The sequence below is a fragment of the Asparagus officinalis genome, chromosome 7, assembly GCF_001876935.1.
Source record: "Asparagus officinalis chromosome 7, Aspof.V1, whole genome shotgun sequence".
NCBI classification, from domain to species: domain Eukaryota; kingdom Viridiplantae; phylum Streptophyta; class Magnoliopsida; order Asparagales; family Asparagaceae; genus Asparagus; species Asparagus officinalis.
The window spans coordinates 134,179,027-134,251,115 of NC_033800.1; the positions used below are offsets into that span (position 1 = coordinate 134,179,027).

The window sequence follows — 72,089 nt, forward strand, 5'->3', positions numbered from 1 at the left end:
GATGATGTATTGATTTTAGGGATATTTTTTTTCCAAAGTTGATGATTTGAGGGATGCTTCGCAAATACCAAAATTTGGGGGGTATTTTGCAAATACCTAAGTTTTAAGGGTATATGCAAATAATCTTGTTAAAACAAATCTTTTTCTGAAATGGTTTTTAAAAATTAGTCCCTCAAATCTTTGGTAACCCCATCTTAGCTCCTCATGTCTTTAAATTGCTTAAGAATTGAGGGGCTAATATGAAATTATTGAAGATTTGCGAGACTAATGAGTAACTACAAAAGATTTTGATGGAATAACTGAAGATTTGAGGGACTAAGTTCTTAACAAAATGATTTATAGGACTAATTAGAGCTGCCTTTGTAGATACTTAGACCCAAGATCATGGGTACAATACGTTATACCACAAGTTACTAGGATGTAAAAAGGGTATTTTAGGAATTCCCATACTTGTTAGTTGTCACGTTACGAAAAAAACAAATGGTGTTAATAAGTTGTTAGATTTTGGGCTACGATGATATAAGTTAGCAATCTCAGGGTTATTCGTGTAAATACCCAAACCTCAGAGTCACTCATATAATTAAACTAGTTTGCATGCATGTGCATTGCACGTGATTAAATATTATTATTGTTTCTTTTTGGTCTATTTCCTTATTTAACTGAGGTTGTGAAATATTGCTTTATAGTCTGCTTTGACTATTTCATGTAATTGGAGATTTACTTGTGTCTTTAAATCTTTTTAATGAGTATCAGATGCCTCTTTATTTAAGTGTCATTCTCCATCCCATTTGATTAGTCTTGCAATTCAAAAAAAAAAAAAAATTAGCTTAACTACCTCAGTTATACCTTCTAGCATGACTTGTTTATTTCTTAATACCTGATTGATAGTGACATTCTAATGGGATGTAGTCATTCTAATTCAAACCTATCAAAATAATTGCAAGTGGTGAAGACCCTAGATCTTTTGAAATTATATATATTGAACATCTCATAATCAAAACCTAATAAAAACTTAAACAATACCTATTTGACTAATTGTACTCACCAAATTGTTTTTAATTAAATACCTATTGAGCATCTCAAAAGCTTGTAATTGGTAAAGATCCTAAATATTTTGAAATGATGCCTAATGAGCATCTCATAATCAAAACATTGGGAAGAACTTAAAAAAAATGTGTCTACAAAGTATAATATTGGAAAGATAAAATGGTTAAAATAGAATGTATTAAATTAGAATTTAGTTGTAAGTTAAGAGTCCTTATTTGAGTAATTTTACAAAAATTATTCTTTCTAATTAATATACATATTGAACATTTCAAATGCCTACATATCCAACTTTTTACTTGCTAAACTACCATTTTCCAGTCATAAAAAAAATCCACTTAGTTGGATGCTTATAGTAAAATGTTGCGTATATGATAAATTATTAAGCACACGATATATCACATATTTAGTGCAGATAACTATGTGAACATAGTATACTATTTTAAAGACTAAATTTTATAGAACTCTCCTTAACATTCAATGATAATTAGATAATCTTTATAACTTTAAAAATATAAGGAAACTCCCTAAAATTTAGAGGTTATTAAAAACCCTTTCACTTTAAAACTTTGTTAGGAAACCCCACTAAAAGCGATGGATTTAGCGGGAATTTTTTTATAAAATGATTTTATAGGCAAATTTACGATTCTTATGATTTGCGGAGACATTTAAAAATACATACAATTTAGGAGGTACATATTAAAAAATCCAAAATTAAAAAAGGCGTAAATTTTATTAAACATCGAATGAGTTTGGTGTTAGGAACTAAATCCCAAATATCTTTAAAACTCTCACTAAACCCCCAATAACATTTGGCAGAAACCTCAAAATTAACATCATTAGTTCATGTATAGTCAAATGACCAAAATACAACCCAATAGGCCAATAACTTTTATGTTTTTTAGTTAATCCCAATAGTTTTTGGCAAAAAACCCCAATACTATATGTTTATAAATTTTAAATATTTTTAAAGATTGTTAAAATTATTGAAGTTTTTCAAGAAGTTGATTGTTATTTTTAGATTTTAAAGGAGTTTGTTTCTAATTTCAGATTTTAGGGTTATTTGTACTTTTTTTTGGGTTTTTTAATTTTGTTGAGGTTTCTTTTTAATTTTCTAATTTAAAGGGCATGTTTACTATTTTTAGATTTGTAGGGAGCTCTTTGCAAATTTAAATTTTTAGAGTGTTATTTATAAAATTTTTATTTTTTATGGAGTTTTTTTTGGTAATTTTTATATTTTTCAAGTGTTTGTTTGAATTTTTTTAATTTTTTTGAATTTTCAGGGAGTTGATTGTAATTTTTAAATTTTAAAGGTTGTTTGTACTTTTTGGTTGTAATTTATTAATTTTTGGGTGTCATTTATAATTTTAGAATGCTAAGAGTATTTTTTTAAGTTTTTTTGCCGTTTCGGAAAACCCTCAAAATTAACAAATGGTTAAAATTCACTGAATCCTTAATCACAATGAATATTTTTTTAATTGTGCGTTAAAGGCAGGCAGATGACCCAAGTGAGTCCTCATCATAATGAATATTATACAATTTAAGTACAAAGGAAAAAAAGAGAGTTGATCAATGATGTAGTTGGTGAGAGGGAAACCCTAGCAACTTAATTTGGATATGCGGATATATTATAGATAGAGATGGAGAATGGTGGTTTTGAAAACAATGGGTATGTGGGGGTAATTGTAGGCAATAAAAATTACTTTAATTCCTAGCAAAGAAGCTCAAAACTGATAAAAAACGTTAATATCTCTTAAACCGTAAGGAATTTGACGAAACAGATAGGAGCAAACTGAACCCTTTAGGGTCGGTTTGGTCGGCTTCGTCTCGTCAAGATAGTCGATTTTCATATATAATTCGTCTAATTCTGACTTACGGTTTGAAAGTTATGTCCCGTTCTTCGCAGCATGTTTTGAAGTCCGCGTACAAGACTGGACTTCGCCTGAACATTAAAGTTCGCCTGTAATGCTAAGTTCGCCTGACAACTTAGCTCGCCTGAACTGATTGAAGCTGGCCTGATAGCTTCGCATACGAGGTTCGCCATGCAGCGAGGCTCAACATAAAAAAAATATGAGGTTTGCCATGCAGCGAAGCTCGACATCAAAAGACGAGGTTCACCACGTAGCGAGGTTCGACATCAAAGTTCATCACTATGGACAAAGCTACTTTGGAAGATGAAGCTCGTCATTGGAAATGAGGTTCTAAGCTCATCATTAGAAATGAGGTTCGAAGCTCGTCATTGGATACGAGGTTTGAAGCTCATTACCAGACGTAAAGCTCATTAGTGAAGATGAGGCTCGTCAAAAGAAAATTCACAAGACTTGCTACGCAGTTGCGCTCAGCTATCGAAGACGAAGTTCATTAGTGAATATGAAGCTCGTAAGATGACGTCAGTGACGACAGAGTTCGCTATACTGTAAAGTTGGCCTTAGAAGACGAACATCGCTGCATATTGAGGCTCATTCAATCAGATAAACTTTGCCATGCAGCGAGTCTCGTCGTCCACAGGAGATCTAGCTGTAACGGCTCCGAAGACCTAGTTAGCCACGTGGGCTAAACTTCAGGAGCACGTTATGCCCTAATATACAACCTGGGCTGAATTGAAGTAGACAGTTGTGCCCTCTACCCACAATTTTAACACGTCAGTTACGTGCTGAAACCTTATAAATAGCCATGAGCGGCTATGAAGAAGGGGCAGACGAGGTTCAGGGGAGGCAGAACTTTAGCATTCAAGATTGAGATCCGAACCTTGGTTCTAACAATCTACACCATCAACAAAGTCTGATTCTCTTCTCGAGTTGAAGCGATCTGATCTGATCATCAACGGGAAGCAAGCTCGACTCAAGCATCGAGTGAGGCATCCTTTCGCCACCAAGAACCCACTTTTAAATAAAAGAGAAGTCAAATTAATATTTTCTTCCTCTGTAATCGAGAGTGAGTGATTGTAAGGGATTCGTACTAAGTGATCGAACCCATTCTTAAAACAAGGAATTCAATCATCAATTTTTCGACCTTACAGTAATTAATATGGTTTTTGTTTGTGTAGTTTTCTTTGTTCATTTTCAAGATATCTATGGTCTCGTGGATATATATAGCTATAGCATTGCTACTCTATTTTGGTTTTGTGGAAGAGTTTGGGTGTAAAAATAAATAAATTATCTAATCGTTTAAGTAGGATCATATAAGTTAAGCACATACATGAAATTTATTTTAACCAACATATATATGTAAGTGTTACAATTGGCATTGAGACCTAAGATACGTGTGAGAATCTCTTTGACTTTTATACAAATAATATCTGTTTAAATAATAATAGTATAATTAAACTTTGTAATCTAAAAAAGATCAAATATACAATATAATTAATTGCTTTAAAATAATCTAATCTACTATAATAAGAAGAAAATAGATGAAAGTTGTGTGAAAATTATTACAATTTTATAATTCATAATTTTTAAACAATTTAATCTAATCTTATATCTAATCTAATAAGAAGAAAATAACAAAGGCATACATCTGTTGAAAGAGATGAAAGTGCTATGATAATTATTACAATTTCTGATCTAAAAAATCAAATATACAATATAAGTAATTGTTTTAAAATAATCAAATCTAATAAGAAGAAAATAGTAGAAGGTGTTGTGAAAATTGTTGTTATTTCTTAATATAAAAAATATTAAATATACAATACAATTAATTGCTTTAAAAGAATCAAATCTAATCTAATAAGAAGAAAATAACAAGGACACATACCTATAGAAGGAGATGAAAATGCTATGAAATATGTTGTAATTTCTTGGGTTATATATATTGGTAAGTGATGTTGCATGTGAGAAGATAACAATTATAAATAGAGTTCTATTTAAATAATAATAGTATAATTAAAATTTAAAACTAATTATACAGTACCGTAAACTATTTAAATTTTAGTCGTTGAGAGATCGCCACGTTGTGTCCTCAGATTGCAAATATTTATTTTAATTTTCCTTTTTAATAATTTTGAGAATGGATTTTTTCTCTTTAATTTGTTTGATGGATTTTACAAATATCCGGTCCACATAACGTACATTTGTAGGTCTGCGCTGTTCATGGGTTCGACATTTGGGGCAGACATTATTTGTCTCTTTAATTTGTTTGGTTTTTGTATATATGCTCTTCATCTAGTAGACATTTGTAAATTTGGCATTTAATAATTTTATTCAGGTTTATATTTTAATTTAAACTATATCATTATCTTCATACTATGTATTTCCAATAGGAATTTATCAATTTATCATCTTACCCTTACTTAATGGATTAGTATTTGAATTCCAAGGGTATTTTCATCTGCCGAAAGATTTTTTTGAACTCGTGCTTTTAAAGGGAACTAGATTTTATGCACGTGCAATGCACGTGGTTAAATACCGTTATTAGGCTTTTTTGGTTTATTTTCTTACTAAAATTTATTCCTCGGTTACACTTTGATAATTTTTGCTCACTTAATTTAAGTATTTTTTGTTTATTTTCTGACTAAAACTTATTCATCGATTACACTTTTGATTATTTATTTATTTGATGTTTTTTTTAATAGGTTATACCTAGTTTAAATTTTTATGTTGATAGTTGAATTGTCAGAGATAAATATAATCTAAATCCAATTTAGTTTTTTATTTTATTTGAATCGGCATGAATCAGAGCTTGACCTGAGGAAATATAGTGTTATGAAAGTGAAAATACTTGAAAAAACAATATTATTAAAAGAAGATGAATAATAAAGTCATCGAGCCAAGATGATTGATTTAAAGTGGCCTAAAATGACAAAAAATAGTTAATAAAAAAATTATAAACTAAAGATTAATGTTAACTCTAGTATAATTTTATATGATAAAAGCATCCACATATGCATATGAATGCACTAAAAATAGTTTATGAAAATTTCTTCTAAAGATTCCTAATTTGACTAAAAAATTAAACTATTCTATAACAATTCACAAAACATTATATTTTGTTGCTTCTATTTTATTTTTTATTGAGTCGAGATCAATCTTTCTTCATCTTTATCTTTTTCCTGGGTAATTCTAGAGTAGTATCTTCATGGTTTACATCGATTGTGATATGAGGCTGGAGCATGTTATCTTTTCTTGGGCTCATTCATCTTTTGTCTTCTCGTCTAAATTTACAAAGAAGTTGAATATATTTCTTATGTTCAACACAAAATTCTGACAATACAGACTTTAATTTTTTCCTATTTCAATAAGAATAAATGTTAATTTTATATATATAAATTTTTTGCATTTTAATTTATTATTTAAATAAGGTTAGGAGCTACTTTTTTTTCTCTACAATGAATTCTTCTGTTGTGCATCCAATAAGAATTTCTATTGTGTCATAATATTACCTTCGCTTTGTCTGTGTCATTTTCTATGAGGATCTGAACTAAATACATTATATTTTTTATTGTCAATTTACTTTAGATTGTAATAATAATATTTAATTTTGATATATTTATTTCATGAAGAAGGAATATCACTTAACCTTGGTACTACATCATCGACGATTCTACAATATTTATCATTTGGACACTTATTATTAACATCCCTATCCACTTGCTTGTTGCAGCCTTTTTAAACATAGAATCACTGCTCAACTCTATTATAAATGGTAGTTATCGTTGTCTTAAAGGTACGCTACTATGTCTGTATATTGGTAAATTATTCTTAGGTTTAATTGTATGAATTTTAGAGTAGGTTTTCTAAGATCATACATCTTTTAAATGTTATAATGGTTGTATATATTAGTAATTTAAATTTATGTTGCATTTATAAAGAGTCTTAATGGAGATGCTTTTATCTTGGCAGCTTACTCTAAAAGAGTGCTGCATATTAAATTTAAAATATAATATTTTTTACGGTGTTATATGGATGTTTGCTTGGTTTACTTATTATTCTCCTATTTCTTCAGTAAGTTGTATCTTTGGATTGATATACATTATTGACGTAATTTACGATGACATGCATATATCCTCTATAAATTTGAGGTAGATATAAGGTGAATTTTATATTTAGTGGTCTATAATAAGAATTTTAGTAATGATATATATTACTTCTATATTTAGAAATCTTAAAATCTAATAGTGCTATTACATTATTATCTTTGAACGTGTCTTAAAAAATTGATCCTTTATTAGTAGTCGTACCCCTAAATAAAGTCATACACAGGGTCGTGATACTATATAAGAAAAAGAAAAAGGGTGATTTTATTTTATTTTTTGCTTACGCAGAGTCATGACATAGTATTTTTTTTATCTTCCATAAAGAACATTTCTTTGATTGGAACAAAGTTGTTCAATATATTCTTCAAGGGGGATTCAATCTGTGCTTCTTTGATAAATATAACTTATGTTAGTGTTCATTGAAGTGATTCTTTCAAATTTTATTTGAAATGAAAACAACTTGATTCTTTTGATGATATCTCTAAATTTTCTAATAGTTCTCCATACATAAATCTTTGTAACTTTTTACCCTATAAATATTATTACCATTAGAGATCAATATTTATAAATTATAATCAATTAATGTTAAGCTATTATATTATAGTCTTTTATTAGTTTTTTGCAATTTAGTCTTCTATCAATTAATGATATTTATGTATTTTTGCTGCTCTAACACATTGGTAAAATTATATGTAGTTACTTTAATTTATATAATAAAATTAAATTTTTAATTTATCATATATTTTTAAAATTTTTATTCTTTGACTGGATATTTTTAATCTGTTATTATTGCTTTTTTTACTAACATCAACTTGACTAATTTTAGATTATAAAAAATGATAGTAAACCTTAAATTATAAGTTACATTTATATATCTTAATGAAAAATATCAAACAATTACTCTTTTCTGTGCCAAGTTTTAAAATTTAAATTTTTTATTTTGTGTAATTTTAAACTTTTTAGAGTATTTTGTCTAATTTTTAAAAAATTTCACTTTTTTGTAATACTTCATGCAATAAACTGATACCATAGAGCTGTTTCATATATTTTATTAATATTATTTAAATTATTAAGCTATAGATAGTTCATGGGGTATTAGGATAGAATATAACTATGATTAGATAGATTATAAATTAAATTAAATATTTAAAATAGCACATGGTAATTTTGACTATGGAAAGCTTTTCCCAAACTCATGCTTTTAAAGGGAGTATGATTTTTATTTTCCTTAAATTTTTTATAATGTTGAGAATGACTTTTGTCTCTTTAATTTGTTTGGTAGATTTTGTAAATATTGCATCCACACTATGTACATTTGTATGTTTGCGCTTGGGGCAGACATTATTTGTCTCATTAACTTGTTTGGTTTTTACATATACGTCCTTCATTTTGTAGACATTTGTGAATTTGGTATTTAATAATTTTATTTAGATTTACATTTCAATTTAAACTATATTCTTAATTTTGAGAATGACTTTTGTCTCTTTAATTTGTTTGGTGGATTTTGTAAATATCTCATCCACACTGTGTACATTTATAGGTCTGCGCTTGGGGCAGACATTATTTGTCTCATTAATTTGTTTGGTTTTTGCATATACGTCCTTCATTTTGTAGACATTTGTGAATTTATTATTTAATAATTTTATTTAGATTTACATTTCAATTTAAACTGTATTCTTATCTTCATACTATGTATATCTAATAAGAATTCATCATTTTATCAACTTACTCTTACTTAATGGATTAATATTTAAATTCTAAGGATATTTTTGTCTACTGAAAGATTTTTTCGAACTCGTACTTTTAAAGAGAGTATGATATGATTATACTACAAGGTACTGGAACGTAATTAATCCTATAGAATATTACATATGCTCCAGATGTGACTTGAGGGCTTCTAAATTGTATAATGCAGTCTTCAATGACAAAGAAGGCATGTGAACAAGGATATCGTCATCCTCAGCTGGAGTTTTTGAACATCATCGGAAAAGTATTAAATATAGCAGAATATGACACTTATTAACGTAGGGTCTACACTTGCCGGTTGCTACGAGTCAAGAACGGTCACCAACAAATGAGGTAGCCCAAGAACTAGGAAACACAATTAGGCACAAATTGTCACTATCATGGCCCATGAATATAGATCCGTTCTGCTTTGCTCAAGAATGAGCGCAGGTGGGGTGGGAATGAACCAAATAATTAATAAATGGTTCGATAATTGTTCGAATAACTATTCCATCATATTCGATTCGATAGTTCATTTATCACTGAACGAATATTTTTTAGTATTTGAGTTTATTAACGAATATAATTTAAGCAACAAAGAATACAAAGTAGCGGTCTGCATGGCATCTTTTAGCAGGCGATTTCTGCTCTGCTAAATTTCGCCCCCGCTTAGATCTAGATGGCAAAAAAGAAGAAGAAAAGTGGGAGAAAAATCTTTAATATTGGTTTGAGAGCATCTAATTGTAGTTTGCAAAGCTCCGGTGATCAATCTGATACAAGTTTCTTTGAAGATGAAGAAGATTCTGCTTCAAGTATTATGGGCTCAACGGGGCCAAAGGGAGAGAAGATGAAGAAATCAATGGTGGAAATCCTCAACTCTATTGATTCTTATCAATCGCAAGCAACTCCTCAGTTGATATCTCGATTGCTGAACTCTGTTAGTGGACCTGAGAGTTCCAGCAGAGTTTCGTGGGCTGATGAAGTTAATTTGGTTGATGCTGAACTCTGTTAGTGGACCTGAGAGTTCCAGCAGAGTTTCGTGGGCTGATGAAGTTAATTTGGTTGATGAATTGACTAAATCTTCAAAATCTGAGTTCCAGCAGAGTTTCGTGGGCTGATGAAGTTAATTTGGTTGATGAATTGACTAAATCTTCAAAATCTGTGAGTATTTTAGTTTCCGATCCTATGCTCCCTAAATCTGGAATAGATCTGGTTACTGTTTCATTGAATCCTGAAGAGAAAATTACGGATACTGTTGAAATTGATTCTAATAGAGATGCTTCGTCTGATTTTGATTCTAATAGAGATGTTTCTAATAAAGGAAAAGCAATTTTTCCTCCTCTTAATGATGAGTCTATGAATAATACTGGAAATGCTAAGAAAACTTGGGCAAGTTTTTTTACAGACAACAGGAAACCAGGTCATGGTTTTGAATTGGACTTTATGCCGCCTGAAACTAAGGATAAGGTAACATTTGGGGATGATGAATGGAATGAGGGTGTTTCTTTTTGGCTATTCTCTCTCATTGGGCAAGTTATGGGACTAAATGTCAGATATAAAGCAATGGAATCTTATGTGCAAAAAGTTTGGGCTTCATTTGCAGTTCCTGAAATCAGTATTCTCAAGGCTGGTGTTTTTCTGTTCAAATTCAAAAATAAAGAAGAAATGTGTGATATACTTGGAAGAGGTCCTTGGTTTTTTGGCTCTAGGCCTCTACTCCTAAAGACTTGGGCTATTGATGAAGATATTGATAGAATGAAGGAGTGTGTTTACCCTATGTGGATTCAACTCCCAGGGTTAAAGCTTAACTTGTGGAATGCTAAGGCAATTAGCAAAATTTTTAGTATTATTGGAAAGCCTATCTCTATTGATAAACTCACAGCTACTAGGCAAAGGCTTGCCTATGCTAGGGTCCTCGTTGAAGTCACAATGCCTGCTCCTCTTCCTGATAGTATCTCAATTCAGGGGCCGAATGAGTCTATTTTCACTCAAAAAGTGATTTATGAGTTCAAGCCAAGATGGTGTGAATTTTGTAGAATGGTTGGACATGAATCAAGTTTATGCAGGAGAAAAGTTAGAGTTCAGAAATGGATCCCTAAGCAAAACATAAAACCTGTAATCCAGCAGGAGGGAAAAACTAATGCTGATATTGGTACTAGCAGTGTACAAAATTCAGTTCATTTGAAATCTGTTTTACAAAAAAAAAAAGAAGCTGTAGAGATGAGGTCTCTTGAACAAAAATCTTTGCAGGTATCACAGGAATCTGTTCTTATGCATGATAATCTGGTGAATGCTGAAACAAATGAAAATCAAAGAACGCAATCAAAGAGGAGCAGTGATGTTGATGAACAGAGGTCTGTGCATGTTGTGCATGCTCATCAGTTAAAAGATGGTGTTTACCAATCAAATCTTACACCTGCTGTTAATCCTTGGATTCAGATACAAAGAAGTAAGGGAAAAGCTCCTGCTAACCTTTTCTCTCATCTGAGCTATTTGAATAATGATCCCTCTACAATTGATAGAGGAGATTGTAGTGAAATATGAACTTTTCAATATGGAATGTGAGAGGACTGAATAAGTCCTCAAAACAACATCTGGTTAAAAATCATATTTTTCAATACCAGATATCTTTTATAGCTCTGCTGGAGACAAAGATAAAGGAGGATATGTTGCAAACATGTACAAAGAAAATTGCAAAATACTGGAAATGGATATCAAATGTGAGAAGATTTGGTAAAACTAGAATATTGATACTTTGGGATCCTAATGTCATGGATATTAATATTGTCAGGTATTCTGATCAGCACATAACATGTGCAGTGAAATCTTTGGATGGAAATTTAAATTGTTTTATTTCCTCTATCTATGGTTTCAACTAACTGGAAAAAAGGAAACAACTATGGGCTGAGCTTACTGATATTCAAATTCTTATTGGAAATACTCCTTGGCTTCTTAGTGGTGATTTCAACTCTGTCACTAGTGATGAAGAAAAGCTAGGAGGAGTCACTCTTACTGATGCAGATACACAGGATTTCACCAATTTTATCAAAGACTGTGATCTTTCTCAGCTGAAAACTATTGGATGCTACTATACTTGGAATAATAAACAAGATCCTGTGTCTAGAGTTTGGAGCAGATTGGATAGAACATTAGCTAATGACTCATGGATTAATCTTTACAATTCAAGTCAAGCAGAATATCTACTTCCAAGCTTTTCTGATCATTCTCCAGCCCTGATTACTATTAAGGAAGATAAAATACAAGGAAAAAAACCATTCAAGTTTTTCAAAATGTGGATTAATCATGATAAGTTTTTACCAACAGTTTCTGGTATCTGGAAAACCAAGATCAGAGGTTTTAAGATGTTTGCTGTATATTCAAAACTCAAGCATCTTAAGGGAGAGCTTAAAGAGCTGAATAAGAAAAACTTCAATAATATCAGTGAACAGGTTGTTAGAGCATGGCATAAATTGGAAGAAGCTCAAAGAAGTCTGCAGGCTGCTCCTCTAAATCCAGAGTTCATCAAACATGAAAAAGAATGCATTTCAGTATTCAACAAGCTTCTGAACTGTGAGTTATCCTTTTACCAACAAAAGGCAAGAATTGCTTGGAATGTCCATGGGGATAAATGCACTAATTTCTTTCACTCTATAATCAAGTCTAATAGACATCATAATAAAGTGATGGCCCTCTATAACAATATGGGACAACGTATTACTGATGGTGAAGATATTATAAATGAATTGCTATCTTTCTTCAAAAATCAAATTGGTACAACTCATTCTACTGCAGTCCCTGATATCAGTATTATCAAATCTGGCCCTTGTCTGAAAGATACTCATATTAAAGCTCTATCATCTCCCGTTTCTAAAGATGAAATTACAAAAGCCATTTTCTCAATGTCTGATGATAAAGCTCCAGGACCAGATGGATATGGTGTTTCTTTCTTCAAAGGAGCTTGGAGTATCATAGGTGAAGATGTTACTCAAGCAATTATGGAATTCTTCAATTCTGGAAAGCTGCTGGGGACTATCAACTCAACATCTATTACTCTGATTCCAAAGGTAAACTGTCCAAAAACCCCAACTGATTTCAGACCTATCTCATGTTGCAATTGCCTCTACAAATTTATCTCAAAAATTCTAGTTAATAAAATTAAACCAGTCATGGGGTATCTTGTCAATGATGCACAGAGTGCTTTTGTGGAAGGTAGGCAAATATCTAGTAATATTTTGTTGGCTCATGAACTAGTTAAGGGCTACAACTGGAAGAGTATATCTCCCAGAGTTCTGCTCAACATAGATATTAGAAAAGCCTTCGATACTATCAGCTGGAGTTTCTTGAAACATATGCTGTTAGGCCTGGGGTTTCCTAAAGTTATGGTTGATTGGATAATGTCCTGCATAACATCTTCTAAATATTCCATTGCTCTGAATGGATCCTTACATGGTTATTTCAATGGACAAAGAGGGCTCAGACAAGGGGACCCTCTATCCCCGTATCTTTTCATTCTTGGCATGGAATATCTCTCAAGAAGATTGGACAGATTGAAGAGTGATAATCAGTTTAAATTTCATCCCAAATGTAAAAAACTCAAGATTACTCACCTCATCTTTACTGATGATTTGCTTCTGTTTGGAAAGGGTGACCTGCAAACCATTATGAAGCTCCACCAATGTATCAGGGATTTTAGTGCAGTATCTGGCCTTGAAGAAAATGCTGATAAATCTTGTATTTTTTATGGTGGTGTCCAAGATTCTGTCAAAGCTTCAATTAACTCTCTTCTTGGCTTTACTGAAGGTACATTCCCCATCAGATACCTGGGTATGCCTCGAATAAGTAAAAGGCTATCTTTTGTGGATTGTAGTCCTTTATTTAGAAAAATTACTAGTCAGTTTCAAAAATGGATGAAATTCAAAAATCTATCATATGCTAGTAAACTTCAAGTTCTTAAGAGTGTAATTCTTGGTATTCAAACTTTTTGGACTTCAAGCTATATCTTACCAACCAGTGTGCTCTAGAGGATTGATGATATGTGCAGGAACTTTTTATGGGGTGATGCCAGAATTCTGCTAGTCTCTTAGGATAAAATATGCACAGGTAAAAAATATGGAGGACTTGGTATTTTCTCAGCTTCAATCTGGAATGCTGCTGCTGCATTAAAGAATATATGGTTTATTCATATAAATAAGGAGTTACTATGGATCAAGTGGATTCATGGTAATTACTTAAGAACCAATCTTTCATTTGTTGGTTGGCTGTTCAAAGCAGACTGCTTACACTGGACAAATTGCTAAGGAGAGGGATTGTTCAAAACAATCAATGTTGCTTATGTGATTGTTCTGGATTGGAGTCAAGGAACCACCTGTTCTTTGAGTGTGTATACTCGAAAGAAGTATGGAATAAGATCATGGACTGGTTGGAATTTAAATGGAAAACCTGTAACTGGGAAATACTATTAGAGTGGTACAACAAAAGCTTGAGGGGTAAAGGATTCAAACAGAAGGTTAAAAGAATGGCTCTGAATGCAACTATATACAAATTGTGGATTGAAAGAAACATGAGGATATTCCAGAAGAAAAGTCGAGGGGTTGATCAGTTGGTGAGAGACATCAAATTTGACATTTTTTCTATAGTTCTTAACAACAACACTTTGATGGAGAATAGAGAGTGGATGCTCTCTCTATGAAAAATGTAACAAGTGTTGCTGTGCATTTCTTCTTTTTGATTTCTCAATTTTGAGATTCTTGATGTACAAAAAAACTTACAGATTTGGTAAATGATAATATAATCTTCATTGACAAAAAAAAACGAATATAATTTAACCAGATGTATATTCGATTCGTTTGTCTATTAAATATTTGTTTAAAATTTGATCACAACTTATTATTTGTATTATTGCACATATAATGTCATATTTTTAACCCACTTACCATTTCTACGTAAGTTTTATAAATTGATTTTAAGACTTAAATAATCTTAAATATGTTTTCTAATTAAAATTTTGATTTAAATATATATACATCATATATTATAAAGAAATAATTTTTATTTATGAACTTTAATACTATTTAAAAATTAAACTCTTTAGTGAAATAAATATACTTTGATATTCGATAAGTATTCGTGAATATTCATGAATATTTATCAAATACCAAGTATTCGAGTTCAAATTCGAAAAACTAGATATATGAATATTAGAGTCCGCATTCGAATTCGATAATTTTAAACAAATACAAACATGAACACCTTAGTATTCGATTCGATTCGATCATTTACCACCCCTAAGCGCATGTACATAGAGCGTGTAAATTACACTAAATCCCCATGACCTTTTAGCATTTTATAGTAAGCCCTTATGAACTTTTAAAATCACACTAATACCCAATAATTTTTTTTAAGAAAACTCCCAATATCCTTTGAGTAAATTGCACTAACCCTCTAATAACTTTCAAAGTGCCTTTTATGTTTTTTTGTCTAATTCTAATAAATGGGGTTGTCTACGAAATGTAAAAAGTTATTAGATGTTTTTTTGAAAAAAAGAAAAGTTATCAGGATTTAGTATGATTTTGAAAGTTCATAGGGTTTGCTACAAATGCTAAAAGTTCATGGGAGTTTAGTTTAATTAACCTTATACTGTGTAGACTACTCAAGTTTGTGTTCCTCCTTGAGAGAAGACATTAGCGGGGCAGAAAAAAAGGAAAAAGATAAGAACTACAGAGTTTCTACTACTTTTGGAACTATAAGAAATAGAAGAGTAGTATGAAAAGAGTAATACACCTATTACTACTAGCAAAATAAAAATAAAAATAAATAAATAAATAAATAGAAGAAGGAGAAGAAAAATGTCAGCTTTAGGAAAGTCAAAAGGGTTTTTGAAATCAAAAATGCTTTTTGACTCGCGAGTTGGGCAACTCGCGCCCAACTCGCAGTCACTGAGTAGGAGGGTGGGCCCCACAGCTTTGTGGGGCCCACCCCCCTACTCAGTGACTGCGAGTTGGGCGCGAGTTGCCCAACTCGCGAGTCAAATAGCACAGCCCTTTTGAAATCGCCAAGTTCGCAGTGTACGTTAGCATTCCATCGCTCTAACCTACGCCATCGCCGCCGGCTCTAAAACCCTCAACAACAAGCTCATGGGATTCGTAAGTCTCTTCTTTTCTTTCTGCTATTAAGGGCTTTAGGATTCGTTGTTTGTTTCTCAGCACCCACAATAATTTTGTAGAATTTCTTCAGTAAGAAGTAAAATCTTGCATCATTCTGTCCAAAAAAATGTAATTTTTTTAATCAAGTTTTGTCCAATTATAACCCTTATTATCAACTTTTTGCCCTCCGCAGATTCAATTAAAAGATAAATATCCCCTCGGTCATCAATTGAGAAATATAAGTGGTTTATTTTACTGATCAAGAATTTATAACTTGAGGTTATCCTACGTAAGTCCATGATTTGAGAATGTAAATGGTTTTTTCCCGGTAAAGCTTTGTAGCGTACATTGGATAAGTTTAGCAAGGAAAGTCAACTTGTTCAGAGGAAAACCATGTAGTGAAGTTGTACGCATTTTTTGTTCACTTAAATATTGATTCAAATTCGATTTGTACCGTCATTTAAAAGAAAAATGTTTTTTAGGTCTACTAAACAAGTAAAATAAGATAGCGCACGTTATTAGCGAAGCCAAAATTCTTTTTTTGGGTAGGGGGTCCACAAAATTATCGATTAAATATGATAATGTATAATATTTCTAGGCTGTTGATTAGTATTTGAACATCATTACATAGTAAGACTTTTAAAATCAATTTTCATATTAGAATATTGTGATTACAATAACATTCTTCTTGACTTCATTTCTTGAAAATTCATTTATTCTTTTAGATAGGGTATTTGATTAGATTGAGGAATCTAGATTCTTAGGATATAATTGTTTAATTTGGATTCTAAATTGCAGTAGAATTTGTCTGATTAGATCATGATTTGGCTTTAATAGAGAAACGCTCTCGTATCCTTATTATATATGAGTTGTGATTTTCATTGCAATAAAAACTTGAAGAAAATTTTGAAAAACAAAGTTTTATAATTTAACATGAGATTTGCTTGTCTGGGGGAGGGGTGATTTGTCATTAGACATTGTGTGTGAATTTGATCTAGCCACTTGTATCTTTATTTATTAGTTCTTCTAGACGTCCATCATCTCCAAATTCAATAAAGATTAAAAAAAAAAAACTTGCCGAACCACGTTAAAATTGGTTAGGGTTTTGTTTGGAGAGAATTAGAGATTTGTTAGTAAGATTAATTGGTGAGTTTGAGTGATTTATAATCTCAGATTTGTTAGTAAGATTAATTAGAGATTTGTTAGTAAGATTAATTGGTGAGTTTTAGTGAAAAACATTATCCCCTTCTTGCCCCATGGACGTAGGCAACTTGCCGAACCACGTTAAAATTGGTTGTTTGTGTTTGTGACATTGATTTGGTTCGTTTGACCTTCTCTCGACGTTCGTTTGATTTGATTTCTCGTAGCACGTTGGTTTGGTTGTTTAGCTTCCGCAGCGCGCAACAAATGGTATCAGAGCCCAACAATTCATTCATGTGCATGAAAGATTGTCCATGCATGCCTGTATGTGTGTATGTACGCGAGTTTGTGTGCATATGTGTAACATAAGCACATACGTTTCTATATGATTTCTATGTCAAATTTGTTAGTTGATGTTAATAATACATGCATAGATTTTGTGAAGACAAGATTTTGAATAGTTAATAAATTTTTTTAGTCAAAATATAGGCGACTCTTTAATAAAAAATTCCCAGACTATTTGAATCAAACCAATTGGAATCATGTATTTTAGTGTTTAAATGCAATTCATTAGGTTCAAGGAAGCATTTAAATTCATTTAGTTTCAAAAAGAAAATTCGAATATGGGTTCGGATCCAAAAGTTACAGTTATAGATGAAGCACAATATCGTATGTCCATATGTGATTTGGTACCCATCTAGGTTTTAATAGTTTTAATCTCAGCTTCCTTGATTTGCATGCGATTAAAAAATAAAAGTGTGAAAGTGACATAGTTTCAACACAATTTATTTTATAGTTTCAACACAATTTATTTTATTAGGGGAAAATGCTTTCAGCCCCTAAAATAGGAGAAAACGTGTCTTCCACCCCTAAGACTTTTTTAAGGAGTGCTTTGCCCCCCCAAAAGTAACATTTTTATTCTCTGAGCCCCCAAAATACAAAGCCAAGAGATTAAAATATGTGAAGACCATAATATCATTCTCTCTCTCTCTCTCTCTCTCTCTCTCTCTCTTTATTTTATTAGGGGAAAATGCTTTCAGCCCCTAAAATAGGAGAAAACGTGTCTTCCACCCCTAAGACTTTTTTAAGGAGTGCTTTGCCCCCCCAAAAGTAACATTTTTATTCTCTGAGCCCCCAAAATACAAAGCCAAGAGATTAAAATATGTGAAGACCATAATATCATTCTCTCTCTCTCTCTCTCTCTCTCTCTCTCTCTCTCTCTCTCTTTATTATGATGTTACTGTGATGATTTCAACTCGGTTTTGGGGGGGAATTTTTCTAGTTCCCTACAAAATTTTTTATCGGCATCGACATCGACGGCGTTGACATCGGTGGTGAAAATTTAGGAAGGAGAGATGCGAGGGCAGCTATTTTCAGATGTCGTTGTATTACTCACGGTACACACGCGCGTAGTACGAGGCGATGTTGGAGCGGGAGCTGGACTGCTTCCTCAGGAGCTACGGGCTGACCGTTGCCGGGGACGTCGACGATAGTGGGAAATTTTTTGGGCTTTCTCCCGGAGTAATTAATGATGTTTTTTAAGTGGGGAAATTTTTTACGGAACTGATGGTGGGAAATTTTTGCATGGAGCTGATGATGGCTACAATATTCTACAAACCTTATTCCGCTAGTATTTGAATTTTAACTTGTTTTGAGGTCATCTTAAGCAAAGCAAACCTAGGAAGTCTTGAAAGAGGCCTACGACGGCGGCGGGGCGGAGTTGGTTGTGGAGGATAGGGTTGGTTGTTAAGGTTATGGGTTGTTAAGATTATGGGCTGTTAAGATTATGGGTTGTGAAGGTTACTGTACGCGTCAAAAATTACCTATAGGTCCCCGAATACAGCTCGAGACAGAGAGAAGGTGATGAACGCCATTATCTAAGTCTAAGAGGATTATCTAACGCCGATGAACACATGAAGCGAAACAGCGAACCAAGTGGCCAGCGTGCTCACCGGCCACCACCAAGTGGCCCGCACACTCATCGGCCACCAAAACAGCGTACAGATCAACGAAACGATGAAATACGCGTAACGACAGAATGAGTCAAACCCGAGAAAACCAAGAAAGCCTCTGGCGGCCGGATCGCGTCGAAACGATCCGGGGCCGAGCCACCAAGTGGCAATTCGGTCAGATTTGATCCTGTTTCGGTTTTGACGGTTTTTCTTGGGATTTGTTTGTTCCTGAGCGTTCCAACTGATCTGATACTGTGGTTATTCAGTTCTCAACTGAAGATAAGGAGGAATCCCTCATTCTTATCCAAATACCCGCTTCCGAAGCTTATAAATACGAGCTCGGGTGCTCATTTCCGAGGCTGGACATCAAGAGGGAGAAACGCTACCGAATTGGAGAGTGGAGCCACGAATTTATAGCAAGGGTTAGCGGATCTTGGTGATATCCTACGCATAAAGAGTGGAGTTCGAGAGATCTGAGACCCGTCTCCTATTCCTCAGGATTTAAGCTTGGTCTTAAATCTCGAGAAGAGCCGTAATCTCGCTTGGTCGAGATCATCGCTGCAGCGATTACTTCCTTCCTGAAGTAAGAGCTTTGATCACCAATTTGTCAACCGGATCTGATCCGCAGCGGTCCACGGATATTAATGTCTCCGGCACAGGCAAAGCTCCCACGCAAGCAACAGGTGATAAACTTCCGTTACGCTATTTGACAAGAGTCGTATCTTTTGTATTTTTATTGTATAAGGAGATCTTATAAAAAGATCAACTTGTCGTATCTTTTGTATTTTTATTGTATAAGGAGATCTTATAAAAAGATCAACTTTTTATTTGAGTTTATTATAAACGATTAAAGTTGTAATAGATTCAATCACAATGAAAACAGCGATTTTTGACCCAAACAAGCTGGCGACCACAGTGGGAGCCAACAGCTTCGCTACCGAAGCTGTCGTGTCGCAACCAATGATCCAGATCCCGGTTTAAGAAGTGGTCGAGTACGAATTCGACCAACTGAAGTTCGAGGAGTATTTGTCGTCCTCCTCCTCCAGATCCTCTGCCCCTCGCAAGTGCAGGAAGATCAAGGCTTGTGTTGCCATTGAAATCTCGCCTTGCAAAGCCCCTCCAGCCTCCAACGAGCCCAGATCTACAGATCTGGACCATTCCTCTGTCAAGGAGTCAATCGCAGAAGGCACGCCAACCTTATCAAAGAGGGCACGCCAAAGGCAGCGCAACGACTTACGTGCCGACTTGCTAAGTCTTTGGAACCTGTTGACGAGATTGGCTATGAGATGGATCTGAAACGTAGAAGGCACCGAGTGCCCCAGCAGCAAATAAATGGTCTCTCCTCCAAACCAATAGCGAATGAGTGGATCCAAGTCAAACGGACCCGCTCAACCCTCAAGGAGCGCATTCAGAAGCGTCGCGCCTTGATTGCGCATGCACGAATTCTTGTACAAGAAGCGCAGAAGTTGAAAAAAAAGAGATGATCAAGAGGCCACAGAAACCACGCAAAGTCTGGAAACCAAAGTCCGAAACGACATCGATAAAAAGTCAAACAATGCCCGGAACTGTCAGAATGCGCGAACCACCATTTGGTGGCTCGGCCAAACCGAGCCACCAAGTGGGGTTCTCACCCGGTTCGGTCCGGTTCGCACACGGTTCGGTTCAGTTCGCACCCGGTTCACCTCCCGCAGTCCCGTTTAAGCCTTCGACAGCCCCTGTTTCTGTCCTGATGAATTCCGCACTTCCGATGAAGCTTCACGACCACGGAGACTTGTCCCGTTTCAAGATGAGGATGACAGATCGCCTGAGTCCTTTGCACGAGGATCAAGGCAAAGTTTCGATCAAAGAACGCTTGGGTCCGGTGACTGAACCCCGAGCAACCACTTGAGCTGGGGGTCGCCCACACCCTCGCAACAAGTCAGAGCCCTCCTATAATAGGAAAACCCCTGCACTTGACCGCCTCGGACGAAGAATTGAAGTCCAAGAGCTCGTCAAGAGTTCGTGCTCCCAAAAGCGTAGCTCCAAATACGTGACTCTTGAGAACGCCATCAAGGCAACAAGTCCTCAGAAGGAAACGTGTTCGTCAGACGACGACCTTATACATGAGAAATCGTGCCAACACGCGATAGATTGCTCCGATCATCATGCCGATGAGTTGTACTATCGGGTTGGGGGTATGAACAGATCTCGAAAGAGAGATTCCCAGAAGATGGACTTTCATTGTCCGTGTACTAAGATTATTAAGGCAGTATTATCAGCGTGTAGTTGCCCCAAGACCGTTCCGCGGGGGGTCTCGGTATTTGAGAGAATATCTAACGGAGCGACTAAGTCCAAGCCAAGATGTTTCCGTAAGAAACAATCGGCCGTTCAAGGTGACGAACTTCCAGAAGTCACAATAAATATGTCTGATAAGGGAAAGTCAACTCGACCTTCTAGCTCCGACCCCCTCGTATAGCATCGTCTGACTAGGCTACGCGCAGAGACCACTAGACGCAGGGACTACCAGAGAATGCAGAGAGGGTTATCCTCAGATGATGAAGCATCAGATACTAACTCAGCAATCGCTTCTGATAATACGGTATCCAGTCCGGGACAATCCCGCGAAGTGTTCATGATCAACACCGAGCAAATCGCCAAAATTCTTGAGGATGCTCTAGCCAAGCAGAAAGAGGCATTCAAGATTGAAATGAAAATGACTATGCTACGGATGAGGGAAGAACATGACCAACAAATTCGGGCTCTGTCTAATCAGTTCGGTGAATCCAGCCGTCGCAACCTTGCTGACTAAGCAGGTAGCGATTCAGATGTGGATGAATGTCTCAATGCTGAGAACCCTCCCGTTGATCAGAACACTGGGGGTGGTCCCACTGAAGATAATAACACCGGGGGTGGTCCCACCAATGATGACAACACTGGGGGTGGCCCTGTTGTTCCTCTCACAAATCGTCCGAAGCATGATACAGATGAGGACGAAAAGATGAAGGATCTAGAGAGAAAAGTCAATGCACTGATGTCTGATCGAGAGGTAAAGAAGACCAGAATTCTGTGTCCTTACCCAAGAAAGTGGGATTCGATCCCGTACCCGGCGAAGTTCAACCTGATCAACTTCACGCCATTCGACGGGAAAGGCTCCCCTACTCAACATCTGATCTACTTCAAGTCCCACTTGGACATGGTCTCCAGTAATGAAGCCTTGATGTTTCGGTCATTCGTCGGCACCCTACGCGGGTCCGTCTTTGATTGGTACCGCCATCTTAAGTCTGCAAGCATCAACAACTGGGATGACCTGGAGAATCTGTTCCTCGTTCATTTCTTTGATGATGACGCCAAGGTGTCAATCAGAACACATTTCGATGAGAAGCAAAAAGACGACGAGACAGTCGACGACTTCGTCAAACGCTTCCGGAATAAGGCGATGAACTGCCGAGATCCGATCACGGAGGACTTCATCCTCCAAACCTGTCACAACAACCTCTCCTTGGACGTGTTAGAAGTTATAGGAGTAGCGCCGTCCAACACCTGGAAAGAGTTGAAGGTGCGCGGAGAGCGGGCCAAACGCTTCCTCAGAAGGAAGCAAGCCGAGAGAAGCCAACCGAAGGCTAACCCTATAAATTCAAGCTTCGCCTCCCGTGGTAAAGGGAAGACACCTGCAGCAGCTGTTGATGCTAATCAAACATCACAACAACAATCCCGGAGACAACAAAAGACTTCGGATTCGAGACTCCAAAAAGAGTACTCTTTCAAGGACGAAGACGTTCCAGCCATTTTCAAATCTTTCCTTAAAAACAACAAGATCAAGCTTCCACCTATCACAAATCAGGAGGAAGCTGATAACATTTCGGATCCAAAGTATTGCGCATACCACAGGAGGATCCTTTATCTCACCAAGGCTTGCTTCGCTCTCAAGAATAGCATCCAAACCTTGGTTAAAGCTGGCGTTATAACGCTAAATTGAGCCGAATGAATACTCCGACAAGTATAACAGTATAAACTATTTCTTCTGACACTCCCAAGAGTATACGAGTATAAACTGCTTCTCAATACTCCAATAAGTATACGAGTCTAAACTGTTTCCTACCTTTGACGGGAAGTTCCTTAGGAATTTTTTATACGTAATATTCTTAAGGATAACTCGGTCATGTAACTGAGTACAATGTCAGACCCAGTTCCGCAAAGGAAGCTGGGGTGGATAATTCATGTAACAGGAAGTTCTTGAAAGAATGCTACATGTAATTTTTCTTAAAGATAACCCGATTATTACGAACAAAGTGATAAACACTAAACCCCCACTGTGATTTCCGAACACTCTTTTGCTGAGACGAGATTCGATCACTTCGTTGGATCAATCTTCCCTCATAAAACTCCTATTGGTGTTTGACGACTCATAGTCTTCCACCATAAAATCCCTCACTGATCAAATTAATTGACAGTGGGTCCACTAAAATTCTTTCCGGTTTAATCCATTCAAACTTCCGCTATGTTCGTGCACTCAACACTTTCATGGTTAGAGTCCGGATATAATGCTTGGAATTTTGATCTGTCAATCCTTAACGAATTGTCAAATCCCTTCATGTTAAGTCCTTATCACTTGACACCAAGAACCCCTACTGAGTGATTTGTATAAATCAACACTCCTACTGTGATTTGTACACCCACTCCCACTGTCCACTTGGTTAAACCTTTCTGCAGTTATGACCACAACCAAAATCTCCTCTCGATTCCTTCAATGAACGAGAGGTCCACAAATCGAGTGATAAAACCTTCCTACAGTTAGAATCGTCTCAAACCTCCCACTCGGTCAAACCTTCCTACAGTTAGGGCCAAAACCAAAATCCCCTTTCGATTTCTCCAATGAACGATAGGTCCACTTTCAAACCAAGTGATCAAACCTTCCTACAGTTAGGATCACCTTAAACTCCCGCTTGGTCAAACCTTCCTACAGTAAACCTTCCTACAGTTAGGATCACCTTAAACTCCCGCTTGGTCAAACCTTCCTACAGTAAGGACCAAAACCATAATTCACTCTCGATAAACTTGGTCAAACCTTCCTACAGTAAGGACCAAAACCATAATTCACTCTCGATAAACGAGAAATCCATCTTTAATTCGGTAATCAAACATTCCGACAGTTAGAGTTATTTGAATCTTTTTGATTCTCGGAGTGGAGATCCCACTCTTAGTTTCACCTTCCCGGATTCTTGAAGTGAAGATCTCACTTTGAGTTTCCTTTTTGCAATTGGAGATAGAATATAAAATTCTTCCCCTTCAGCTTAGGGAGATAGAATATAAAATTCTTCCTCTCCCGCATCGGGTTCATCTTTGAACCAAGAGAAGACACCACTTTTTTCAAACTCCTAAAATCCGTGCCTAACACGTACGGGGAATTTTATCCTGAATCCTGAGTAGGGATAAGTCAATGTCTAACACGCGTTACCGGTTTAGTCTTTCACCGATTGAAAAAGATACCAGAATCCAGTCTGGGGCATTTTATCCCAAGCCTAAGTAGGGATAAGTCAGCGCTTAACCTGCATTGCTGGGTGGTTCATTCCCATAAAAACGACCGAGTCTACGTATTCACTATCGTAGCAACAAAAATCCGTGCCTTTTATGCATGGGGAATTTTATCCCGAATCCTGAGCAGGGATAAGTCAATGCCTAACACGTGTTGCTGGTTGTTCTTAACCGTAAAAAGAACAAAAGCCCACATATTCAATATTATGGTAGGTTGTTATTCATAACATCAAAATCCGTGCTTCACATGCACGGGAAATTTTATCCCGAATCCTGAACAGGGATAAGTCAATGCCTAACACGCATTTACGGTTAATTCTTAACCATAAAAAGAACAAAAGCCCACATATTCGACATTGTGGTAGGTTGTTATTCATAACGCCAAAATCCGTGCTTCACACGCACGGGGAATATTATCCCAAATCCTAAGCAGGGATAAGTCAATGACTAACACGCGTTGCTGGTTAGTTCTTTACCGTGAAAAAGACAAAAACCCACATATTTGACATTGTGACAGGTTGTTATTAATAACACCATAATCCGTGCCTTACACACACGGGGAATTTTATCCCGAATCCTGAGCAGGGATGAGTCAATGCCTAACACGCGTTGCCGGGTAGTCTATTCCCGTAAGTAAGACGAAGTCTACATATTCAATATCGTAGCACTAAGAGAGTTAACTCCTTTAGCATAACGTTACATGCGGAATGGACTTAAATAATCCGCATGCAAGCCCGATTCAAACGGTAATTGGTAAAGGCATGTCAAATCTGTTGAAGGCTGAGGATTTGCCAAAAATCCTAAGTCTACGTCTGATACACGTTGCTGTTTAGGCTTTTTACAGGAGAAAGACGAAGTCTACGTATTCAATATCGTAGCACTAAAAGAGTTAACTCTTTTAGCACAACGTTATATGCAGAACGGATTTAAATAATCTGCGTGCTAGCCCGACTCAAACGATAGTCGGTAAAGGCTTATCAAACCCGTTGATGGCTGAGAATTTACCAAAAATTCTATAAATACGAGTCATTGACGCATCAACTTCATTAGTTGGTCTCATGACTTGAGCATCCAACAAACTTCAGGATAAGATCCACACATGCAGATGAATCAATTTTAATAGTTGGTCATGTAGCCCTAACATTTCGGACCGCCACGCTCCAATACCTTAAGAGCTTAAACTGTGTAGACTCCAGCAAACGTATGAGTATAAACCGTGTTAACGTCGGACAATGCATTACAGTAAAGGCCGATGCTGGTCGACACATTGACAATTTCACCAAAATAAGGCAAATGATGATTCCAGGGAGTTCAATCACATTCAGATATGAATTTTTGACAAAGATGATCAGTTCAAAGTCAACTCAACGATAAGAGCTAAATTTGGAAACTAACGCATCAACTTCAATCCAAGATTTCAACAACGGTCAGACGATAAACGCAGCACCAGAAGAACTTCATCTATTGGACAAAATACTGAATAGACTGAAGACTGAAGAGGTCAATAATTGAAGCAGTTCACAGGTCCCTCTACGAGATTGAGGAAAGGGCCTATCTTATCCAAATCATTCCAGACTCCCCTATAAAAGAACGAGTCTGAAATTCTTTGGAGGGGGTATCTGTAGGCGTCAAAAATTGCCTATAGGTCTCCAAATACAACTCGAGACAGAGAGAAGGTGATGAACGTCATTATCTAAGTCTAAGAGGATTATCCAACGCCGATGAACATATGAAGCGAAACAGCGAACCAAGTGGCCCGCGTGCTCACCGACCACCACCAAGTGGCCCGCACGCTCATCGGCCACCAAAACAACGTACAGATCAACGAAACGATGAAATACGCGTAACAACGGAACGAGTCAAACTCGAGAAAACCAAGAAAGCCTCTAGCGGCCGGATCACGTCAAAACGATCCGGTTGGGCCAGTCGCTCGGCCAGGCCGAGCCACCAAGTGGCAATTCGACCAGATTTGATCCTGTTTCGATTTTGACGGTTTTTCTTAGGATTTGTTTGTTCCTGAGCGTTCCAACTGATCTGATACCGTGGTTATTCAGTTTTCAACTGAAGATAAGAAGGAATCTCTCGTTCTTATCCAAATACCTGCTTCCGAAGCTTATAAATACGAGCTCGGGTGCTCATTTCTGAGGCTGGACATTAAGAGGGTGAAACACTGCCGAATTGGAGAGTGGAGCTACGAATTTATAGCAAGGGTTAGTAGATCTTGGTGATCTCCTGCGCATAAAGAGTGGAGTTTGAGAGATCTGAGACTTGTTCCCTATTCCTCCGGATTTAAGCTTGGTCTTAAATCTCGAGAAGAGCCGTGATCTCGCTTGGTCGAGATCATCGCTATAGTGATTACTTCCTTCGTGAAGTAAGAGCTTTGATCACCAATCTGTCAACCGGATCTGATCCGCGGCGGTCCACGGATATTAATGTCCCCGACACAGGCAAAGCTCCCACGCAAGCAGTGGGTGATAAACTTCTGTTGCGCTGTTTGACAAGAGTCGTATCTTTTGTATTTTTTTTGTATAAGGAGATCTTATAAAAAGATCAACTTTTTATTTGTGTTTATTGTAAACGATTAAAGTTGTAATAGATTCAATCATAATGAAAACATCGATTTTTGACCCAAACAAGCTCGCTGCAGCGATGATAAACTTTCGTTGCACTGTTTGACAAGAGTCGTATCTTTTGTATTTTCATTGTATAAGGAGATCTTATAAAAAGATCAACTTTTTATTTGAGTTTATTGTAAACGATTAAAGTTGTAATAGATTCAATCACAATGAAAACATCGTTTTTTGACCCAAACAGTTACGTGTCGGTTGTTAAGGTTTACGAGTCGGTTGTTATGATTACGGGTCGGTTGTTAAGGTTACGGATCAGTTGTTAAGGTTACGAGTTGGTTATTAAGGTTACAGATCGGTTGTTAAGGTTACACGTTGGGATTTATATGTATATATATTTTGAGTGACATGAATACTTTGGACCACTTGGCCTAGTGGTAAAGTTTGGGAGTTTGGACAAGAGGTTAGGGGTTCAAACCCCTCCAGCCACAATATATATTTAAGGATCTTTGATGGGCCTTGGGCCTCTTTGAATTCTAAAAATATTTTTAGAATATTCCTTGTAGATGTGTCCAAAAAGCCCGCTGGCCCGGGCCTGGCCCGGGGCTCGGCTCGGAAAACCGGGCCAAGTCCGGGCTCCGGGCCAGGCTCGGCCCGGGCCCAGCCCAACCCGAGATAGTGATTTTTTTATTTTTTTATATGTATTATATATGTATAATATATGTATATATAATATATTTTTATATATGTATAATATATGTATATATATATAATATATGTATATATAATATATTTTTATATATGTATAATATGTCGTATATATATACTCTCTCTTAGTATATAAGTATATGTAAGTATACTTTCTCTTATATAAGTATATATAAGAATACTCTCTCTTATATATGTATAATGTATGTATGTAAGTATATATAAGTATACTCTCTCTTATATAAGTATATATATGTATAAGTATATATAAGTATACTTTCTCTTATATATGTATACTCTCTCTTATATAAGAATACTCTCTCTTATATATGTATAATGTATGTATGTATGTATATATATACTCTCTCTCTCTTAGTATATATGTATATATAAGTATACTCTCTCTTATATATGTATACTTTCTCTTATATAAGTATGCACTCTCTTATATATGTATAATATATGTTTGTATATATATATACTCGCTCTCTTTGTATATATGTATATATAAGTATACACTCTCTTATATATGTATACTCCCTCTTATATAAGTATACTCTCTCTTATATATATATAATATGTGTATGTGTGTATACTCTCTCTCTCTTAGTATATAAGTATATATAAGTATAATATATTACAACGACTACTTCTTCTTCATTAGCCCAACGGACAACGGCTACTTATGCGATTCTCTCTCTCTCAAGTTATAACTTATAAATATATACAATATATTTACATATAATATATGTATATATAATATATAGTTATATAATAATTTGTAAGTATATACTAATACATAATTATATAAAATATAATAATGTTAAACTAATTTTTAGCATTTTTTATCAAAAAAAAAGAAAAGAAAAGAAATTTAAAAAAACCTAGTTGGGATGTACTTATCTATTGTGATACGATGAATTCCAAAATAAATTTATACTTGTAATTTATAAATAATTTATTAATTATTAATAAAGAATTTATTTTTATAATTTTTTATTTGTAATTTATGTCATTTTAAGTGATTAATAAAATTATTGTTTTTTATTAATTTTTTTATCTTTTTTTTATAACTAGTATGCAATACGTGCGTTGCACGTAATGCATATTAAGAAACTACAAAAGTCAAAATCCATAATGTTTCCATAATTATACATTAAACTTATACACAATACACAAGATGAATGCCAATTAACAATTATCTCACAAGACTTAGGATAATGCCCATAGAGAAGGAACCTAATCAACCATATATATGATTCGCGTGATAAAAATGACTGTATAATTAAGAAGAGGTAAGTTGATCTTAACTGTAAATAACTAATATTCATCATCACATTACAAATCTGAAAAGTATTAAATTAGCATGGCGATATACATACAATGAGAGGAAAAAGAGTCAACATGATAGCTCGCAAACATAGCTTTATTGTTGAAAGCCAAATTACCTCTTGTGTAATTTGTAATACGTTTTATATTCTAAATTTTCAATTTGATGATTTAAGATATCTCTACATTACATTTAATCATGAATAAACTCTTTCCATTTCTCTATATTATCGGCTTGCTACATAATACATATATAGTAGCATATCATAACTGCACACACTCAGAGGGAAAGAAACTTGATTCTTGAATTGCAAAATTGAAAATAGTTTTGTTAAAAATATGATCTACTACATAATAAAAATTAATCTTTTTTGAAAGATTTCAACATATTTTATGTATGTGTCTTGCGTTGTTAAAATCAACATTTAAAAATAATCATAAAGGTGCTTAATTTTTTGCTCCCTTAATAGATGATCGAAAACACACTGAATTCATTGAAAACTTTATTTTAAGGTCGTTAATATGTATTACATCACAATGATCACATCCAATGATACAGAATTTTAATTTTCTTTATTTTAAGGTCGTTAATATGTATTACATCACAATGATCACATCCAATGATACAGAATTTTAATTTTGAAATTCAAATTGTCAATTTAGATTGATAGTATTCAAAATTAGATAGAGTATCGAGTATATTGAAGTTTCTTTCTCATGTTTTGTCATTGTAATTACATGTTGTTATGTTTTGATACTCTCAAATATATAATTTATTTTGTATTTTTTTTCTTGTTTTTCTTCTACAGATGAAGGTGGAATCAATGATTCCGGCTTTTGAAAAACTAAATTGCAATCGGGAATAATTTAGGAGCTGTGATCATGAGGTCCATTAGCTGTTCTATTTATCTTCCATTGTAGATTCAAGGTTTCTAATAAGATTCAAGTGTTTGTAATGAGACCTTGTGGATTCAAGGTTTGTAATAACATTCAAGGTTTCTCTTGGGTTTAAAATTTCTGACGGACTATTTTTATAGTTGAATTTTTTGCTTATATTGTTTACTAAAATTTGATTACATCAATTCTATAATATTCTGAATATAAATATACAAAACTACAAAAAGTTCAATGAGAATTTTTGTTGGAAAGTGATATTGCAATTTGAGCTAGTGCAGCAATTAATACGCTCTACCTCAGTGGAATTTACTTTTTGTCTCTGATTGCACAATAATTTAGTCTTTTTCAATTAAACTGAGGAAAAAGAGGCAATTTAATAATTTTCACATGATTCCTTTATGATATCTCAATCAAACGAGAGAAATAATGTCATTAAGATGCATAAAATATCATGAGCAAGTAAATCATACACTAATGTCCCCTCTCCTTAAACAAAAAGAAATAACAAAATGAGAATGTATTCATATTAATATCTTAAGAACTGAAGAACAAACAAAGCAATGTTTCTCTATATCTCCGCTACTAATGACCATAACACACCATATGACATTTAAACTGTATATAAACGTTAACATTTTGATAAATAAATTGCACGCCAGAACAAAATGAAGGAGCTGAACACAAGAATCTACTCTTTACCTGATAAAGGAGAAATTAAATATATGGAGCATTCCCTTCTCCCCCAAATTGCAGCTCTATCAGACGCATTCTCCAACAAATAAGCGAAATTAAAGAATTAATCAGCTGAGCTTCAGTAGAACAAACCATGATGAAAATTTAAACAATATGATAAGAATTCGGACAAGCACACCAAGAAATATCAAACTAAATTGATTTCATCAATTGTCCCAACTTGTATTATCAGTCCAACTTTATCCATCAAGGAATATGTATGTGCACCTGTTACTTGCAAGAATACTATTTCAATTGTTTCATCGACCCATATCGGAAAATAAATATTCAACTCATAATGAGTAATCCTTCCGATAAAGACTGGATAGTCAAGTAACCAGATACATAACTGGTAACCAGGAATAGAACAAACCGTGAACCTAGTCAATTGGAAATAATGAATAAACAATATCATAAAACAATATTGAAGCCTGTTCGAAGAAATCAGAATTTTAAAAATCAGGTCATATAACTAAATGGATCAACAGAGTTTCCATACAACAAACACTTGAAGTGAGTAGGATATAACTTTGCATTGCCTCTTTCTTGAACTCTTGACTAAATATCAAACTAAACTAAATTGATTCCATCAATTGTCCCAACTTGTATTATCAGTCCAACTTTTTCCATCAAGAAATATGTATGTGCACCTGTTACTTGCAAGAATACTATTTCAATTGTTTCATCGACCCATTTCGGAAAATAAATATTCAACTCATAATGAGTAATACTTCCAATAAAGATTGGATAGTCAAGTAACCAGATACATATCACCGATAACCAGGAATAGAACAAACCGTGAACCTAGTCAATTGGAAAAGAATGAATAAACAATATCATAAACAATGTTGAAGCCTGTCGAATAAATCAGAATATTAAAAATCAGGTCATATAACTAAATGGATCAACATGCCATACAACAAACAATTGAAGTGAGTATAGGATATAACTTTGTGTTGCCTCTTCCTTGAACTCTGACTCTTCTCATCAGTTTTGACCTTGAAGTATTTGCTAGGGCAGATGACAAAGAGTGGAAATAGAGTGAGAAAATGAAGATTACAAGTATTTTTAAGTAAGAAGTTTGAGATAGGATCCTCACCACAGGAGTTTAAGGGGCTTATCAAAGCTTTCCATGTGCATAAGAAATTTAGACATGAACAAGCGCAATCCTTCATCACATAACTATGGAGGGAATGAATAAACTTTACTGCAAAAGAATTGTTCCCAACTCGCACATAACAATTATAACTGTAGCTTCAACTGCATCTATAACTACACATAAAATTTGCCAAAAAACAGCTATAATTGCAACTGTCTGTTTTGCTGTAACTGCAAACTTTCTGCAGTTGCAAAATAAATTGGAAAAATGAAATCAAATAGACTGTAGGTCACTTTCGCAATGGACTTCAGTTTGCAATTAGACTGCCAGAAAGGCTACAAGTCTAGTGAGATAAATAGTTACAATTGCATATACAATTCTCTAAAAAAATGGCAACTGGAGCAATTAGCTAGAGAAACTGCTACACAGTCCAAATTCAGTAAACAGCTCTAATCAAGTGTCAGTCTATATATGAATACATTCCTTTGCTCTTGTTTATTAGAAGGTTAATTATTCTTATTAAATTTAGCACATGAAGTAAATATTATGCTTATTTGAACAAAAATAATCTGCTCTTGTTAACCTTGAAGATTTTTTCTGATAAATGCTCTACAGATAATAACTTGATATTTTTTCTAAAAAAAAGAAAAAGAAAAATAAAACAATTTGATTCTAAACCTAATTGAGTGACCAATACTTTTGATAACACCATCATTTATTTATTCTAAACCTAATTGAGTGACCAATACTTTTGATAACACCATCATTTATTTTCTCACATAACAAGAGAATGCCAAGAAAATAGCGTATGACCAATACTTTTGATAACACCATCATTTATTTTCTCACATAACAAGAGAATGCCAAGAAAATAGCGTATCTGGAAGATATACCTTCCCCATGCTATTTTTCAGCTGATTAAAGATATCACTACAGTACCTTTCCCATGCCAAGAAAATTCTTTTCTTTTAATTTTTGAATAATTGTGTGTGTGTGTGTTCAAGATCTTTTCTCATAGTTTAATTAAATGTTAGTACAATTCACTACTTAAAATACCATTCAGTTATATACTTCTTAATGATACTCATTTAGTATTTTGTTTTTTTTTTCTTCCGCATGTTTTACTTCCACAGTTGAAGGCAGAATCAATGATCTCAGCTTTTGAAAAATTGGTCAGCAACTTGTAGTGTGGAGATGTGGTCAATTCACATATTATTTTTAACACTTTAAACAATTTGTAATACTTTAGATCAAGTGTCTTTTGCTTGTGAATTCAAAGTTCCTAATGAGTTTAAAACATATGATGGGTTTCCAATAATGTATGACTGAACTTCTCGACTTGAATCATTTCTTCACGTTTCTGCTTCTATTAACTCTACATTATTCCAAAACTTCCAAGCTTCTGCGGAGAGATGTCAATCAATATGAATCAACTTCACATTCTAGAATCACCGTTTCACTTTAAACCCAGAATGAGCTATATGATTAAGATTTAAACTGAGCCTGGATAAAATCAACTGAAAACCATGTATATATTGTTTTGTACATATCAAACTAAGAGTGCATACTGCAATACCATAATAATTCCCTGAATTGGATATCAGTCTAAGAAGCAGAGTAACAATGCTCCGAATAGGAAAAAGAAGATACCCAACTTGCAGAAAACAATGAGAGAATTTTCACTTACAGGATATAAGCAAAATAATGTCGTGGAGGGTATCACATAAAAGTTCAGATGAGTAAACAACCCCAACATGATAGATTTAACCATGATAATGCAATTCACTAAAACAAACAAGCAGATCACTATAAAATCAAATGAATAAAAAGGGAAAAAGGGAGCAATCATAATCAGATACTTGAAATTACAAGTATATCCTACACCATATCTATGCTAGTAAGTAGTAACCTTTGGCATCAGAAACAACATGCAAACAAGCCGACAATAGCACATAAGACACAAAGAAAAGCTTATAATATGATCAAGTTTGTCCAAATACACAATAAACTGCATTACAAAAAAGTGTGTACGTGCAAAAAATTGGATGCAGATAATTTAAGTGAAAATATGCCAAGCACAAAAACCCAAGAAAAAGAGATACAGTATGAATATTTCTTTATAAAAATCAATGAATAATTTTAGCAACATCTTGCATGACACCATTGATGGGCTATTAGAAGAGATCAATCTGTTCTTGTTATTCTCGGCAAAACATACGAAATAGTAAAGTAGTACAAATTAGAGGAAACCAAACGGACTAAATATAATGTCATTGAAATATTCCCGTAACCACATTCACTCTTCCATTATAAGTTCAACAGAAGTTTCACACCAGGGATGCAAAATACAAACAAAACACAATCTATTTCCAAAGTGTTACTACTTAATTCACAAAATAAAGCAAATTACCTCTTGCGTCAGTATTTACAAGATAATGCAATATTGGTTTTCAGGGATCTGGCGTTGATCAAGGTTCATGCTGAGGGATGTGATTGATTTGAGGAAAAATATGATGCAGCAGAGAAGGAAAGTTGAAGGTCCAAAGAAGATTGAAGAAGTACATGGACATGCAGCACAAGAACGACAATCTCAAACAAGCCGATTGACTCGTGACCCTGGCATGAGTTCTGCTTCAAGAAGAGGGCCTCCTGTTGATTACAGTCCTCGAGGATCCTCAGTATTACCCACCCCCCAAGCTGGTGGTATCCGTGGGAAGAATTAGAGGAATGGGAGAGGCAGGAGGCAGAGGGCGGGGGTTGAGAAAAGGAAGGATCGGAAGAGTCATAAGGGGGGCTGATAGGTGGAGCGGCAGAGAATGGCGGGGATTTATCCGTTTCTCAGTAGTTGAGAAACGGAAGAATCAGAGATGAAGAGGCAAGGAGGGGTGCGGGGGTCGGAGCGGCAGAGGAAAGGGCAAAATAAGAATTAATAGGTAGAAATTCAGGATAAAATTATAATTAAGCAAGTTGAAAGAGGCAAAATGAGCATGCAAAAGTTTTGACACTTGTTTTCTCTTTTAGAAGTAGTATAGATTTAAATTTAAATAGAATTAAAAGAAAAATAAACCGGCCCAGCCCGGGCCCCGGCCGGCCTGGATGGACACATCTAATTCCTTGTTAAGGTTACGGGTTTGTTGTCAAGGTCACGTGTTTGTTGTAAAATTAACGTTAACAATCAACCTCTAATATTAACAACCAAACACTTATTCTTAACAACAAACCCGTAACCTTGATAACAAGGCTCTTGGGCTCTTTGAATACTAAAACTATTTTTAGAATATTCGTTGTTAAGGTTACATTAACAACAAATGCGTAACCTTAATAACAAACCCGTAACCTTGACAACAAACCCAAGAGCCTTAATAACGAATATTTTTAAAATATTCGTTGTTAAGGTTACGGGTTTGTTGTCAAGGTTACGGGTTTGTTGTTAAGGTTATGCGTTTGTTGTTAAGGTAACCTTGACAATCAACTCGTAACATTAACAATCAAACCCGTAACCTTAACAACAAACCCGTAACCATAATAACAAACCTGTAACATTGACAACAAGGCTCTTGGGCTCTTTGAATACTAAAAATATTTTTAGAATATTCGTTGCAAAGGTTACCTTAACAACAAACGCGTAACTTTAACAACAAATCTGTAACATTGACAACAAACCCGTAACCTTAACAACGAATATTCTAAAAATATTATTAGAATTCAAAGACCCTTAAATATATATTATGACTGTAGGGGTTTGAACCCATAACATCTTGTCCAAACTCCTAAACTTTACCACTAGGCCAAGTGGCCTAAAGTATTCATGTCACTCAAAATATATATACATATAAATCCTAACGTGTAATCTTAACAACCGATTCGTAACCTTAACAACCGACTCGTAACCTTAACAACTGACCCGTAACCTTAACAACCAACGTGTAACCTTAACAACAAACGCATAACCTTAACAACCAATGCGTAACCTTAACAAGCAACTCCTAATCTTAACAAGCAACCCGTATAACCTTAATAACCAACCCGTAACCTTAATAACCAACCCGTAACCTTAACAACAAACCCGTAACCTTCATATTAATGGAATCCGACAGAAGTTTCAAAACCACCCGCTGATATTCCACCACTGCAACTAATTATAAGCCAATTAGCCCAAAATTTAGCTATATTTACATCACCAACAGCCAATAAGCCAATTATGCCATAACAATAAGGAACAGATAGAGGGGAAAAGGAGAAGGGAACCAACAACAGAGTGTTGTGCGTCATATTCTTTCTCTTTAAAACCACTAGCATGGAGAATTGTTTTTGCTTACCCCATAATTAGAAGCTTAACTTTCCTTGCTGCAAATATCATTGTCTATTTGTTGTTTCTTTTTCCCTAATTTAAAACATTGCCAGCTTAGCCTTTTAAATTTCCCAAATTTAAAGCAGTGCAAGTCCTCGTGCAAGAAAACCAGAGCGAACTGGTTTCATATCGCCAAAGAACCGCACGGAGAGCTCAAGCCCTCGAACGAAGAGGTCATCTCGAGCAAGTTTGATGTCACCAACGAAGCATCATGAAGGAAACAAATCTCCAACCCGCGAACATCAGAATGGTACTTCCCATCACAGTAGGCATTCCAGATCCAGATCTCTTGAGAGAAAGCACCATACTAGCAGTTACTCAACACGTGCATGAAAGCGATCTCCATCTTTAGCTCCTCCGACAGAGACACATGCACCCCCCAATGTCACTGGAGTTTTGCTCGGCCCTCGAGCGGATGATATCTCTGTACTCCTCGAACCGCGCCAGAGTTTTCTCCGTATTGTGGATCTTGAGGATGTTGTGGATGGCCGGAGCGACGGTGATGGAGAAGGAGAGGATGGCAGGAGGAGGACGGCGGCGGGTAGAGAGGTGGGGGAGGGAGAAGGGAGAGCAGAGGGATTGCAGGGTTAGAGAGAGAGAATGGGTATTATAGTCTTTACATGTATAAAATTATTGAGCTTTGTGTTTTGGGGGCTCATAGAATAAAAAGGTTACTTTTGGAGGCAAAGCACCCGTTGAAAAAGTCTTGGGGGTGGGAGGCACATTTTCTCCTGTTTTGGGGGCTGGAAGCATTTTTTCCTTTATTTTATTGAATGTGTGTGGAAAAGTGTAATGCAAAAAGTGGTCTATGACACGAGTGGGGTAGGCAGTAGTACCTAATAGAAATATTCTCGGTAGATACACTATTAGTTTCATGCCATTATGTTTTGCTTGTACTGTGATAGATAAACAAAAGTGAGTATTTTTACCATTAATGAAATCAAGATGTATACTTGCTAGTTAAAATTCTCTACAAAATCCAATATTGCAATTAGATTCTAAATTATTTGAGTATATAACATAAACAAATACATATCAAAATCAAATTCATAAAACAAAGACTTGGCATGCATTAAGTAATTAATAGAAGATTGTCTTCAAGATATGTATACATCAAAGGATGTAGCAAGCATTTAGACAATCAGTTAAAAAAAAAGACATTTTAATGTGTACTTTTACAATGAGTCTCGCAGATTTTTCATATCCTAAAAGCGATGCATGATATTTTCATTGTCAATGCTCTAAAAGACATCTCTTTCTATGTATGTAACCAAATAGTCAGTCATCCACGCATCTTCCATACAGTTATGCAAATGATTCTTCACAAACTTCCTTGTAGAAAAAGCTTGCTCTGCAGTTACGGTTGCTACCGGTAAGATTAAAGCTAACTTCACAAACTAATACACTGAAGAATATGCAATATTCTTTTTAGTCTCCACCAACTTTTTGGAAAGATCACTAATGCTTTTTATTTTTGAGAATTGACTATTTGAAGTATATCAAAGATGTAGTTGTCAAGTTGGTTATCAAGAGCCACAAGATCTATTGGATGAACTCTGACGGATAAAACTAAAATACACGAACCATTTTTTGTATCAAAAAAATAAAAATGAATCCATTGGATTCAAGCAAGCAATACAAATAAGCAACTCGGTGCTACCCTCCGTAAAGCTGTATTTAAGCTCTTGAAGTTGCTTATAAATCACTTAATAGAAAATTTCAACATGAAAATGGTCTAAATTTGTCACATTTTCAACATTATGCCATGGTCATCTACAAAGTACAAACACATCATCCATAAATGGGCACTATTAAGGTGGTTGATTTAGTGAATTTCATTTTCTTTCTTTTCTTTTTCTCTTTTTCTTGCTTGCGTAAAGATTTGATGTGATGAATGATGATGCTTTGATATTAAAAAACGTGCATCAATGAATACATATATTTAAAAGACTTGTCTTTGTGAACTAGACAAATGAATCAAACTTTCAAATATTATTTCCAATCCTTAAGATTTAGAAACATAATAATAAAAGAACCTGAAAATAAATTAAATCTAGAATGCTAGTCATCATTATTTTACAATTGATACATAGAATATTGTTTCCTAGTTCCGAAATATGTTTTTTCGGTTCATTTTCGATTGAAAGAAGCAATGAGCATTGGTGGTGTAACATAGTCCCTACTTTTTTATAGGAAAACTTATAGAACCACAGCTAGTGCAAAACATGCATTAGTGATTGCCTAGAAAAGATAGATCCTCAAAGGCCACTTGTACTATAGCATATCTAGAATTTTTTTTTAAATTTGAATCTTGTGTTCTGAATTAATTATTCCATAAGATTAGAATTTATTATTTCATTTGACAATGCTATTTCATTTGAGAATGCACTTATATTGAGACTTTGAGTCTTGTGAAATTAGTCATTGAGTAAATAGAATTGTACTTTAATAATGATTATCTTGTTAATTTTTTTAGTTATGGATACGTTTCTCAAGAGATTTTGCAATGGAGCAAGAGCAGCCATCAACTACTCCAAATTCAAACAACCTTGAGAATTTACAACATAGTACAAAGGGAAGAAATATAGTGAACTTGATAGGTGTTCCAACTGATCCGGGACTTTGATCAAATATTTTAGAGTATCGTCCAAATGGCCGAGATGATATTCGAAGAACTTATTTACAAAAGGATCCTTTGCCAACTACTCCAACATAAATTTCCAAAAAAAAGGAAACTTAATTGCCAACTACTCCAAAATAAATTTCCACAAAAAATAAATTTGGAAATTGGCTTGAGTATAATATATCAAAGGATGCCACATTTTCCTTGTATTGCTATCTTATGAAGCCTAATATTGGAAAGCAAGATGGTGATTGTTTTACCGCTAACGGATATTCAAATAGGAAAAAGAATAGTAAAGCTGTTAGTGGTCTGAATAGTGCACATAATGAAACTTGACCCAAATGTCAAGCTTTAGTGAAGAAAATGCAACATATTACTGTTGCTATTTCCAGACATTCCGATCAAGCCAGAGAGGATTATAATATTCACTTGATGGTAACAATTGATTGCACTCGACTTTGTTTGTGTCAAGATTTGGCATTTCGAGGCCATGATAAATTTGAACAATCAAATAATCCAGGAAACTTTCTTGAGTTTATACATTTTTCTTCTAATCAAAATGTTGCTTTTGGTAATGTTTTGAAAAGAGGTATGAAATCTAAAACTAATAGTGCTTAACATACAAAAAGATATTGTGAGTGTTGCTGACAATAAAACTACTCAAGTTATTATCAATAATCTTGATGATGATCTATTTGCTATTTTGATTGATGAATCTCATGATATCTCAATCAAAGGGCAAATGACTGCCATGTTGTGTTACATGGATAAGAAACAACTTGTCATTTAATGTTTTCTTCAGATTGTTAATATTTTCTCCACTACCGCATTATCCCTTAAGACTTCAATTGAGTCTTTGTTTTCAAAACATGGACAAAGTTTATCAAAAGTTCATGGTTAAGGTTGCAATGGAGCTAGCAACATGCAAGGGCAATTTAATGGTATCAAAACATTGATCATGAAGGGAAATGAGTTTGCTTTCTACATCCATTGTTTCACACATCAACTTTAGTTAGCACTCGTAAGTGTTGTAGAACAAAAAACTAAGATTACATTACTTTTTATGGTGCTTAATAATTTCGCTAATTTGGCCAATTTCTAAATTTATTAAACTAACTAGGAGTGAAACAATGCAAATCATTTCTAATATTCGTTTGTGGAAATCAATGTTTGTGTGGTTGACAAGGACCTTTTTATAAATAAGTTCTTCGAGTGTCACCATGATCATTGAGATGATAATCTAAAATATTTGGTCGAAGCCCTGGATCCCTCGGAAGATCCTTCAAGTTAATTGTGTTGCTTCACTTGGTACTAGGTTCCAAATTCTCAAGATTGTTTTGTTGTGCGCAGTTGAAATTTCGGCAGCACTCCTAGTGCTCGACAAGAGAGTAGATCTCAACTAAATCCCTATTTCACAAAGGAAACAAGAACCAAAAGCAAAATATCTTAACAAAGTGAGATATCAGCTCTTCCTCTTATCAAATCTAGGACTGACCTATCGAGGGAACCTAAACTCTCTATTACAAATCACGACACGAATAATCAATTTTAACGTGGTTCGGCAAGTTACCTACGTCCACAGGGCAAGGAGGGAGGAATCTACTATTAAAGAGAAAGAGAATACAAATGGGTTTACAATCACACAACTCTCACAAATTAAACCCTCAAATAACTCTCAAATCTCACACAAAGGGAATACCAAAAACCCTCTCAAAAGGCCGCTGCTTTTTCTTCACCAAGCACAACCGCAAGAGAACTCTGCGATTTTCTCCTGCCTAGCACGAAACCCCAGGAGAACTGCACGCCGCCGCACCTTTTTTCCCTCTGCCAACTTAAACCACACCCCCTCTTTTTGCACGAACTACACGAAACCCTAGGCAAGCTATATATATAGCTTTGCTAATCTCGGGTGGGCCTTTCGAACTCAGCGCCCACGAGAAATCTTGCGTGGGTATGGGTTTCAATTTCACGCACGTGGGTGGACCCCACGTCCCCACGAAACCCTACGTGAGGAAAATCTATTCACATGGTTTTGCTACTCAACATTGTGGCCCCCACCCACGTTCTTCACAATTCTCCACATCGACAAAGTTTCTTCCAAAATTGAGCCGACACTAACCAAACCAAATGTCCCACTTGTTGCGTCCAGTACAAAGTGAAACAATTCACGATAACGGACTCAATTCACAACGAGTCGAGAACCCAAATAAGAATGCAAACACTTTCCAAATGTCGGTATCAACTCACCAAATCGGCTGCATCATAAAGACTGCCTACATATCCTCTTGCCCAAGGAATCAAGCCTCACGTAGTTCACCCAAATAGTCTCTAAAGACCCTTAATCCAATAGAAGAGTTCACAACCCTCCTCTAATATCATCAACTCTACGGCTGTTAGCACCTCCAATGGCCTTAAAGTGTAACGAATCAAACACCTCTACCTGAGGTGAACCAATGGCCATATCCAAACTACATCTATCAGCTGCAATCGATTCAGAACCCAACTCATCATCTGTATCCAAAACCAATTGATCCTCAAACTGTGTCACCTCAGCTGGAATCCCAAACAATACAGACTGATCAGGAGTATGTGGAGTAATCTTCACCCAATGTGAAGTAGCATCACTCTCCATCTGTTGTGATACCTCTATGATCTGTCCAAAACTCTCCACCTGCTGAGAGTCAATAGGCTCCCTCATCGAAGCCTCATCCAATGTGATATTACCAGACCAAATATCTAATTGAGTTTTACCTCAAATCACAGCAGTTGACAACTCTTTAATAGGATGATCCAAATATATCGAAGCATCAGTCCAGAAACTCTTCTGCAGACCATTGCTTGACAATAAACACCGATCCTCCTCCAGCAATGCACAGTTCTCAAAATTTGTCACCCTATCTAGTTGCCCTAAGATTTTCTTTTCAACAAAGTGTCTCGAAATGCCGTGAGCTCAGCTCCAAAACAAAAACAGGTCCATCTTGTACCTCCCATCAAAACCTGAATGAAGTACCTTCATCGTTTTGTCAATCTCATACTTCTCCAATCTGTTGGAGACTACTAGGACTTTATCCAAAGAGGATTTGGTTGTAACCCAAACATGCCTAGAACAGCCACCAACAAAGGAAACCAAATATCTATTACCTCCTAATGATGCCTCCTTGGAAAGTCCCCAAACATCCGTGTGAACTTCACCTAAAATACCCTTAGTGCGGTGAATAGAGGTGCCAAACTTCGCATAGGTCTTCTTGCTCATATCAAAGTGCTCACTGGACTTCACATTGCAGGTCTATACACCCATCTACAAATCAATACTAGAATGACTAAGTTCCAAATGTCGTAGTCTAGTTGAATCAACATTTGTCGCCAGCTCTCTACCTGTCACCGAACTTCCAATCAAATAGTACAGGTTATTCCTCCTGACGCCCTTCATTATAATCAAAGAGTCTTCCACGATCTCGAGAACCATGTCCTCAACACGAACCTTCAGACCCTCTCCAACCAAAGCTCCAATTGAGATCAAGTTCTTCCTCAAAGAAGAAACATATCTCACACCATATAACTCCCTAACTACTCTGTCAAACATCTTGATACGAATTCTTCCTATCCCAAGGATCTGGCATGCACGGTTGTCTCCCATGTACACCATACAACTATCCAGCTTCTCAAAACTGAAGAACCATTCTCTTCTGGGGCACACATGAAGGTCGCACCACTATCCAACATTCACTCGGATTCCTCTGAATAGCTACTAGTAGGACTGATAGAAAGTGAATAAATAGAAGTATCAGAAATATTATCATCCGATATAATGATATTTGCTTCTAATGATGGTTGCTTCCCTTTTTCCTTCTGCTTATTCTTCATCCATTCGTCGAGCTTTGGACAATCTTTCTACCCATGACCAGTCTCCTTGCACTAAGCACACTATCTTTGCCAACTGTAGGATACCCTACTCTAGACTGTGACTTCCAATTCTTTCGATTTGGATTCTTTCCTCTTGCGACCAATGCCTTTGCTACCGGCTCTACTGAAACCTCCTTATCCTTTTTTTGAAGCTAATAGTTCATAAGTGCAGTGATGACCTCAGTATACGAAAGGGACGCATTCCCATTAATTAGGGTAAGAACAAAGGTCTTGTATTCCTCATCAGGCAAGGAACTCAACAACAACGACGCATTGTCCTCATCTTCAATCATAACATCCACATTCGTCAAATCCATAAGAAACTTCGTGTAGTGATTCATGTGACCACTAATGAAGGTTCCCTTCTTCAATTGGAAGCGATAAAGCCTCCTCTTTAAATGCAAGTGATTTTCCACACTCTTGGTTAAATACTTGCTCTCAAGGATCTCCCAAATCTTCTTTGCAGAAGTCTCATTCATCACATCATACTTTATATCCTGTGTTAAACAAGACCTAATTACACCACACGCTGTTCGATTCATCTTTTTCCAAACATTATCTTCAATATCATCTGGCTTGCCATCCAAGTCCAAAGTGTCTTCCAAATTTTGCGCGCTCAGTGCATCCAAAACAATATGGAACAAACTGAAGAATAGATCCAAACTTGAGAAAGATAGAGCCTTTACCAAAAAGATCCTACCTTTAACTCTAATTGAAACCCTAGACGAGCTTCCAAAGTGATCTACTCCTCCAAATTACCGAAGCGTAGCCCGAGCTCTGATACCACTTGTTGTGCGTAGCAGGAATTTCGGCAGCACCTCTAGTGCTCGACAAGAGAGTAGATCTCAACTAGGGGTAGAAGTGAACCAAATATTTAATAAACAGTTTGGCAAATATTCGTCCAGATATTCGGTCATATTCGATCCGACAGTTCATTTAATACTAAATGAATATTTTTTAGTATTCGGCTTATAAATGAATAGAATTTAACTAAATGTATATTCAATTCGGCTGATTATTAACTATTCGATAACTTTTTATAGTAAATCCTATTAATTAAACTTATTGTAAATATTACCCATCAAAATTTTTATTACAACTTCTACCTATATATAAATAAACATGTTCAAGGGACCTTCGGTTTCACTTGTCCTTTGGATCATTAATGAACGGTTCAGATTTATTCCCAACAACTCGTGACCCAATATAAGTAGCTTTAACTCCCCAAGTGACCCATCTCATAAACCCTAGATCTGATCTGAGGCAGCCGAAGTCCCCATCTCTCGACGATGATGCCCAAGTCCCCATCTCATAAACCGTAGATCTGAGGCAGTCCTCCCGCTCCGACGATGCCCTCCCTACCCACGACGACATCCCCCCCCTCCAACGACCTGTGCTCCTCCCTCTTCGACATCCTCCTCCTTGCGATGACACCCTCCTCCCCGCGACGACGCCCTCCTCAAAAGCTTACGACCTCCTCCCTCTCCAATGACACCCTCGTCCCTCCCCATGACGACGTTCTCCTCCCTCTCCGACGACGCCATCGTCCCTCTCCGTGACAACGCCTACTTCCCTCGATCTCTGTAGATCTTGGAGATTTGTGTCATGATTCTCTGCTTTTTCTCACTGGAAAGGTAAAAAAACTTTTGGAAGAACTATTTCCAGCAAATTATTTCCCTGTTTATTCTTTGCTTCCCTCGATCTCTTATTTCCCTGTTTATTTTCAAAATTAAATAGTGTTAATTGAATGTTCATAAATAGTTACCGAACACGAGCACAACTAAACGAAGTGAGTTCAAAGTCTAAATAGTATTCGAGTCGAATTCGAACACGAACACGAACACGAATAGTACTAATTGAGCTAAATTCGAATTCGAATAAGGCACTGTTCATTCAAATTCGCTTCGTTTCCACCCCTAATCTCAACTAAATCCCTGTTTCACAAAGAAAACAAGAATCGAAAGTAAAATATCTCAACAAAGTGGGATATCAGCTCTTCCTCTCATTAGTTCTAGAATTGACCTATCGAGGGAACCTAAACTCTCTATTAAAAATCAAGGCACGAACAATCAATTTTAACGTGGTTCGGCAAGTTGCCTACGTCCACGGAGCAAGGAGGGGGGATCTACTATTAGAGAGAAAGAGCATACAAATGGGTTTACAATCACACAACTCTCACAAATTAAACCCTCAATAACTCTCAAATCTCTCACAAAGGGAATACCAAAAACCCTTTCAAAAGGCCGCTGCTTTTTCTCCACCAAGCATAGCCGCAAGAGAACTCTGTAATCTCCTGCCTAGCATGAAACCCTAGGAGAACTGCATGCCGCTGCACCTTTTTTTTCCCTCTACCGACTTAAACTTCACCTCCTCTTTTTGCATGAACTACACGAAACCCTAGACAAGTTATATATATAGCTTTGCTAATCTCAGGTGGGCCTTTCGAACTCAGCGCCTGCGAGAAATCCTGCATGGGCATGTGTTTTGATTGCACGCACGTGGGTGGACCCCACGTCCCCACGAAACCTTGCATGAGCAAAATCTCGTCACACGGTTTTGCTGCTCAGCATTGTGGCCCCCACCCACGTGCTTCACATGTTTAAATTTATAGTAGTTAATGATTCCTCTATTGGTTACCTTCTCTTAATAAATTTATCTTAAAAGAAAGTTATACAAGATAATTAATATCAAACTATTATTCTAATTGATTAATAATTGTTTAGTTATACTTAGTTAGTAGTTCTCACAATTTTCACTTTCTACAATATCTAATTTTCATATGACTCAAATTGTCAAAATAAATAACAATCAATTAACCAAAATTTACTCCACTTTAATATATTTGACTTTTTAGTGAAATTGAAGAAATTAATTGAGAAATAAAACTAATGTATCACATTGCATTTTTGACATATTAAAATCTTTGAATTGTATTCTTAAATCACAGATGAAAATATGTTAATATTTGAATTATTAATTAAACAAACAATATTAACTCTTTTAAAACACAATATGAAAGAAAAATCTAACTCACTTGATTGGTGGCTCATGGTTAGAAAATTAGGAGAGGAGGAACGGGCGACAATGGGTCTGGCTGGATGTCGTGCGGAGGCGACAGAGGTCCAAAGGTGGTAGGTCTGAGCGAGGCCTACGCGGGTGGTGCTGGTGAGCGTTGGAGCAGAGCAGTTGAAGTTAGAGCTTAGATGGAAATTGAGGATTTGATCTCTAAAGCAGCATGAATTAATGGGTTTTGGGTTTGATTGTTAGTTTTAGGTTTAGGATTTTGAGTATTTTGGCTTTGGACCTTTGGGTCTCTAGTCGACTAGTTTTGAGCTTTTAGCAATTGGGCCCATTTCTTGATGAATGGACATATGAATGGGTTTTACTTTCCAATGGGCCAATTCAATAAGGTTGTGTTTGGATTCCAGGATTTGATTTCAAATTTCAGAATTGAATTCTGAAATTTGAAATCTAGAATTTCAAATTCAATTCCTTCGTTTGGGAAAGATCCAAATTTGAATTCCAGAATTCAATTTGAAATTCATGTTTGGCAAACTTTTGAATTTCAATTTTAAAATTTTCAATTGAGTTGTTTGCCATCTAGTAGAATTCTAATTTTTAAACTAAAATTTTAGCTCGAAGATAATTTAGAAATAAGATACTCAAATTACATAAAGTTTGCATCGAAATTGGTGGAAATAATTGCCTCAAATAATATAGCACATATCCAACCAACAAGACATATAGATTAAATACTTTAAAACCTCGAATGCAATGATGTCAATAGTTTACCTAATAATCACCATACAAATAACTGAAATCATTCATCAATAAAACTTTGTAAACTTGTCCACCACTAACCAAAACAATAAATAAAGTAGAAACTTCAAATATTACATATAACAATTCAACAAACTAGAGATCCAAAATATGTTCGAGCTACAATTTTAGTTAATATTTCCCCATTATACAGTATCATTCTTAAATTGTTCTCGCTCTAGTTTCTTTAAAATTTTTACATCTGATTCAAATAAGAGTTTCTTTCTAATGCTTATACACTTTTGCTTTGAATTTCTTATTGTAGCTTTCTCTCCCCAGTTCAAGAGGTCCTGCTTTGCGAGGTCTTAAATCACCTGAAATAATAAGAAGACCAAATGAGCTCCATTTTAAAGTGTGATACTATAAAGGAATCTCAAGAAAACAAAAGAAAAATAACCATGGAAATAATCTATTAGGATATAAACCCCCAAGACTTAAAAATGAAAATTGCAGATAGAATATGAGACTATTGCTGCATATACCTCTTATTCTGGATACTCATAGATTTCATGTCGCCACTCCTATACGATCCCACTGTTTTATGTTTTTCATCATATACCCTACTGTTATTTTACATTTAATGAGGAGCAACTTAATGATAAAATTACACGATGAAAACATGCTTTACCTGACGTCCGCAGTTTATAACTAAGTTATAAAATTATCCTCAAGGTATTCATCTTAATGCAACGTCTCAGCAAGTAATTACATATAAACATGGATAAATTGAGGTTATATTACATTTAATGAGGAGAAACTTAATGATAAAATTACACGATGAAAACATGCTTTACCTGACGTCTGCAGTTTTTAACAAAGTCATAAAATTATCCTCAAGGTATTCATCTTAATGCAACGTCTCAGCAAGTAATTACATATAAACATGGATAAATTGAGGTTATATTGTAAAAACGGTGAAGGAACTGAGAAAAACATGAATAATAAGTAAAACAGACTCCACCATACCCTGGTATGGTGTCTGCCACAACGGTGGTAGAATCTGCTCTGTTTGCCATGAGTGTGGTGTCTGCCACACTCTGGTGTGGTAGAATCTGTCCTGTTTGCCATGGGTATGGTTTGTGCCACACCAGGGTGTGGCAGACTCATTTTAAGAATCCTAATCTATTTGGGATTGTGTTTTGTTATAAATAGAACCATATTTTTTAGGGTTTCTTAAGGAGAGAATTAGCATTGTTTTGAGCACTTTGAGAGTGAGATATTGTGAGGGAGTTGAGAGCTTTGGTTAGGGTTATATTTGAGTGATTTTGTGAGTTGTAACCCGTTGTATTTCTCCTCCATATAGTGAAATCTCCTCATCCTCTCCCCGTGGACGTAAGCAATTGTCGAACCACGTAAATTCCTGTGGTTTGTGTGTGATTTTGGTCATTATTTTGTGAATGCACTCGTGTTTGTTTTTTGTTTTCTTCTCTCATCGCTCACCGACTCGTTTGGTTGTCGAGCACGCTTCCGCACGGTTCGTAACAAGTGGTATCAGAGAACAATAATGGGTATCAGAGCTCTGATTTCAGATCTAGGATTTTGGATTAGGTGGAGGAAGATTCATTTGGAAGCTTGGTTATAGGAGTTCTAGGCTTCGGTGGAGTTAGGGTTTGAAGTTGCCATTGAAGATCTCGCTTTCCTCGTGTGGTTAGGAGTTCTATTTGGAATCCAATCTAGGGTTCAGTTGGGTAACTTCAAATTTCTATAAAGTTTGAATTTTTTCTTGCAATTTAGAGTTTGTGATTATGGGTGAAGAAGTTAGTGAAAGCAGCAAGATGATGAGTACAGTTCAAGTTAGGTTTCAAAACACTAAGATTAGTGTGGTGAAATATGACGGCAAAATCAATTTTGGTTTATGGATGAACGACGTACAGGACACGCTCAATGCTCAAAATTTAGAGGAGACCATCATGGTCGATGAGAGACCACCTAAATATGAAGAGGCGATATGAGAAAAGATGAATAGGAACGCTTGTGGGGTGATCAGGTCCTGTTTGGAATAAGAGTTGAAATATGATGTGATTGGGGTGACGTCTGCGATGAAGATGTGGGAAATTCTCAACAATAAGTATCTTACGAAGAGTGTCGAGAACTGTTTGCACTTGCTGTGAAGATTGTTCAGATTTTAGATGTCCCGAGGCACCTCACTAGCAGCTCACGTGAACAACTACACTAAGTTGTTGTCGGACTTGACGAATGTGGATGAGAAGATCACTGATGAGTACAAGACTATTATTCTTTTGGGCTCCTTACCGGATGAGGAGTATGATACCTTCGTGCTTACTTTATTGAACGGGAGATCTTCTATCACTTATAGTGAAGTGACTAACGCATTGACGAACTACGATTTGAGGAGGCACTTATAGTGAAGTGACTAACGCATTGACGAACTACGATTTGAGGAGGAAGGATAAGAAGACTTCCCGCGCTAGTACTTCAGGAGAGGCCTTTGACGAACTACGATTTGAGGAGGAAGGATAAGAAGACTTCCCGCGCTAGTACTTCAGGAGAGGCCTTGTTGACGAGAGGTAGAAGCCCATATCCAAAAGGTGAAAATAGAGGAAGATCAAAGCTAAGAGGTCATCACCAGCTAGGAAAGAACCAATGTGCTTTTTCCAAGGAACACGGACATTGGAAAAGAGATTGTCCAAACGTTAAAGAGAAGGAGAATGACAAGAAAAAGGGCCCGAAGGCCAATGAGGTGAATGTTACGAAAGACGATGATTCCGATGATTCGAGCTTTTCTCTTTTGATTACTCCGGAGGTGAACTATTTAGATGCATCAGATTAGATGCTTGATTCTGGCGTTACTTATCATGTGACCCCTAGGCGAGATTGGTTTGCATCGTTTGAAAGACTCAATGAGGGTGTTGTTGTCATGGGAAATGATCAATCCTGTGACATTTGTAGGATATGTACCGTGCGGATTCGGATGCATGACGGAGTAGTCCGTGAATTGAAGGAGGTGAGATTCATTCCTTAGCTAAAGAAAAATCTTATCTCAGTTAGATTTTTAGAGGCGAAGGGATTCAATGTGACCTTTGAGGACGTTGTAGCAAAGGTTACTAAGGGATCTTTAGTGGTGATGAAGGGAGTCCGCAGTTGGAATTTTTATTATTTGAAGGGGAGCACCGAGGTTGGCCAGGTTGCTTCAGCTATTTCAGAGGCGGACATGAGCAGGCTTTGGCACTACAGGTTAGGGCATACAGGAGAGAAGTCACTGCACACTTTGTGCAAGCAGGGGCTATTGAAAGGAGCCAAGAGTGGAAAAGTGGATTTTTGTGAGCACTATGTTCTTGGCAAGAAAACGAATGTGAAGTTCGGGACTGCTATTCATAGGACGAGGGGCATCCTGGACTACGTGCACACAGATGTTTGGGGTCCCACCAAGACGTCATCACTTGGTGGTCAACATTGGTTCGTCATGTTTGTTGATGACTATTCTAAGTATTGTTGGGTGTACACCATGAAGTATAAGAATGAAGTCCTAGATTTGTTTGTGGAGTGGAAGAAGAGATTAGAACTACAGACTGAGAGAAAGATCAAGTGTAGGCTGTCTAAAAATCACAATAGATAGCTGATCCCCATCAAACACCGATGATGGAAGTTACAATCTGACGACTTCCAGAAGGCTACAATTTAAAGACTTTCACGTAGATCGCTGAAGGTTACAATCTGACGACCTTCACGACAACTGATGGAAGCTCTAATCAAACAGCCTTCATAATCAACATCGGGAGTTACAATCTGACGACTCTCATATATCAGAGAGCTAAAGCAAAGATTACAAAATGACGATCTTTGCAACGCTTCGACAGAAAGAGACTACAAATCAATGGTCTCTTCAAATCAAGATGTGGAAGTCCTCCCCGCGTACCAGCATCAAGATGCGCCGCGTTCATAGCCACGAACGTAGCTCAAATGCAGCTCCAAAAGTTACAAACGCAGCTCAACATTGCTGCCCGACGCAGCTCAACATCGCTGCCCGACGCAGATCAACATCGCTGCACAACGTAGCTCAATATCGCTGCACAACGCAGCTCTATTCGCCGCCCGACGCTGCCCAATGCAGCTCCAAGCGCTGCCCAACGCAGTTCTATACCGCTGCCAAACGCAGCTTTCATCCGCTGCAAACGCAGCTTCCAATCACTGCGTTCAAGCTTCCAGACACTGCGTTTGGACACAGAATTCATGCCAGAATGCAGGATCTGCGTTTGACTCGTTCAAGCACGAGCTGAACGGTTTCAAAACCGTTTCCCACGATCTGAGGGGATCACAACTCCACTCAGGAGTGATTTAAGGGGCGGTTACATCCCATTAGCCCCACTTAGGAGCGAATTAAGGAGGTGGTTACACCCCTTAATCCCCTATAAATAACAACAAACTCAACAGAGTTAAGGATCGGATTTTTGATAATCAGATCAGGGCTGGATCTTTCAGGGTCGGTTTGTTGGCAGGAATTCAAATTGTAATCGAGAGTAGAGAGAGTTGTAATCATTCTTTTTCTAAGCAGTTAGAGAGAATAAAATCAAACGCAATTCTTTCATCATTTTCTTATTACAAATTTTTCCACAAACAAAAGATGGCGACTCCGCTGGGGACAAGCTTCTGTGACGAAGAAGTGGTGGCGCAATTCGATGTTCATCTCACTGGAACAACCGTCGAAACTCCCGTGGTAGAGTTTGATCAAGCCAAGTTTGAGGAGGCCCTCTCCTCCGGATCCTTTAGCCCCAAGGCTATGCGCAAGATCCACAAAGTCTCCAAAGAGACTAAAGCTCCAACTGTTGCCCCTATGCCGAAGGAAGACCTCTCCTTTGGGCCAGATTGCTTGGACAGCCCCTCCTTCGATGGAGTGGGCTCAGCTTCAGCCAAACCCATGCTAAGACGATGGGTATCGGGTCGAAAGATGCCCATGGAGGCGACAAAGGCCTTGAAGCAGGCTAAGAAGAACGTCGCTCGACGGAGGAGGAGATCCTTACGACGAGCACATCTCCGAGAATGCCGATCCTCAAGTCAACATGAGCTTCGTGTTTGTGAGCCTAAACGCGACCCTATGCCCTGCGTTTCTGTTTCAGAATGCTCGCGTCTATGAGCCCAAACATAGACTCTGTGTGAATAAGACTGAACGCAACCCTCAGGGGCGCGTTCCACAAAATAAACGCAACTCTCAAATATGCGTTTCATCAGCAAAACCTGAAGCTCAGGCATGCGTTCAGCTGACGAAATCCACCAAAACTATCACGTTAACAGTTACCTCTGATAGTCCATTTTCTCCAAATTCTCCTGCCAATCCTCTTCAATAGGATAGCGGGTCCACTAAAACTATCATGTTAATGATCACCTCTGATAGTCTACTTTCTCCAAATTCCCCCACCAATCCTCTTCAAATAGGATAGCGGGTCCACCAAAAACTATCACGTTAACCGTCACCTCTGATAGTCCTTTTCCTCCAAATTCCCCCACCAATCCTCCTCAATAGGATGGCGGGTCCACCAAAACTATCACGTTAACAATCACCTCGGATAGTCATTTTCCTCCAAATTCCTCCACCAATCCTCTTCAAGTAGGATGGCGGGTCCACAAAACTATCACGTTAACAGTTACCTCTGATAGTCAAACTCATAAGATAATGGCCTACCAGGTGATGTGCCTCTATTCCGACTTCATGGATAGTGTCCCACTAGGTGATGTGCCTTGTCTACCTCTTTTTATTCCCCTGTTAAGTCTTAATCAAGACTGGGGGTTGGTTACTTGGAATCCATTGGATTAAGAGTAACGAATCTTTCACATCGTTGAGTTAACATTACACTTCTGACGATCATCACCCCACGGAGTATGAATGCAGCTTGCATCACTCCCAATTTGTCACATTAACAATACACCTCTGACAATCAACTTATCAATCCTTGTCAATAGGATGATAGGTCCTCGAAATTACTCAAATCGCAATCTTCCCCAGCAAGACACTAAGTCTTTAAAATCTTAGTATCAAAATTCATCGCTTCTGATGATAAACTCATTTAGCAAGTTTCCCCAGCGAGACGCTAATTCCTAAAATCTTGTGCTAGTCACAAGTACATAAATCATGTCACGTTAACACTAAACCTCTGACAAAACCCACTTATCAATCCTCGTCAATAGGATGATAAGTCCACAAAGTTGCTCCAATCGCAACACAAACTCTTGTCACGTTAACACTAAACCTCTAAGTCCACAAAGTTGTCCTGATCGCAACATCTTCCTGTCACGTTAATATCACACCTCTGACAATCAATTAACTTATCGACTCTCCCCAATAGAGCGATAAGTCCTCAAAGTTGCCCTGATCGTAACATCTTCCTGTCACGTTAATATCACACCTCTGACTGACAATTAACTTATCGACTCTCCCCAATAGAGCGATAAGTCCTCAAAGTTGCCCTGATCGCAACATCTTCCTGTCACGTTAATATCACACCTCTGACAAAATTCACTTATCAATCTTCTTCAATAGGATGATAAGTCCATAAAGTTGCTCCGTCTTGTCACGTTAATATCACACCTCTGACAAAATTCACTTATCAATCTTCTTCAATAGGATGATAAGTCCTCAAAGTTGCTCCGATCGCAACATTCTCTTGTCACGTTAATATCAAACACCTCTGACAAAATCAACTTATCGACTCTCGTCAATAGAGCGATAGGTCCTCAAAGTTGCTCCGATCGCAATACTTTCAACTTATCGACTCTCGTCAATAGAGCGATAGGTCCTCAAAGTTGCTCCGATCGCAATACTTTCAACTTATCGACTCTCGTCAATAGAGCGATAGGTCCTCAAAGTTGCTCCGATCGCAACACTTTCCACTTATCGACTCTCATCAACGGAGTGATAGGTCCATAAAAATACTGTTAGGTTAACATCACACCTCTAACAGTCAAACCCCCCAATGAACTTGTTAATCCTTTTTCAACAAGAATAGCAAGTTGTCATTATAAAATCCCCAACGGATTAAATATTTTCTGGAATTATCCTAGTGATAATAAAGAAAATTTCTGAATTTCACTCTAAGTGAAAATTCATGCCAAGTTAATATTACACCTCTGGCGCTTCCAACTTTCTTTCAGTGTTTCAAGTAACACAGGAAGAAATAACGACAAAGTCTACGTATTCAACATCGTAGCACCAAAATCCATGCCTTTTACGCATGGGGGACTTTATCTCGATCCCTAATTAGAGATAAGCCTACGCCTAACACGCGTTGCCGGTTAGTCGTTTCCCGTGAAAATGACAAAGTCTATGTATTCAAAATCATAGCATCAAGTCTAAGAGGGTTCATTCTCTTAGCACAACGTTACATGTGGAACGGACTTAGACAATCCACATGCTAGCCCGACTCAAACGGTAGTCGGTAAAGGCTTATCAAATCCGTTGATGGCTGAGGGTTTGCCAAAAATCCTATGCACGTTTGCAGGTCCATCAGCTTAATGGATGTGAGCCGAGACTTAAAACAGATGAGCCAAAGACAAGTCTCAAAGACTTAGTCAAAAATGCACGGAAGCCACTTCCATGTCTTAAGTCAAAACGTTGAGGTCAGACCCGCGATGCAAAAACCAAACGCCGAGGTCACACCTGTGTTCCAAATTCAACATGCAAGGGTGAGACCCGCATCTCAAGTTCAAAATGCAGGATCCACCCCCACATTCGAGAAGCAGGATTATGGCGCATACCTTCACACAGGTCCTACGTGGCAAATCCCTTCAACCAAGATGCCTTCGAAGCAAGTGCAGAGAACAAATCCTTTACCACAAGGAATCAACAGCTCTAAGATCAGAGTTGAGATCCAAAGTATTCCGAAAATTCGTCCCAGTCAACCGCGAACTTTCGAAAACTTTGGAGGGGGTTCTGTAGGCTGTCTAAAAATCACAATAGATAGCTGATCCCCATCAAACACCGATGATGGAAGTTACAATCTGATGACTTCCAGAAGGCTACAATTTGAAGACTTTCACGTAGATCGCTGAAGGTTACAATCTGACGACCTTCACGACAACCGATGAGAGCTCTAGTTTAATAGCCTTCACCATCAACATCGAGAGTTACAATCTGACGACTCTTGCATATCAAAGAGCTAAAGTAAAGATTACAAAATGACGATCTTTGCAACGCTTCGACAGAAAGAGACTACAAATCAATGGTCTCTTCAAATCAAGACGTGGAAGTCCTCCCCGCGTACCAGTATCAAGATGCGCCGCGTTCATAGCCACGAACGCAGCTCAAATGCAGCTCCAAAAGTTGCAAACGCAGCTCAACATCGCTGCCCTACGCAGCTCAACATCGCTGCCCGACGTAGCTCAACATCGCTGCACAACGTAGCTCAATATCGCTGCACAACGCAGCTCTATTCGCCGCCCGACGCTACCCGACGCAGCTCCAAGCACTGCCCAACGCAGCTCTATACCGCTGCCAAACGCAGCTTTCATCCGCTGCAAACTCAAATCTTCCAGAATCAGAAAAAGGAGGATTGACTCCTTACACAGTCTGGGAAATCAACAAACGGAGGATCTCTAAACCATCGATATTTGGCTTATCAACCGAATTCTTTTCGGTTCCAACAACTCTATCATTAGAGTTTGTTACTTGTTCTGAATCACAAAACTCGACAAGAGTTATCAACCGGCCAAGACAGTTGTTCCAGTGAAGTATAGATATTCGGATCGTCAACGAGAAGCAAACTCGACGCGAGCATTCGAGGGAGGCACTCCATCGCTACCGTGAAGAACCCAGAATTAAACAAAGGGGAGAATCCAGATCATTCTCTTCTCTTTTGTAATCAGGAAATCCAATTGTAACTGAGATTAAAGGAATACAAATCAATTTTCCTTCATTGTCTTTTTACTACAAATTTTCCACAAACATCAAGATGTTACGATCTGACAACGGCGACGAGTACACTTCAGACCCCTTTCAGCAGCTATGTCGAGACGAGAGCATAGAGAGGCACTTCACAATTAGCCATACACTACAACAGAATGGGGTGGTAGAGAGGTTGAATCGGTCTTTACTGGAAAAGGTCCGATGCTTATTGGCGCATAGTGGTTTGGAGAAGATCTTTTGGGCTGAGGCACTTTCATATACGAGCCACCTCATTAATAGGCTGCCTTCATCAGAGATTGAGGGGAAAACCCTTATGGAGATGTGGTCAGGAGAGACAACACATGACTATGAACAGCTCAAGGTATTTGGTTGCCCTGCATCTTATCATGTTAGAACTGATAAGTTAGAACCTCGAGCTAGAAAGGCCATATTTATAGGATTCAAGCGTGGTGTTAAGGGATAAAAGCTTTGGGATCCAATTGATAGAAAATTATGCTGAGTAGGGACATCACATTCGATAAAGCTTCTATCTTGAAGCTTTCTAGCTCTCATCAGGTGGAGAACGACCTGACAGAGGAGATATCGCATGTGGTAGAGATCGATGCAGCTCCACAGTGTCCATATAGTGTAGTATCTATTAGAGTGCCAACTGAGGTGACGCTAGGCGATCACGAAGGTGACACGGAGGATACGGGTACTGATGTGCAGGATCAGGGACCAACGGCTTAGGTTCAGGATTCTATTATGGTCCAGAGACATAGGAGAGATATACGGGTGCCAGCACGATATGCCGACACAGTTATATATGCACTTCCAGTGGAGAGTATCGATGAGATGGTGCCTACTATATTTAGTGAGGCTGAGCAAAATTCAGAGGCTGATTCATGGTAGGTAGCTATGCAGGAGGAGATTGAGTCTCTTCATAAGAACGATATATGGGAGCTTGTTGAGCTTCCAAAGGGGCGAAAGGTAATTGGTTGCAAGTGGGTATACATGAAGAAGGAGGGCATTGAGGGCACTCCATTGAGGTTCAAAGCTAGTGCAAGTGGGTATACATGAAGAAGGAGGGCATTGAGGGCACTCCATTGAGGTTCAAAGCTAGGTTGGTTGTGAAGGGCTATGCACAAGGAGGGCATTGAGGGCACTCCATTGAGGTTCAAAGCTAGGTTGGTTGTGAAGGGCTATGCACAGGAGGATGGTATTGACTATAATAAGGGTTTCTCTCCGGTGGTGAAGCACTCTTTGATTCGAATTTTGCTAGCTTTGGTGGCACAATATGAATTAGAGTTAGATCAGTTGGATGTGAAGACGATATTTCTTCATGGTGATCTTGATGAAAAAATATATATGACTCAGTCATTGGGATTCCGAACTGCAGAGAAAGATAAGTTGGTTTGCAGGTTAAAAAAATCGCTATACGGTTTGAAGCAGTCTCCTTGACAGTGGTATAGGCGATTTGATGATTTTATGCTCGGACATTCGTACACTCGGAGCCAGTTTGATCCTTGTGTGTATTTTCACAAGTTGAGAGGAGTTGCGTACATTTATTTGTTGCTTTATGTCGATGACATGTTGGTTGCCTCTACTTCCAGGTCCTCTATAGATGAGTTGAAAGTTTAGCTTTCAAATGAGTTTGAGATGAAGGACTTGGGTGAGGCCAAATGCATTTTAGGGATGGAGATCGGCAGAGACAAGAAGAAGGGAAGAATTTGTTTGACACAGGTGGCTTATTTGAAAAAGGTTCTATAGCGATTTCATTTTAGCATGGATACGAAGCCAGTTAGTGTACCACTGGGAGCCTATTTGAAGCTTTCAGCTGGTCTTTCACCAAAGTCAATTGAATATCGAGAGTTGATGTCGAAGGCTCCATATGCGAGTGCGGTTGGGAGCTTGATGTACGTGATGGTATGTATAAGGTCGGATTTATCACAGGTGGTGAGCATGGTTTCGAGATACATGCATGATCCAGGAGTGGGTCATTAGGACACCGTGAGATGGATTTTTAAGTACATTAGAGGTACGTTCAATGTTGGTTTGGTTTATGAGCGGGACACTATAGGTGGGTAGATATGCATTGGCTATGTTGATTCAGATTATGCTGCGGATTTGGATAAGCGTCAGTCTACGATGGGGTATGTGTCCACTTTGACCCGTGCGCCTGTGTGTTAGAGATGCACCTTACAGTCGACGGTGGCTTTGTCTACGACGGAGGTAGAATATATGGCGATTACAGAGGCTGTGAAGGAGGCTATTTAGCTTCGAGGACTTTTGGAGGAACTTGGTATATCATAACGGTCTGTCACCATTCATTGTGATAGCATGAGTGCTATCTATTTGGTGAAGAATCAAGTTTTTCATGCGAGGACGGAGCACATTGATGTTCGTTATCACTTTGTTCGGGATGTTCTTGAAGATGGTGATGTGGAGATTGTGAAAGTCCACACGAAGGATAATTCGACAGATATGCTCACTAAGGTTGTTCCAAGCAACAAGTTTGATCATTGTCAAAACTTGTTGTACATTCGTGATTGTTGAGGCCGTTGACGGCCATTTGGATGAACTACAGATGGGTTGATCCATTGGGAGAGGGGGTACGTAGGCAACCATATTGGTGCTATCGAGTTTGGAGAGACGACGCATTGGTGCTCATATTGGTGTCGGCTCAGTGTTGGGAACACTTCGCCGAGGTGGATAATTATGAAAACGGTGAAGGAATTGAGAAAAATATGAAGAATAAGCAAAACAGACTCTATCATACCCTGGTATGGTGTCTGCCACACCAGTGGTAGAATCTGCTCTGTTTGCCATGGGTGTGGTATCTGCCATACTTTGGTGTGGCAGAATCTGTCCTGTTTGTCATGGGTGTGGTGTGTGCCACACCAATGTGTGACAGACTCATTTTTAGAATCCTAATCTATTTTCGATTGTGTTTTGTTATAAATAGAACCACATTTTTTAGGGTTTCTTAAGGAGAGAATTAGCATTATTTTGAGCACTTTGAGAGGGAGATATTATGAGGGAGTTGAGAGTTTTGGTTAGGGTTATATTTGAGTAATTTTGTGAGTTGTAACCCATTGTATTTCTCCTCCATATATTGAAATCTCCACATCCTCTCCCCGTGGACGTAGGCAATTGCTGAACCACGTAAATTCATGTGTTTTGTGTGTGATTTTGGTCGTTATTTTGTGAATTGCACCCGTGTTTGTTTTTTATTTTCTTCTCTCATCGCTCATCGACTCGTTTGGTCTTCGAGCACGCTTCCGCACGGCGCACAACATATATATGCACTAAGATGTACAAATTGATAGTAGTCTGCCTTCAAATTTCACAACCTATGTTAGCATGATATGCTCCATTAATATTGTTTTATTCATTTTTTTAAATAATGGAGGGATACGTATGCGATTCACACAAAGATATAAGTACATGAACGAAAATGTGCAAAAAGGAAGTTGGAAATGGATTACATAAATAAAAATGGTAAAACTATAGACATTCTATATATGGAAGCATTTAAGGCTTTTCACAACGTATTTTACCATTTAAAATAGACACGAATGTTAAAAAGTGCAAGTGTATTCCTTGCTTTCCTTAAAAAATGCTTTTAAACAACTGAAATGTTTGATATACACTAAGAGACAAACGAGAATATAGGAAACTACCGCAAGTGAACTACATAGATGCACACATAAGAAGATGCAAAATAGATGCAAAAGTTAATGAGTTATTTTTTTACCTTAGTCTGAGTTTCAAGACATAACATAATCCAATCTAACTTTTGATTGTCTGGAAGTAACTTCAACATTCGGAAATCATGTGCAGAACCATCAATAAATCTCTTAACCGCCCTTAAAAATTAATGTGGAGGAATACCCATCACTTTAGATACCTCGACATAAATATCCTCGCAATTAGCTTTTGGTGAATCGTACTCACTAGATACTCCTTTAGCATCTTACCAACATCACTTACTGCATTTGCTAAAGGGTCTCCCTTGAGCTTCTTATTGGATTTAGAAGTTGAAGATTTTGAAACCTCTCTATTGGGTATTCGAAACAATCAAATCGAACCCTTGCTCTTCCGGACCTTGTGTTAAAAGTAGGAAAGTAGAAAAATTCACCACAAATAAAGATCAAAACTTGTAGGAATAATAAAGCAGACGAACACACAGATTTAACGTGGTTCGGCAACGTGCCTACGTCCTTAGGAGCCACACCACACAATTCTTTTATTGATTGAAGAAGAAATACAAGCTCTCAAACTAGGGTTTTATCTCTCTGAGATCTGTCTGTCAAAAGCTCTCTCTTTTGATGGTTTTCTGATGCTTTTAACAAACCTTAAAAACGTTTGGGTATTTATATCAAACCCAGCCCAAACAGATTTTCTGAACTCATAAGGAATCTGGCAAACAGCGTCGCGGTCGACCGTGGGGGTCGACCGCATCAAACGACAGAACCTAAAATCCCTACAGGGTATCCATGATCGACCGTGACAGTCGACCGAACTGATTCCTGAGACCAAAAAACATTACAGGGTTAGCGCGCCGCGGTCGGGTCGACCGTCGCTGACTCGCGGTCGACCGCCAGGCTGACTGGCAGTTCTCCTGAACTTTTTGGACTGTGTTCTTTGTGATTCTAGCTTCGGCTTTAGCTTTGGGTCTACACTTTAGACTAATAATCTCCTATTTGGAGACCAAAGTGCCATCAGTGAGCTCACCCGAACTCTCCCCTTCTTCGCATGTATCTTCTCCTTCCCGAAAAAATCATTTCTTCAATCAACAATATCCCGACGATCTCGCCGATCCTCGTAGTGTGGCTCCGCCTTCGTCTTCTACTCGTGAAGGTCAACTGAAGTTACGCACAACTCTAATTTCTCAATGGTGACTGCATTCGTCAACATGTCCACCAGATTTTGACTCCCCAAAATCTTCATTAAGTGTAACTTTCCATTTTCAACTAGCGAGCGTATAAAATGATATTAGACGTCGATGTGCTTCATTCTGGCATGATATACTGGATTCTTGGTAAGATGTATAGCGCTCTGACTATCACAATAAAGAACTTCTCTCTCTTGCTTCAGATCTAACTCTTCCAATCACCCGTTCAACCAGATCATTTCCTTGCTTGCTTCGATCACCATGACATACTCAGCCTCGATTGTAGATAAAGTCATAATCTTCTGCAGACGTGAGACCTAGCTCACTGCTATCAACGCTAAGGTATAAACATACCCCGTGGTGCTTCACCTCGTATCATGATCACCAGCGAAATCCGCAGCCACGTATCCTTACAGTACCAACTCCTTCCTCCTGAAACATAGTGGTTTGTTCGTTGCTCCCCTTAAGTACCGCAATATCCACTTCAAGGCCTCCCAATGCTACTTCCCTGGATTGCTTGCAAACCTGTTCACAACTCCCACTGCATGGGCGATGTCCGGCCTCGTGCAAACCATCGCGTACATGAGACTCCCAATGGCCCAAGAATATGGCACCCTACTCATATGCTCTCTATATGCATCTGTCTTAGGCGATTGATCCTCAAATAGCTTGAACTGACTTTCAAAGGGCATGCTAATAACTTTAGCATTCTGCATGTTGAACCTCTGAATTACCTTCTCAATGTATTCAGCTTGGATCAATCTCAACGTCCCTTCAGCTTTATCCTTACTGATTCGCATCCCTAGAATCTGCTTTGCTGCACCCAGATCTTTTATTGCAAACTCCTTTGCTAGCTGCTTCTTCAAACTGTTTATATCTTCTAAACACGGTCCTGCTACCAACATGTCATCAACATATAATAATAAGATAATGAAGCTGGACTCGAACCTTTTGAAATAACAACAATGATCCGAATTGTATCTTCTGTAGCTATTATTTTGTATGAAGTTATTAAACTTCTTGTACCACTATCTCGGAGCCTGTTTCAAACCATATAAGCTTTTCTTAAGCTTACACACCATCTCTTCCTTCTTCAATGAAGCCAACAGGCTTCTTTATGTAGATTTTTTCATCCAAGTCACCATGAAGAAAGACAGTCTTCACATCTAACTGCTCAAGAAAGAGGTCTTCTGTAGCTACCAAACTCAACACCACTTTGATGGTTGTGAGCTTCATGACAGGGGAAAATATCTTAGTGTAGTCCACTCCTTCCCGCTGTTAAAACCCCTTCACTACTAATCTGGCCTTGAATCTCTTGCTTCCATCACTCTCCTGCTTGACCCGGTAAACCTATTTGTTATGTAAGGCATTCTTCTGTGCAGGTAGTTGGGCTAACTCCCATGTCTCATTAGTGAGTAGAGAATCCATCTCCTCCTGCATCGCATGCTCCTACTGCTGATATTCACTCACTTGCATAGCCTCCTCATAGCAATCCGGTTCACCGCTATCTGTCAATAATAAGTAATCAAGATATAAAAGATATTTGGGATTTGGTTTGGGTACCCTGGATGACCTCCTAAGCTCTATGCCCTCGGTAGTTGCTTTTGCACCTGGAGTCTCCTCCGTTCTATGGTCAGAACAAACATCATCACCCTTATCTGGAAGTTCTTCTAAATCCATATACTCGGATCCACCTGCATCCGTAGTACTGCTCCCACTGCTTTGGCTATCCTTGATATTTTCCTTGTTCTTGTACATCACCTCCTCATTGAATATCACGTCCCTGCTTCTGATGATCTTCCTATTGTTCTCATCCCAAAGACGATACCCGAACTCATCAATGCCGTATCTAATGAATGTGTATTTCTGTGACTTAGCCTCTAGCTTGTCTCTGACATGGTCACTGATATGAACATAAGCCACGTAAAAAAATACCCGTAAGTGTGAGAGATTTATCTTTTTTCCACTCCAAACCTCCTCTAGAATCCTAAAATCCAATGGAACTGATGGTCCGTGATTAATAAGGTAAGCTTCCGTATGCACCGCATCCGCCCAAAATGTCTTAGGCCGACCTGCATGTAATCGCATGCTCCTGGCACGCTCCGTCAAGGTTCTGTTCATCCTCTCTGCAATGTCATTCTTCTGTAGCGTCCCTGGAATAGTCCTCTTTAAACAAATACTATTTGTAGCACATAACCTCTTGAACTCCTCCAGCTCGTATTCTCCACCATTGTCTGATCTCAGACACTTCACCAGACACTTCACCTTCAGATCTGTCTCGTTCTCCATCATGGTTTTTCCACTTCTTAAAGACTTTGAACACTTCTGACTTGTGCTTCATAAAGTAGACCCATACATTCCTCGAGTGATCGTCGATGAATGTGACATAATATCTCGAACCACCAAAAGAAGACACACTGGCTGGACCCCACGCATCTGTATGAATCAACTCTAGCTTCTGAGCCTTAGGTGGCCTTCCACCCTTCTGGAAACTAACCCTCTTCTTCTTTCCAAAGATGTAGTCTTCACAAACCCTGACTTCCACAAAGTCGATCCCGGTTAGCTTTCCCGGTGAATGTAAGATCTTCATGTAAAACCCCGTAAATTTAAATATTTTATGATAAATAATGATAAATATGTTATATAGTGAAAAATAACATATCTTAATGTTTGAGTATGATAAGAATTGATTTGAGATCAATTCAATGTATATTTGTGAAAATATGAGTGCAAATGCATAAAACATACACAAAGGCCAAAAGAGTGAAAATATGGGAATAATAACCAATTGAGAGTTTCTATGTTTTACACATCGATGCAGTCAGAATCTGGAAGAGTATAAGACCAAAGTTGTAGTTCTCTTCAATAACTTTCCAACAAATCTTAGATCACCTCATTCTGAGATCGAATGAGAAAGTTATAGCCTTTTTACCAAACCCCAGTCTGAGCACGGCCCAGAAACCTACACAGTCGACCGTGGCAGTCGACCGCTGGGCGAATCTGTTTCTACCAGGTTTGTTTCGGGTTGGGTTTTGTTTATACCGAACCCAGTTATTACCCTATGTATATATACTCGTTTTAAAGCTATTTTAACCCTCTTTCATGTGAGATTAACACTAGCAACCTTCCTCCTTAAACCCTAACCCTAATTGTGAGTTTTGCGAGAGATCTCGGGGTGTTTATCGAAGGAAAGGTGAGGAATTGTGATGTTTGGCATCGAGAGATCTTTTGTTGTTCATTTCAGAGGCTTATTCACGTGCAAAGGCAAGATCACTTGCATCCAAACTCATCCCCATAGTTAAATAACTAGCTTAGAAGTTTAATTTGTGTTTACATGCTTATATCTTACTCTAATGTGAAAAATTATATTTTTGTTGTTAGATCTGAAACAAATGTTGATGTACATGTTTTTCTTAGTGTTTATAATAGAAACATAATCATGATCATTAGGGTTCTTTAAAATTTTGTCTTTAACTTGTTAATCATGTTCTAATCATGTTTAAACCCTACTTTAACATTTAATTGAGTTTACATGTAGATTAAAGATGAGAAAATTCTAGGTTTGTGATACCTAAGTATTAAAAATATGATTAAATGAATGTTTATCTTTTCTAAGTTGTTTGACAATCATGCCTATAATTAATATGTTAAAAGTTCATGTTTTAGATTGAAGAATTTGATTAATTAGGTTAAAAAACCCTAATTAGATTAACACAAGAGTTTGATTTATGTTCGAGATAATTTCAGTAAGTGATTATCAAAGTTTACGTGTTGTTGTATGTTTTATATATGTTTCAGTATGTTTTAAACATGTTTGAATCAAAAAGTTAACATGAACACAACATTGTGCAGAAACCTGTACGTTTCTAGAATTTCTGCGACCGCGCCTTAGCGGCGGTTGACCGCGCCTTAGCGGCGGTCGACCGCGTGCCTGGAAGAAGCCTGGGCAACCCTAAAAACCTGTCGCGGTCGACCACCAACTTCTTTTTGGCCTGTGCATGTTTGTTTGGCTTTGTTTGGTTTTCGAGAGAGTTCCTCGATCTCGTACTGATATATTATAGTATTTAAGAGTTGTTTAACTCCTGGGATGACGGTGAATACCAGATATGGACATGTACACCGAGATATGTGCACGTATACTTAGAATATATTGTGTTATCATACTTTTTGTCGCAAGTTAAATCGATAAATACACATAAAGAGTATAGTAAACTCATGTATCCAGAATAAGGAGATAAAACCTATTTCCATAGGATGATTGAGTAAGAGTATTACAAAAGTATCATCATTTCATGTATCCAGAATAGAAAGCTAAAATCTATTTGCGCAGGACGATTGAGTAAGAGTATTATTAAAGTATTGTCATTTCATGTATCTGGAATAGGGTGATAAAACCTATTGTCGCAGAGCGATTGGGTAAGAATATTACAAAAGTATCGCTATTGCACAAGGAGATGCGCTTGTATTTACTCTCATGTTAGATTACCCATGAGTAGGGTACATTCTTTGATTTGTGTCATACATGATATGGCCTATGGTGATTCTTGAGTTGGATGATATTCTCTTATTATTGCGCCAACTACTTGAGAAGTAGTTCGAGATTTTGACATTGGTTTTATATGGTTAAGGCTTGGAGTATTTCTTTTGAGTGTTGGTTTTTTTAATAGAGTTGAAATTGGTATTTAGGGATCTACAATTTGAGAGATATAGTATATATATGAGGGTTTCCTTGTTTGGATTATTTTGCTCGACGTACTACGTCTCGTCTTGTAGATGTCTAAATATTAACTCCATTAGATACGGGGAAAATAATATAGATAGACTATGCTTAATAGATAGAGCCTCCACTCCATCTAGCAGCCCTTCCCCTGGGGGCGGATGGATGTGATCTTGTTGTAGCGCTCTGACGCTCTTATTGTTGTTCTTTTTATTTAAATTGTCTCTTTTAGACAAATCAGAGTTTCGGAGAGCCGCAAGATGACGGAGTTCTAGCATAGTCGCCGTCGCACAGTCTTAGTAGCTGAAGCTCCAGTGTATAGTTATGTTCATTGTTCAGACTTTATAGTTATATTCATTTTGTAGAGGCTGAGTGCCCTAGTGAGGTTTTATTTGACTCATTGTGTTGAGATGTATTTCAGACTCAGAGATATGTTTATTCTATGTTAGTTGGGCTCATTTATTGATATACTTCTTCTGTGCATATCTGATTTTGTACTAATTCTATTATTTGCATGTTTTGTACCTTCACCTATTTGTTGATTCTACTAGAGAGATAGTAACTATGATGGTGAAACATGTCGTAGCATGGTGTTTGGTGCTTGATAGGTTTGACAATCCGTGTTTTACCTTGGACTGCAGCCTTATGTGAACCCTGGGGCATCACAGTTGGTATCGGAGTTCTAGTTCTAATATCTTTAGGATCATTCATGTATCAAATTGTGGAGCTAGAATAGAGTTTCCTAGGATTCATGTATAGAGTCCGCTAAGAATTTCCTAGAATGAGTGAGGACGATATGTGCGTATATCTCAAAAATTTTTTATGACAATCCGGGTTTTGAAAATTTTTTTTGACAATTATTTTATGTTGATTTAAAGTATTTGCGTGAATACTATATGTTATGAATACGTATTATGATACGTTATGTATATATATATTGAAACCTCATTTACTATGTTCATTAAGCTCTCCTCTTGATATTATAAATGTTGGGACGAGGATGCGGTCGAGATAAAACTCGTACCTGGTGAGCTAGGCAAGCAAAACCCGAGCCGCAGTAGGCTCTATAGTATTTGATCAACTTTATGGCACCATTTGCAATAAAATTTTGTAATACTCGAGGAGCAAGAGGCACATCCGTTTTCACCAGTAGTATCATTTTCTGGAGTTGCACCACCAATTTTACCAGTCATGCCTATTGAAGAGGTAATACATATTGTAGGCATCAAAAATTATCTATAGGTCCCCACACGCGGCTTGAGATAGAGAGAAGATGATGAACATCGCTATTCGAGTCACAGATACTCATTTGACAACGACAAACGCACGGAGTGAGTCGACAGACCATACAATGCAACAGAATAACAGGATAATGAAAACACGAGCTGATCGGGAGCCCCGCGTCGCTTACAAAAGGTGAAGCACCCCTCGTATCCTATTTATTCCACATGTGATTCAACCATGGAAGCTTATATATCTCCTCATTAGCTTTCCAATGCATCTTGAACCACGTAATTCTGAGTTCGGACGATAAAGATACGATGGAGACAGTTAGAACCGCAAAACCAGGTCCAGGCCAAAAGTTTGGCCAAGACACCAAATGGTGTCTCGGCTAATGCATGGCCGAGAGACCAAATGGTGTCTCAGGCAAGGCATGGCTGAGACACCAAAAGGTGTCTCGGCCAATGCTTGGCTGAGACACCAAATGGTGTCTCGGCTAAGGCATGGCCGAGACACCACATGGTGTCTCGGCCAATGCTTGGCCGAGACACCAAATGGTGTCTCGGCCAAAGCATGGCCGAGACACCCACGGGTGTCCGCAGACCCGAAAATCTGGTTTTGGTAGTTTGAAGCTGTTTTTCAATCCTTAACCGCCTAGATTTATTTCAACTGATAGAATATCATCCAAGAACGTGGTTAAGTTGTTGCAACTGAGGATAAGAAGGAATCGACCATTCTTATCCAAAAACAGGTGTCCCTAAGCCTATAAATACAGCCTCAGGGCCTTTATTTTTTGAGATCTAAAATTCTCGAGCATCGGCGAAGCCCTGCCGAATTAGAGACTGAATAGCCACGAATTTCAGAGAGGAGGAGGAGATCTCGGCGAGTTCTTCGACATAAAGAAGAAGAGTTCAACAGATCTGTAGTTCGCAGTTCTTTTCCTTGAGATTGCCCCATTACGGTGATCTCAAGAAGAGTGGTTATCTCGCTATTGCCGAGATATTTGCTTTGGTTTCTTGACTCCTTAGTAAGCCAACGAAATCTGCACTTGGGCTAGAATTCTCGAGCATCGGCGAAGCCCTACCAAATTAGAGACTGAATAGCCACGAATTTCAGAGAGGAGGAGGAGATCAAATCGAGGTCTTTAGGCATAAAGAAGGAGAGTTCGACAGATCTACAGTCCAGTTCTTCCCTTGAGATCGCTCCATTGTGGTGATTTAGAGAAGAGTGATTATCTCGCTGTTGCCGAGACAATTGCTTCGGTTTTTTGATTTCTTCGCAAATCAACGAAACTCCGGATCTGATCTGATCGTTTGGTGGTCCACGGATATCAACATCCCCATCACAGGCCAAGATCTCACGCAAGCAGCGGAGGATAAACGTCCGTTGCGCTGTTTGACGAGAGTTGTAATTTTTGTTTTTTGTTTTCATTGTAACGACTGAGGTTATAATGATTACCTCAATGAAGAAATCAATTTTCTCCCCAAACAAGCTAGCGACCACAGTGGGAGCCAACAGCCTCGCTGCCGAGGCTGTCGTGCCACAGCCAATGATCAAGATCCCCGTGGCTGAAGAGGTCGAATACGAGTTTGACCAATAGAAGTTTGAGGAGTACGTCTCCTCCTCCTCCTCCAGATCTGCCTCTCCTCACGAGTGCAGGAAGGTCTCCTCCTCCCGAAAGATCCATCGGTCTTCAGATCTAAAGACCCAAGAAGGTGATCTCCCTGCTACCGCTGCTACAGTTGCATCTCACAACAATCCGTCGGCGTCCAATGAAGCCGGGTCTACAGATCTGAACTCCTCCTCGATCAAGGAGTCGACTGCTAAAGGCGCGCCAACTTTATCAAAGAGAGCACGTCAAAGGCAACGCTAACGCCTCGCGCGCCAATTCGCCAAGGTTTTGGATCAGGTGGATGGACTCCGTTACCAAGCAGATCTGGAGTTCAGAAAGTGCCAAGTGGCTAAGCCATCTCCAGAGCAAGCGTAGGGAACCTCCTCCCAACCACCAACTAACTAATGAGTTCGTGTCAAACAGAACCGTTCCACTATTGAGGAGCGCATTCAGAAGCGTTGTGCACTTCTTGCGCATGCCCTAATCCCTGTACGAAAAGCACAAGCAATGCAAAAGGAAGACGCGGTTAAGAGATTGCTGAGATCCAAACAAATTTGGATGCCAAAAGCTAAATCAACGCCTAAGGAAATAGCAGGCGACGTTGCTCCCCAGCCTTCGTCAACTTCGGATCCCGCTCCTTCCGTTCCCATGCCTCTGGTGGAACCCTACGGTGGTGTGGATCTCTCCAGAGTTAGAATTCCATTAAAGGATTGCCTCGGTTCTCTACCCGAAGATCGAGGCAAAGCGTCTATTAAGGAACGCTTAGGACCGTTGAAGGATCCCCGAGCAAACATCCAGACTGGGGGTCGTACGCGACCTCCTAACAAGTTGATTCCTGTAACCGCCTGCTTAGAGGTGCGTATAGAAGACCAGGAGCCCGTTAAGGTTTCACCCTCAGAAAAGTATGATTCCAAATGTGTGACTCTTGAAGACGCTAACAAGGTGTTGTTTACTCAGAAGAAAACGCGTTAGACAGACGAATGCGTTATACCTGAGAATTCATGTAAACAACCGATAGATTGCTCCGGGCATAATGCCGATGAGTTGTACTATCGGGCTGGGGGTACGAATAAATCTCGAAAGAGGAGTACCCAAAAAACGGACTCTCACTGTCCGTATACCAAACTTATCAGGGTAGTATTATCGGTATGTAGCTGCCCTAAGACCGCTCCATGGAGGGTCTCAGTATTCCAAAGGTTTTTCTCTGAAGCGTCGAAACCCAAATCAAGGCATTTTCACAAAAGAAGATCAGTCGTTCGAGATGACGAATTCCCAGAAGTTACCATTAACATGGTCAACAAGGAAAAGTCTCCGATGGTTTCAAGCGGGTCTATCCCTAACTTTTCTCCAGGAAGAAGAGTCAATTCGGGAATAGCCTAATTAATGTCTCGGCTCCAGCTAGAAACTGTAAGACCTAAACAATCCGCAGTCACCATCAACATGGCTGATAAGGGAAAGATGATTCGACCTTCTAATTCTGATCCTCTCATATCACATCGTCTGACCCGTTTGCGATCAGGAACCACTAGACGCAGGGATTATCAAAGGATGAATAGAAGACTATCCTTAGATGACGAAGCGTCAGACGCTTGCTCTGCACTTGCTTCAAGCGTTACTGTATCTAGCCCAGGGCAATCCTGTGAAGCACTCACCATCACTCCTGACCAAATAACTCAGATGATCGAAAATGCTCTCGCTAAGCAGAAAGAAGAGTTTCAGGTTGAAATAGAACTGACCATACAACGGATGAGAGAGTTACATGACCTACAACTTCAAGCCTTATCAAGAAAGATTGGCGAATCCAGTCATCACAACGATGCTGTAGAACAAGTCAATGCAGCAGATAGTGATCCAGAACTGGATGAGACTATCAACATTGATATCCCTCCCGACAACAACAACGATGGAGTTAGTCTCGTTGATAATGACAACACGGGGGATGGTCCCACTGATAATGACAACGCTGGGAGTAGCCACGCTATTCCTCCCCAAAATTGCCCAAAGCAAAATACAAGCGAGGATGAGAAGATGAATGAGCTGGAAAATAAGGTGAAAGCCTTATTGTTCGCCCAAGAAATAAAGAAGACATGTATTCCGTGTCCCTATCCAAGATAATGGGATGTAATCCCGTATCCAACGAAATTTAATTTGATCAACTTCACGCCGTTTGACGGGAAGGGTACCCCCACTCAGCATTTGATCTACTTCAAATCCCATTTGGGCATAATTTCCTGGAATGAGCTCCTGATGGTTAGGTCATTCACTGGAACCCTTCGCGGGCCTGCCTTCGATTGGTACCATTGTCTCAAGCCAGAGAGCATCAATAGCTGGGATGACCTAGAAAACCTATTCCTCACCCACTTTTTTGATGATGACGGTGAGGTGTCAGTCAGGAAACTCTTCGATGAGAAGCAAAAAGACGGTGAAATGGTCACCGACTTTGTCAAACGCTTCCGGAGCAAGGCGATAAATTACCGAGATCCGATCACGGAGGAATTCATCCTACAAACTTGCCACAACAACCTCTCTTTGGATGTGTTAGGAGTTATGTGATTAAACCCATCCAAGACTTAGAAAGACTTGAAGGTGCACGAAGAACAAGCCGAACGCTTCCTTAGAAGGAAGAAGACCGAGAAAAGCCAGCAGTCAATGCATGTGGTTGCTGGTGATAATAATCAAACGTCACAATAACAACCTCAAAAACAGCAAAGGACTCTAGATCCGAGACTCCAAAAAGAGTATTCTTTCAAGGACGAGGAAGTTCCAGATATTTTCAAGTACCTCCTGAATAACGATGAGATCGAGCTACCACCTATTAAAGATCAGGAGCGAGCTAAGAGGATTACGAACCCAAACTACTGTGCTATCACAGGAGGGTTCTCCATCCTACTGAGGTTTGTTTCGGTCTAAAGAACAAGATTCAAGCTCTAATCGAATCTGGCGTCATAAAGCTAGAATAAACCGAATGACGGTGCACCACTCTGAAGAGTATACGAGTATAAACTGCTTCTCAACACCCCGACAAGTATAAGAGTATAAAACTGCTCCTTCACACTCCGAAGAGTATATGAGTATAAACTGCTTCTCAAAATTCTAACAGGTATATGAGTCTAAACTGTTTCCTTTCTTTCACGGGAAGTTCCTGGAGAGTGCCATGCCTGGTATTCTTAAGGATAATCCGGTTATGCAACTGAGTACAATGTTAGACCCAGTTTCGCGAAGGAAGCTGGGGGTGGGTGATTCATGTAACGAAAAGTTCCCGGAAGAATGCTACATGTAATTTTCTTAGGGATAACCCGAACGTTACGAACAAAGTGATAAACACTAAACTCCCACTGTGATTTTCGAATACTCTTTTGCTGAGATGAGATTCGATCAATTCGTTGGATTAATTTTCCCTCACAAAACTCTCATTGGTGTTTGACGACTCACAGTCTTCCACCACAAAATCCCCCACCGATCAGACTAATTGATGGTGGGACCACCAAAATTCCTTTCGGTTGAATCCACTCAAACTTCTATGCGTTTGTGCACTCAACATTCCCATTATTAAATTCCGGACATAGTACTTGGAATTTCAACATCTTGATCATTGACGACTGTCAAACCCCTCCGTGTTAAGTACTTATCACTTAACACTAGGAATCCCCTTTGAGTGATTTGTACGAATCAACACTCCCAATGTAATTTGTACTCCCACTCTTACTGTTCACTTGGTCAAACCTTCCTACAGTTAGGACCACAATCAAAATCCCCTCTCGATTTCTTCAATGAACGAGAGGTTCACAAATCGAATGATCAAACCTATAAAAGTTAGGGTCATCTCACACTCCCACTCTCACTTGATCAAACCTTCCTACAGTTAGGACCACAGTCAAAATCCCCTCTCGGTTCATTCAATGAACGAGAGGTCCACTTTCAAATCGAGTGATCAAACTTTCCTACAGTTAGGATCACCTTAAGCTCCCGCTTGGTCAAACCTTCCTACAGTAAGGACCAAAATCACAATTCACTCTCGATAAACGAGAAATCCATCTTTAGTTCGGTAATCAAACCTTCCAACAGTTAGGGTTATCCGAATCTTTTTGATTCTTGGAGTGGAGATCCCACACTTAGTTTCACCTTCCCGGATTCTTAAAGTGGAGATCCCACTTTGAGTTTCCTTTTACAACTGGAGATAGAATATAAAATTCTTCCTCTTCAGGTTTGGGAGATAGAATATAAAATTCTTCCTCTCCCATTTCGGGTTCGTCTTTACCCCAAGAGAAGACACCATCCTTCAACTCCATAATTCGT

General features: G+C 37.9%; 1 protein-coding gene and 1 long non-coding RNA gene across 2 annotated transcripts; one reads left to right on the forward strand and one right to left on the reverse strand.

The window, feature by feature from the left end:
- LOC109847811 lies at nucleotides 9,420-14,202 on the forward strand. The gene is made up of 6 exons (XM_020417051.1): nucleotides 9,420-9,747; nucleotides 9,915-11,270; nucleotides 11,378-11,531; nucleotides 11,631-13,540; nucleotides 13,841-13,960; nucleotides 14,039-14,202. The coding sequence occupies exons 1-6, from the start codon at nucleotides 9,420-9,422 to the stop codon at nucleotides 14,200-14,202; spliced, it is 4,032 nt and encodes a 1,343-aa protein (XP_020272640.1).
- LOC109850619 lies at nucleotides 31,542-32,622 on the reverse strand. Its single transcript, XR_002249478.1, has 2 exons — nucleotides 32,548-32,622; nucleotides 31,542-32,495 (listed from the first exon to the last, which is right to left on the reverse strand). It is a non-coding gene; the product is annotated as an uncharacterized LOC109850619 (long non-coding RNA).

What these genes read in the sequence shown, in the direction of transcription:
- LOC109847811 (XM_020417051.1), top strand. Translation starts at nt 9,420, where the DNA reads ATGGCAAAAAAGAAGAAGAAAAGTGGGAGAAAAATCTTTAATATTGGT. An exon ending in TTTGGTTGATGCTGAACTCT is followed by an intron (nt 9,748 to 9,914) that starts GTTAGTGGACCT and finishes TGAGTATTTTAG; the next exon opens with TTTCCGATCCTATGCTCCCT. An exon ending in ATGGATATTAATATTGTCAG is followed by an intron (nt 11,532 to 11,630) that starts GTATTCTGATCA and finishes ACTGGAAAAAAG; the next exon opens with GAAACAACTATGGGCTGAGC.